The 72,089-nt window shown below is 43.5% G+C and overlaps 1 protein-coding gene across 2 annotated transcripts; it reads left to right on the top strand.

The window, feature by feature from the left end:
* Positions 1 to 14,629: 14,629 nt before the first annotated feature.
* c12h8orf48 (chromosome 12 C8orf48 homolog) lies at positions 14,630 to 52,862 on the top strand. Of its 2 annotated transcripts, none has more exons than XM_033030712.1 (6): positions 14,630 to 14,857; positions 16,234 to 16,532; positions 29,951 to 30,100; positions 40,520 to 40,752; positions 50,656 to 50,808; positions 52,584 to 52,862. In XM_033030712.1, the coding sequence occupies exons 2-6, from the start codon at positions 16,271 to 16,273 to the stop codon at positions 52,686 to 52,688; spliced, it is 903 nt and encodes a 300-aa protein (XP_032886603.1). In that variant the 5' UTR covers positions 14,630 to 14,857; positions 16,234 to 16,270; the 3' UTR covers positions 52,689 to 52,862. The 2 variants fall into 2 exon arrangements, with proteins under 2 accessions (XP_032886603.1, XP_032886602.1); XM_033030711.1 differs by lacking the exon at positions 14,630 to 14,857 and adding an exon at positions 15,191 to 15,224.
* Positions 52,863 to 72,089: the final 19,227 nt, after the last annotated feature.

Raw genomic sequence — 72,089 nt, 5'->3', positions numbered from 1 at the left:
TCAAATGGTGGGTAAATGTCTTCACCTTGTCTGAGTACCGGTCTACCACCGGTTTTCCGGCAACTGGTGGACCATACATAGAAAATAGGTGCAGGAGGACTAGCAAGGATGTCCTTCCTCAAATTAGGAGACCAAAACTGCACACAGTATTCCAGATGTGGTCTGCAGAAGGACCTCTTTACTCTTATACTCAAATTCTCCAATATGGTCCCTCCTTTAATCCAGACAAAATCCCCCCCCCCCCCCCTCCCCAATCCCTTCCCCCTGGGAAGTCCCCCCGAAAATGTAACGCCTAGGCTGGGTGAGGTGGACGATCTCGACCTCATCGGGACTCGCGCGCCGATCGGCTGGGCTCTGGAACTACAGCCCAGCCAGAACCGGCAGATCTGTTCCAATTATCGACTTCCACGGCCAACTTTGTGGGCCGGTATCTCGGCCCACCAAAGCCGTAACTTCTGTTGGTCCGGTAAAACGGATAATCCGGAAAGGCTCTTGAAACAAGAGTGCCGGAAACTTGGTGGTGGACCTGTACTGGTATCTTGGCCACTAAATGCCAAGCGTCTCCTGTCAGATGCTGATCAATGGACACTTCGACAAATCAATTCAAAAATACTTGCAAAGAAAAGCGTGTCTCCATTGCCATTCGATCAAGGTACATTCACACTTTGTGGAACAAGCTGCCAGTTGTTGAGGAGGTTGTTGAGGCAGGTATTGTCACAACGTTTAAGACACATTTAGACATATACATGGATCGGACAGGCACAAAATGCTGGAGTAACTCAGCGGGACAGGCTACATCTCTGGAGAGAAGGAATGGGTGACATTTTGGGTCGAGACCCATCTTCACATCACCCATTCTTTCTCTCCAGACATACTGACTGTCCCGCTGGTTCTTGGTTCTTGGTTCTTGGTTTCTTGGTCCGCCAAAATATTCCAAATTGAATTTAAACTGGAGGTGGTGGAGGGAGGACTTAAGCCAGAAAAGGTTTTTGGTGGTTCTTGGTTACTGTGTTACTCCAGCATTTTGTGACTATTTTCGGTTTAAACAAGCATCTGCAGTTCCTTCTTACACATGGATATGACAGGTTTAGAGGGATATTGGCCAAATGCAGGCAGGCGGGACTAGTGTAGATGGGACATGTTGGTAGGCGTGGGCAAGTTGGGCCAAAGGGCTTGTTTTCACGCCGTATGACTCCGTGACTATAACTGCATGATTCTAAGAATGATTACGTGGTTAGAGAATTCCTCAAGGCCAATTGCAACCCAACAAGAGTCTGGAGTAACTCAGCGTGGACTGGTGAAGGGTCTCAACCTAAAATGTCACCCATTCCTTCTCTCCAGAGATGCTGCCTGTCCCTGCTGAGTTACTCCAGCATTTTGCGTCATTCTTCGGTTTAAACCAGCATCTGCAGTTCCTTCCTATATAATGTTGTTTGTTGGTGTGATTGTTGTCATGCTTGATCACAATATTCCAGGAAGTTTTAACACATGCCGATGAACACTCATGCCCCACTGGGCATTACTCAGTACTCTGGTTGCTCTATGAAACCCATGTCAAACGTCACATGGTTCCTGCAGAGACCTGGGAGACACCCTTTGGGAAGAGGCTTATAATGTTATTGAAACTTGCAAAATAATGAAAGGCATAGATAGAGTGGATGTGGAAAGGATGTTTCCACTGGTGGGAGAGTCCAGGACCAAAGGTCATAGCCTCAGAATTAAAGGGCGCTCCTTTAGAAAGGAGGTGCGGAGGAATTTCTTTATTCAGAGGGTAGTTAATCTGTGGAACCCATTGCTGCAGAAGGCTGTGGAGGCCAAGTCAGTGGATATTTTTAAGGCAGAGATAGACCAATTCTTGATTGGAACGGGTGTCAAGGGTTATGGGGAGAAGGGAGGACAATGGGATTAGGAGGCAGAGCTCAGCCATGATTGAAAGGCCGAGTAGACTCGACGGATCCGAATGGCCTAATTCTACTCCTCTAACCTGTGAACTTGTATGAACTTGTTATTATTTAAGGCTGGACAGCTGTAAACTGTCCGAATGAAGTTTCGGTACACAGATACTGAAAAGGACGTGAACTTTTATTTATTTAGGTAGTTCAATTCTGCAGACACTCCGAGTAACTTGAGATTCAAATAGAAACAAAAATTGCAAATGGCATCAAACACAGCTGGGAATTACCGAAAATGCATTCCTATGTTTCACAACTGCTTTTAATGGGATGTGTACATTGCTGGCAAGCTCGGCCTATATTACTTATCCCAGATCGCCTCTTGTAAAATGAGCGTGAACTGCTATTGTGAACGACTGTCGTTTGAACGTTTATGACCAAGTCTATGTGCCTGTGATGTTACTGCGAGCACGATTCTCATTGCACCTATATCTCATATATATATATGTATCTCATATATACCTATATATATAACAAAGATTGTTTAGGGCTTGGACAAGCTAGAGGCAGGAAACATCTTCCCGATGTTGGGGGAGTCCAGAACCAAGGACCACAGTTTAAGAATAAGGGGTAAACCATTTAGAACAGAGACGATTAAACACTTTTTCTCACAGAGAGTGGTGAGTCTGTGGAATTCTCTGCCTCAGAGGGCGGTGGAGGCAGGTTCTCTGGATGCTTTCAAGAGAGAGCTAGATAGGGCTCTTAAAGATAGCAGAGTCAGAGGATATGGGGAGAAGGCAGGTACTGATTGGGGATGATCAGCCATGATCACATTGAATGGTGGTGCTGGCTCGAAGGGCCAAATGGCTTAATCCTGCACCTATTGTCTATTGTCTCTCTCATCCTACTGGTTCATATATCGATAAACGTGACTTTGAGACACTACTTGGGGAATCAGACCTCTTGCGTTGTCACATTAAAATCCATTCTTGTTCATTGTAAGCAGTAAATTGTCCCTCGTGTATAAGATAGTGCTAACGTACGGGGTGATTGTTTTAATTGTATACTTGGCTTCTGGAAATTGCCCCTAGTCTGTAGGATACAAAACTGGGATAACAGGTGATTGTTGAGCGGCACGGACTTGGTGGGCCGAAGGGTCTGCTTCCAACTCAAAACTAAAGTAATCAGAACGATGAATTTGCTGTCATTTTGATTTTGTAATTTCCCCCTCTCCAACTACCTCCTGTTATATGAAGATTTGGACACTACACTCTAAGAATAAATAGCACACTATGAGATAACTAATTCTATCCAGGATGCTTTAGGCAGTCTGTAAGATGAGGTTTGTATGTTTGCATTTGAGTTGAATTCACATTGAAGTAAAGATCTGCCCTAGGCAGGAATGGAAGACTGACAAGCAATACATTGATTGCCCACAGGGTCCCATGCCCAATATCCAATTCCATCTCTGTGTTTACTTTCATTAACTGTCAGTGTCTCTGGCTCGGCTGTCTATCTCTAATTGCCTTAGAAGTGAGCTGACATATTTGGCAACATACAGTAAGTGTCACCAACATTGCTTTGGGGGCACAAGGAACTGCAGATGCTGGAATCTTGAGCAGAGAAAAGGTGCTGGAGGGAGTCAGAGGGTCAGGCAGCATCTATGGAGGGAAAGGAAAAACCACGTTTGAGTTGGGACTCTTCTTCAGACCCCTTCTTTGGGTTCCCTGGAGCCTGGAGTTGCACATTGGCCAGACCATTAAAAAATAACAGATTTAGTAAACCAGGTTGGATTTTATGACAATCCGGTGATTCCATGACTGATACATAGAGTCATAGTCATATAGTGCAGAAACAGGCCCTTCAGCCCACTTTGTGTATGCCAACCAAGACTCCCCATCCATTTTCCTGCCTTTGGCAAATATCGCTCTGAACCTTTCCAATCAATGTACCTGTCCAAGTGTTCTTTAAACATTGTTATAGTACCTGCCTCAACTACCTCCTTTTGTTTTAGTCTTTAGACTGTAGAGATACAGCGTGGAACCGGGCCCTTCAGCGCACCGAGTCCATGCCAACAAGCATTTATCCTGTCAACAAGCATTATCTTACACACTAGGGACAATTTACAATTTACTGAACTCAATTCTGTTGAGATAGATAGATTCTTGATTAGTACGGGTGTCAGAGGATATGGGGAGAAGGCAGGAGAATGGGGTAAGGAGGGAGAGAGATAGATCAACCATGATTGAATGGCGGAGTAGACTTTATGGGCCGAATGGCCTAATTCTGCTGCTGTCACTTAAGGGCCTGTCCCACTGTACGAGGCAATTCAAGAGTTCTCCCGAGTTTCCCCTGATTCGAACTCGGGGAATTACGGTAATAGCTGTTCGTAGGTACTTGGGGCTCTCGTGGACATTTTTCACAGTGCTGAAAAAACTTCACGACTTACCACGTTTCCCGGGTACCTGCCGTTAGCATTACGAGCCGCTACGAGACATCCACAAGCTCAAATGTAGCCGCTACGTATATTCTACGCACTTACCACGAGTTTGATTTTTTTTAAACTCGGGAGAGCTCTTGAATTACCTCGTACAGTGGGACAGGCCCTTTATGATCTTTTGAATTAACCTACAAACCTGCACGTCTTTGGGGTGTGGGAGGAAACTGGAGCTGCCACATGGGAGAACATCCAAACTCCGTACAGCCAGCACCAATACTCAGTGTCGAAGGCGAAACACCTACCCAATCCCCAAGCCTCGGTTTGCCTGGTTACCTGCTTCCCATCCATCTGCTGCCACTGATTCCTGCTATTTTGTTAGAAAGTCCAAACCTAAAAGGGCTTCAGTACCAACATTTATTGTGTCTAAGTATGTAATCTATTCACAACCAAGTCCCTACACAACCCAAAGTTGCCCTGACTAAGGTTGTCCACTCTTTCTAAAGCAATAGATTAGTATATTGTTTTTTTTAGTATAGAGATACAGAGTGGAAGCAGGCCCTTCAGCCCACCGAGTCCGCACCGACCAGCGATCCCCGCACATTAACACTATCCTACACACACTAGGGATAATTTACACATACACCAAGCCAATTAACCAACATACCTGTACGTCTTTGGAGTGCGGGAGGAAACCGAAGATCGCGGAGAAAACCCACGCAGGTCACGAGAACATACAAGCTCCGTACAGACAGCACCCGTGGTCGGGATCAAACCTGGGTCTCCGGCGCTGCAAGCACTGTAAGGCAGCAATTCTACCGCAGCTCCACTATTGATTTTTTTTGTAAACCAGTATCTGCAGTTCCTTGTGTCTCCAACATATTTTCCGTTTAAAAAATATTGACTTACTTCTATCTGTGACTTATCCTTATTGATTTTACGTCACTGTAACTCAGCAGGTCAGGCAGTATCTGTTGAGGGAATGCATAAGTGACATTTCAGGTCAGGACTCTTCTTCAGACTCTAATCTGAAAAAGGGTCTTGACCTGAAATGTTGCCCATCCATTCCCTCAACAGATGCTGCCTGACCTGCTGAGTTACTCCAGCACTTTGTCTTTTACCCAAGATTCTTGTGGCTCCACTGATACAAATTAGTTTAGTTTAGAGCTCAGAGATACAGTGTGGATGCAGACCATTCGGCCCATCAAGTTTGCGCCGACCAGCAATCTACCCTACCCTACCCTACACACGAGGGACAATTCACAGAAGCCAATTAACCTACAAACCTGCACAACTTTCGAATGTGGGAGGAAACCGGCAGCGCACCCAGAGAAAACCCAGGGGGGTCACACGGGGAACATACAAACAGCGTCCGTTGTCATGATCAAACCCATGTCTCTCTACAGTAGAGCTACACTCCTGTTGTGCCACTGTGTCGCCCTAGATTAGATTTGTTGAAGTACATAGAATTTGTGGAAAATAAACAGGAGGCAGAGGCGGAAGTATAATGGACATTCATTGCAATCATTATTGATCGCAAAAGATTTCCTTCTGAAGGTTTACCACTTGTTTAATAGTTTTATCCCTTCCCTAACATCCTTTCCTTTTAGCAAAAAAAAGGTTGATGGAATATGCCTCAGGCCTTTCAATTACTTTTCTGGTCCAAAACACTTCAATAATAGCTTGGAGCCATTTCAATCCCTTTATCTAATTATTAATACTTTCTTCAGGAAGCAAAGCCATGTTATGAAAATCTGCATGAGATGACCCAGTCATGATTCTGTCTCTTAATCTTCCATAAACAGCTCATTGGTGACATGTTGTGTCACAGAGCCCTTCCATGTGAAAGCCCTAGTTAAATGCCACTTTCCCTTTGATTATTTTATTTCTGTCTCTCCTAAGGATTTATTTCTGGCAGAGTTTATCGAATGACAGTCGCCCTAAATGGGCGTTCATTACGAGTGGCCATGGACAGTGAGTGCGTCTGTCTATTTCTCAGAGACGTGGACAAAATCCTAATGTGACTCGTAACATCCATATGTGTGTGTTGTGTGTGCGCAGCAGTTAGTTTGGCAGAAAGCTACAGGCAAATGTGCCCTTGTCATCCCTCCAGTGGTTACAACTGAGCCAGCAGTCAGTCCACACTCACCCATATGTGTAGGAACGAACTGCAGATGCTGGTTTAAATCGAAGGTAGACACAAAATGCTGGAGTAACTCAGTGAGACAAGTTTGAAGTCTGAAGAAAGGTCTCGACCTGAAATGTCACCCATTCCGTCTCTCCAGAGATGCTGCTTGTCCCACTGAGTTACTCCAGCATTTTATGTCTACCTTCCATGTAGAACTACCTGGGCCCAGTATCAGTGGGTATCTGGCAACATTGACATTTCTTTAGTCAGAGGGTGGCGAATATGTGGAATTCTTGCCGCAGAAGGCCGTGGAGGCCAAGTCAGTGGATATTTTTAAGGCAGATTTAGATGGATTATTGATTAGTGCAGGTGTCAGAGGTTATGGGGAGAAGGCAGGAGAATGGGGTGAGGAGGGAGAGATAGATCAGTCATGATTGAATGGCGAAGTAGACTTGGTGGGCCGAATGGCCTAATTCTACTCCAATCACTTATGACCTTATGACTATGAACACAGAATGGGAACGCAGACCGATTAAGTCAGCTCCTTGGTTAGAGAAGAGGAAATGGGCATAATTGCCAGTGAACAACAGGAGGACAGTGCATGGTAACTGTACGTTGCAGCTGAATTAATCCCTGCTCCTGAATCTTATTTCATATCTTCTCTGATTTACACAGGGTCTCAATAGACCTTGACCCAGTCATGTTCATTGTGGGTGGCCTTTCATTTGTTCAAATAAACACAGATCAAGGGCAGGGAAGTAAAACATTCAAAGCATTTTTATTGTGGAACTTATCGCTTTGAAATACCCACTCTGTCACTCAGTCCTTTAGAACACACGAAGCATGCTGCTGCATTTAAGTACTAATGTATTTATGCATAGCAATGTTTATTAACAGGAGCCTGTTGCAACAAGCAACCGGGTTCCTGGTGATCTCAGCTCCTTTTCATGCTAGTGGTCGGGCTCGGCCAAAATGTAGTTCAAAGGGAACTGGCTTGCTGTTTGTTGATAGTCTCCATTGTGTCTGCATTGAGACATAATACAGATGGTGAGCCATGTTTGGTATTGTCTCGAATGTCCTGCTCCAAGAAGTCACAACACATTCCCCTGACTCTCAGTCTGAAGAAGGGTCTCGACCCGAAACGTCACCCTTTCCTTTTCTCCAGAGATGCTGTCTCTCCCTCTGAGTTACTCCAGCTGTCAGTGTCTATCTTCGGTGTAAACCGGCATGCATCATCAGCTCCTTCCTACACCGCTGGCAACGCTTGTTGTGGGGATCATGCGGGGGGGGCACCTGTGGCCATGTGTAGCGGCTGATCAGGTTCATCACTGCGAGCAGAAGAACAGACTGTTCTGTGAAACATGGCAACTCTTTGTGTACCTCCTAGGTGAGGCCATAGAGTCATATAGCGTGGAAACAGGCCCTTCAGCCCAACGTGCCCACATCGGTCAACATATCCCATCTACACTAGTCCCACCAACCTGCGTTTGGCCCATATCACTTTAAATCCATGTACCTGTCTAATTGTTTCTTAAATGTTGCAGTAGTACCTGCCTGAACTACCTCCTCTGGCAGTTCTATACACCCACCACCCTTTGTGTGAAAAGGTTCCCCCTCAGATTCCTATGAAATCTTTATCCCTGCTGTATGATGTTACCGGGCTGAACGGTAAACAAAGCCTTTCACTCAACCTAGGTACACGTGACAATAAAGTATCATTGAATGGAATTGAATCATTGAACAGTGAGAGGTGAAGAGTCTGTTTTCTTCATATTGCCAGGTGCCGTAATTGGCACATTCTGATTTCCCATCCATCAGAGTCTGGTGTCTTTGTTGTCAAAATCAGTGTTACAAAATCATGAGAGGAATAGATCAGCTGGAAGCACAGAGTCTCTTGCCCAAAGTGGGGGAATAGAGAACCAGAGGACATGGGTTTGAGGTGAAGGGGGGAAAGATTTAATAGGAACCTGAGGGGTAACGTTTTCACACAAAGGATGATGCGTGTATGGAACAAGCTGCTGGAGGAGGTAGTTGAGGCAGGGACTATCCCAACGTTTAAGAAACATTTAGACAGGTACATGGATAGATCAGGTTTAGAGGGGTATGGGCCAAACACAGACAGGTGGGACTAGTGTAGGTGGGGCATGTTGACCAGTGTAGGCATGTTGGGCTGAAGGGCCTGTTTCGGCACTGTAAGACTCTATGACTCTAGTTGGAATCAATTGTAGATATCTTCTCCAAACTCCAGTTTGTCCATGGTGTATGTCTGTAATCCTTTGCTGCCTGATGGTTTTATAAATATGTTTACTAAATGCACAGATGAATTGCTAGCAGTAGTATGTAGAAACAAGGAACTGCAGATGCTGGTCAACAAAAAAAGAGTCAGAGTGCTGGAATAACTCTGCGGATAAGGCAGCATCTATGGAGAGCATGGACAGGTGATGTTTTAGGTCGGGTATCACTGATGCAATTCTTTTAATATCGGAGATTCTGACAAAGTATTTCACAGAAACGTTAGAGAACGTGGAAGCTAAGCTAAATAATTTGAGGGTTAAGATGAGAAAATAGGATAACATAGAGCTACTGTGGTGGGTGATCAATGGTCGGTTGGGGCCTGTTTCCACACTGAAGTGCAGGCAGGTGGGACTAGAGCAGCTGGGACATGTTGACCGAAGGGCCTGTTTCCACACTGTATCACCCTATGATTCTATGACTTGCTCCATGCTGTTTCTTTCATCCAAGAACACAACAATCCTTCAACAATTTCCGGTATCAACCATTTCTTTAATACTCATCACAGATATCGCTGTACTTTTATGTTTCAACACGTTTCTTTGCTTTTCTCTTCTGAATCCATGCGGCCATTTTTTAAAGCAGCTGTTACCTTGACAACTCTGTTCTGCGCCTTATCACACACATTCCCTCTGTTCACTCCACCCTGTCAAGTTCTGCAATTTAAAACATGCTTTTTTTCTCACTTTTCCAGTTCTGATGGAACCTTGGCTTGAAACCTTGACTCTGTTTCTCAATCCACAGATGCCATTTGACCTCCTGAGTGCTTCCAGCATTTTCTCCTTTATCTCGGCTTGTTTTGGATATATTAGCATTACAAGCTCACTTGTCCAACTATCTGCCTGTCAACCCCCGCCCCCCCCCCCCCCCAAGTGTATCCACCTATCACTCGCCAAGCTTTGTCCTGCCCCACCTCTCTTCCAGCTTTCTCCTGCCCCTCTCACCACAATCAGTCTGGAGAAGAATCCCGACCCTAAACATTGCATATCCATGTTTGCCAGAGATGCTGCCTGACCCGCTGGGTTATTGCAGCACTTTGTGTCTTTTTGTTGTTGTAAAACAGCATCTGCAGTTCCTTGTCTCTCCATCTCACTTTCTCCTTTCCCCTGCTCTCCAAAATGGAACATAAGAAGGACAACTTTGAGGATGGTGCATTGCAGGATATCTGTGTCTCCATGATTCCCTCTCCCACACCAAAATAAACCATTCTGCTGCAACTATTGCTGCTGCAACTTTTATCTGTGCTGAAAATGCCCCTTTTCTACAGCTTTTGCTTCCGCTCAATCAGGAGGTGAAATGGGGGAAAGTATACAGTTAATGGCAATACCCTTAATAGCATTGGTGTAGCATTGATCTTGGGGTGCATGTCCATAGCTCCTTGAAAGTGGCAACAGAAGTGTAAACAAAACTCCAAATGCATCCCTACACAAGTAGAAAGAAGTGGTGGCGCTGCCCAAGCAGCTGCGCCTCGCCTGCAGTCCGTCTGTCTTGTTCTTTTTTGTTGTTGTTTTCTATTGTCTTGTTGGACGTATGTTTTAGTTTATTTTTAGTTGTGTATGTGTGGGGGCGGGGGAAACTTGTTTTAGTCTCTTCCTTCGGGGGGATGCGACCTTTTCTTAGTCGTATCTCCGTCTGCGCCTGCGCTGAGGCCCAATCGCGGAGCTGGCGGCCTCCAACTGGGGCCGACCTCGAGGCTCCGGAGGCAGAGCCAGGACTCACCATCGCGAAGCTGCCTGACTTCGGGGCTGTGGTGGCGCTGCGGCGACGGCCCGACTTTGGAGCCTCGGAGGCTTCGGCCGCGGGACCAGTGGACGACAACATCGGGAGCCCGCAGGTCCCAGGTTGGTGACCGATTCTCCAGAGCTCCCGCAACAACAGCTTCGTCCACTGGACTGGAGAGTGGCAGCTTCGTCCGCCCCGGGGCCGCGGAGTTTGAAACGGCCCGTTTGCGGAGCTCGGATTCAGCCGCGGGACCTACCATCACCCGGCGGGGGGCCCAACATCGAAAGCCTGGATCGCCTCAACGCAGAAGGAAAACAAGGAAGGAAGAGACAAGGACTTTAAGACTTCTGCCTTCCATCACAGTGAGGAGGTGCCTGGTAGACTCACTGTGGTGGATGTTAAACTGTGTTCATTGTGTGTTCTGTTACTTTATTCTCTGTCATGACTGCAAAGTATGTAAATTCGTTCAAACTAACAAGTTTGAATGACAATAAAGGATACTTTATACTTCATACTTTGTAAAGAAGATGTATGGTATGCTTGCCTTCATCAGTTGGGACATTGAGCATCAGAGTCTGGAAACCACGCGCCAACTTACTAGGACTCTGGATAGACCGCATTTGGAGAATTGTGTCCAGTTCTAGTCACCACATTACAGAAAGGATATGGAGGCTTTGGAGAGGGTGCAGAAGAGGTTCACTCGAATGCTGCCTAGATTACTCACAAGGAGAGGGTAGGCACAACATGCTGGAGCAACTCAGAGGGACAGGCAGCATCTCTGGAGAGAAGGAAGGGGTGACGTTTCGGGCTGAGACCCTTCTTCAGACTTAGACAGATTTAAACCAGCATCTGCAGTTCTTTCCTACACCTACAAGGAGAGGTCGGGCAAACTTGGACGGCTTTCCCTGGAACATCAGAGGTTGAGGGGAGACCAGAATATAAAATTATGAGAGACTTAGACAGTATAGAGAGTCAGAACCTTTTTCCCAGGGTTGAAATGCTTTAAGGTGAAAGGAGCAAAATTTAAAGGACTGTTTTAGACAGAGTGGTGGGACGTCTAAATATTTTAATCTTAATCTTTCTGGCCAAGTATTAATGATAGATTGGTGAAAATCAATTTCTAGATTGTTTAGCTGTTGTGGATAACTGTTCATACATCAGTGGGTTCGAGCCTGAAAACGGTAACGTCCAGGTTCAGGAACAGCTTCTTCCCGACAGCCATCAGGTTATTAAGCACTACAACCTCAAATATGCTCTGAACTACAATAGACTATTATTATTATTATTATTATTATTATTATTATTATTATTATTATTATTATTATTATTATTATTAGTTTATTGGCGTGTATAATGATATACAGTGAAAAGCTTGATGTTGCATTCTAACCAGTCAGCGGAAAGACTACACATGATTACAATCGTGACAAAGAGACAATAAGTAGATAGACGCAAAATGCTGAGGTAACTCGGTGGCCAGGCAGCATCTCTGGAGAGAAGGAATGGATGATGCTTCAGGTAGAGACGGCAGACCATCAGTATCCTGCTTTTCCTAACAATGCGGCATATTTTTAAATGACAAAGTAAAATATTGGGTAAATTATCTGGGTCTGTTTACACTTTTTGCTTTTGTAGGAAGCTACTTCGTATCTGTTGTTAAAGTAACAATGGTCTTGTATGCAAGGAGACTTACAAGCCGAAACACGTCTGCCATCTGTGGGTCACACGAAGAACAGCAGAAAATGAACAAAGAACAAGGAGTGGAGCAGAAATAGGCCCACAGCCTGCTTTCCATTTAATATGATTAAGGTTGTCAATGCCAACAGTTCCTTATTCAAATAGAAACATGGCTGCTTCTCCAATATGCAAGTGACTCTTTTTCCATAGTTGGGTAGCGGCGCCTGCTAGCGCAAGCAGATATTGAACCCGGCGTTCGGAAGCCGCGGTCACGTGACTCGGGAGGTACTGTTGTTTTCGCGCGGTTTTTCACGGGCGCGCGTTAGTTCAGCGCTGACCACCGTTGTGGGCAGACGTGTCTGATAAGCCTGTATGCTGGATATCGAACTTTTGAATTAAGATCTGTTGGAAACTCCAGTAGTCGTTTCTCAGACCACTAAAGTTGACCTATTTCACCCACTGGCTTTTTTGTTGGTGGCTGCCGATTAAGATTGTGTTTGACTTTATTAACGTATAGAAATAATGTACCGCATATGCTAGTTTACTAAAAAAAAGGCACAAAGTGCTGGAGTACCTCAACAGGTCAGGCAGCATCTCTGGAGAACATGGATAGGTGATCTTTTGGGTCGGAACCCTTCTTCAGACTCAGAAGGGTCCCGGTCCAAAACGCCAATTGTCCCCTCGTTACTCCAGCATTTTGTGTTTTGCTCAACAAAATCCGCAATGTGTTTTGCTCAAGAAAATTCTTATGATGGATACTGTTCCTGGAATTTAGATATTGCTATCGAGATAACAGAGAGCTAAAAAGGCTGCTAAGCAAATGTCACAGTGCAAGTTTTGTGCTTGTTTACTTCTAGAGACCATTTGCAGGACCTTGTAGAATGCGACCCTGCTCTCTCCCAGTTCATTATCTTACAGCCCCATTCTCTCCCATGCCCCTTTAGACTTCCCTTCACAATGTATCACAGCATGGTTTGGGAACCGCTCCATCCAAGAAAGCAAGAAATATCAAAGTTGTGGATGTAGCCCAGACCATTATGCAAACTGATTGACTCCACCTACGTTTCATGCTGCTTCCGCAAGGCCACCAGCATAATCAAGGATCAGTCTCACCCCCGGTCACTCCCTCTCCCATTAGGCTAGTGTTCTATGAGAATTTTGCCCGAACAATCTGTGACCCATAGCGCTATGTTTAAAGCTCATAGCCTGTGGCAGTTAACCATCAGGCACTTAAACACTAAACACTAACCTCAACTGTGAACTTCTGTGGACTGCACCACAAACTATTTATTTGCACTAGTAATGCGGTTATTAATTTATTGATTATATATCTGTGTGGATTGTGTTAAGGGCCTGTCCCACTTGGGCGTCATTTACGCAACATCCTAAAATTTGGTTGGCGCGTCGTGACGCTCGCTGAGGCGTGGTGGCGTATGAGGTGGCGCGCGGTAATGCGCGGTGCTTCCCTATCGCCCCAGGATTTTGGAATGTTCAAAATCCTCGCGCGCCACCTGTGTGACATATCCCCTACGCACGCTGACTTACTGATGGCGTACGTATAGCGCGTGGTGACGCATGGTTACGCACGGTGATGCACGAACATTGCCTATGCTAATTTATTACGCATCACCGTGCGTCAACGTCCGTAACCATGCGTCACTGCGCACCGCCCGTACGCAATAGTTGCACCATTTGCGTGTCATTTGAGCGCCGCACCACGAGATCACCCGGGTATAAAGCGTGTCGAGCTTTGAAAAATTTTCACTGGGAAAATCCTTGCCACCGAGACTGGCGCTACTTGCCGCGAGATTGTCGTACTGCTAGACGATTTTCGCGCGACTGGCGCACGTCAGCCACTGCCGGCCTGTCGCGTAAATGACACGCAAATGACGCACAAGTGGGACAGGCCCTGTACAGCAAAAATCCTATAGCTATAGGATCTTTGCTTTACAGGCCTGTTGTGCTGCTGCAAGTAAGAATCTCACTGTTCTGTTGTCAGTAGACCATTAGACATAGGAGCACAATTAGGCCATTCGGCCCGTTGAGTGTGCATATGCTGTTGTACATACGACAATTAAATCCGCAGAAGGGTCACGGCCTGAAACATTGCCTTTACATCCTCTCCGGAGAAACCGACTGACCTGCTGAGTTACTCCAGCACTTTGTGGGGGGTTTTTCTGCTAATCAAACACTCTTGACACTCTGGAATTGCAGAAAGTGTATCTCACTCTGGAATTGCATCTCACACAGCGATTAGTGGGAGGGGTTTATTGACATTATTAAAACTCACATGGGGGGTCTAAACTGCTAAACTACAGTGAAGGAAAGCACTTCTTTGTCGGCTGTAGGGAAGATTAAAATTGGACGAACGTGTTAGCATTGGGACATTGATTTGAAGCTGTTCGCTATTGATCTGAGGGTGAAAGCAAATGCTTGCCGAGACACTGCAGGATTTCCTCCCCTTGGAGTGAGTGATGAATGGAATACTCCAGTTGCTGGAGGAACTCAGTGCCAGCAGAAGGTTTGGGGGAGAAGCCAGGAGCCTCAGAGAAATGCAGCCATTTATTACTGAGCTTCATGTTTTCAGCAACCCGGGTGGAGGGTAGAAACACACAGGCACCGCGCAGAATCCCCACCCCCTCCCACAGAGCGTGAAGCCAACCAGCTCCGTCCGTGCAGGCCGGAGGTCACAGGTCACTGAGCTGAGAGGTGAGGACAGATAACGTCCCTGTTGCCAAGACAACAGTTTCAGACTGCAGAGGTTTGGAGTGAAGGCAGCAACAATTTCTCGAACCCTTGCTTTCCCTCTCTCTCCGTCCCTCCCCCACCCTACTACTCCGACTAGTTTCTCTGTCCTTCTGATTAATTTTACTGATTGTCTGCCTCTTTGTCGCCTTCCCCTCAGCTAACAATGAACCGTCCGACATTTCATTATCATCGTCTGCTTTGATCTGTCATTTTCACACCTTGCCCTTCCATATCTCTAGACTCCCTCTCCTCTGACTCTCTTAGCCTGAAGATGAGTCTCGACCCGAAACATCACCCATTCCTTCTCTCCAGAGATGCTGCCTGTCCCGTCAGTGACTCCAGCATTTTGTGTCTTATCTTCGGTGTAAACCAGCATCTGCAGTTCCTTCCTACACAATTGATCTTGGTCATCTGTATTTGTGTGTGAGTGCGTGCGAGAGAAGAAAAAAAAACAAATTATCCAGCTTAAAAACAAAGGGTACTCACGTTCATACTTTTCCAGGCCTATAATATAATTGATATTGATTCATTGGCTTCATTGATATTGTTTGACTGTAGATTTAACAGTTAATTGCTCTCTCTTCCTTTGTGACACTATGGCTAGCCTCACGGTTCCATACTTTTGGGAACATGGAACTGTACAGCACATGCCCTTTGGCCCACAATGTCGGTGCTGAAAATGATGCCAAACTAATCTCAAACGCCTACCATATCCCTCTGTTCCATGCATATCCATGTGCCTAGTAGCTAAAAATCTCTTCAACACACCACCATCATGCCTGCCTCCACCACCACCCCTGGCAGTGTGTTCCAGTAACCCACCACTATCTGTGTAAAACGTTTTCCCCGCACATCTCCTTTAAACTTTGCCCCTCTCACCTTAAAGATATGCCCTCTCGTCATTGGCATTTCTACCGTTGGAAAAAAGTTCTGACTGTCCACCCAATTTCTGCTTCTCATAATTTTATATACTTGGCACAGCGGTAGAGTTGCTGCCGTACATGCTGCAGAGACCCGGGTTCAATCCTGACCACATGTGCTGTCGGTACGGAGTTTGTATGTTCCCCCTTATGACCGCGTGGATTTTCCCCGGGTGCTCCTGTTTCCTCCCACACTCCAAAAACGTAGAGGATTGCAGGTTAATTGTCTTCGGTATAGATTGTAAATTGTCCCTATTGTGTAGGATACTGATAGTATGTGGGGGATCGCTGGTCAGCGCGGACTCGGTGGGCTGAAGCGCCTGTTTCTGCACTGTACCTTTAAACTAAACTAAACTAAACTAAACTAAACTAAACTAAATTAAACTTACAAGAAACCTCTTTGCTTTTTTATTTTAGGCAGCCCCACTGCTCATCTATTACAAGCAAAATAATAATGAGTGCAGGGCAGATTGGAGACCAGAATCCTGAAGATGATTCCTGTGAAGCTCTACACAGCCCCAGGAGCAGCCTTGTGAGGTACTCTGATGAATCATTCGCAACTTACACTGGTGAAAACAAGAAGAGTCATCAATCCTACAGTCAGTCTTTTGAATCCTATCAGTCTTTCGATGAGGACTTGGAGCCAGGAACAGGATCAGAAATCTCTGCAATCAAATATGACCTGGAATTTATGTCGCCTGAGATTGTCAAAGCAGGTGAGGAGGAATGGTTTTGTTTTTACAAAGATGCTTCTTTTAGAACAGCACAGAAACAGTCCCATCGGCCCACAATGTCCAAATATGATGCCAAGATAAACTAATCCCCTCTGCCTGCATGTGATACATAACAAGAGGACATGACTTCAGAATTAAGGGACAGAAGTTTAGGGGTAACATGAGGGGGAACTTCTTTACTCAGAGAGTGGTAGCTGTGTGGAATGAGCTTCCAGTGGAAGTGGTGGCGGCAGGTTCGTTGGTATCATTTAAAAATAAATTGGATAGGCATATGGATGAGAAGGGAATGGAGGGGTATGGTATGAGTGCAGGCAGGTGGAACTAAGGGAAAAAAGTGTTCGGCACGGACTTGTAGGGCCGAGATGGCCTGTTTCCGTGCTGTAATTGTTATATGGTTATATGGTTATAACCTTCATTCCATGCATATGCATGTGCCTATCTAAAAGCCTCATATGTCACTATCATATCTGCCTCCACTACCATCCTCAGCAATGGGTTCAAAGCAAAGATTGTTAACTTTTGTTATGTTTCTTGTCCGATTGTGTTCCTCTTTCTTAGTATTGTTTGATAGCCACAGTAGATCCTATTTCCCTGTGGCTATTAAACTGTGCAACTCTTCCCCGGCTGTTCTGTCGTGGAGCAGGCTGACGCCCCTCCCCAAATCTTTGCACATCCCCAATCCTTTCCACTCGGCCATTTAATTTCATGTTTTACGTATCTTGTGTTTCTATGACTGTTGGCAGATCAATTTCCCTCCTGGGATAAATAAACTTCAATCGTATCGTATTGTATCGTATTGACATCTGAAAAAAAAAGTATGGGTATCGGGTGAAGCTAGTTGTATGCCCAGCTAGAACAATACCTTTCTTGGCCAGTCTGCTCTAAATTATTGTCTGAGTTTGCATTTTTCTGGATAGAAAATCAGCTCTCAGCTACATATTTAATCTTTCAGTCTCAATAATAGACTAGATAGATATAGATAGATATAAGATAGATAGATATAAGATAGATAGATAGATATAGATATAATTTATTGCCACACAACCAGGGTTGGTGGAAATTTGGGTTGTCAGCAGCAGTACAATAATAAAGAACACACAATAAAACTGTAACACAAACATCCACCACAGCATTCATCACTGTGGTGGAAGGCACAAAAATTTGGCCAGTTCTCCTCCATTTCCCCCCCGTGTACAGGACCAGAGTCCAGAGTCAGTCCAGGATCGGCTCTTCCTCACCGGAGACCGCGGCTTTAAGATGGTGTAGGCCGCAGGCCGGCGGTCAAGATTTAAAGTCCCCGCCGCAGCCAGAAGCACCGTAGACTGCAGGGCCGGTGGTCGAAGCTCCCCTCCAGGGGTGATGGTAAGTCCATGCCGGCCCCGCGGTAGAAGTTGGCCGCGGGCCGGCAGTGATGGCTTCTTCTTCCCCCGGGTCCCCCACGAGGGATCCCGGGCTGTAGACGCCGCACCAGCTGGAGCTCTGCAGACCGCGGCTTCAGGCTGCGACTTCAGGCTGCCGGCTGCCCCGGGCCAGCGAAACGGAGCGCTCCCCTCCAGCGAGGGCTCACCCGCTCCAAATCGAGAGTCCACGCTGCGCCCGCCGCTGAAGCCCCGGGCACAACTCCAGGAAAGGCCGCGCCGATCCTTGATGTTAGGCCACGGGGGAGGCGACCTGGAAAAAGTCGCCTCTCCATGGAGGAGGCGACCGAAGCGGTTTCCCCCTTACTCCCCCCACACCACCCCCCACACAAAACACACGAAGGAACATTAAATACATACTTTAAAACATACTAAAAAATAAAAAAAAGTTGAAAAAAATGGACGCGCTGCTGACATGGCTGCACACAGAGGAGCGCCCCCTACTAGACTAGCCTGGCTGTTTAAGTTTATTATTGTCACGTGTTCCAAGGTGCAGTGTAAAGCTTTACTTTGCATGCTGTCCAATCAAGTCAAGTAATACTGTGTATAAATGCAATCAAGCCAGACTCAAGTGCAGTAGGTAGAACATTGAGAAAGATACAGAGTGCAGCTACAGGTCTCAGCATTAGAAACATAGAAACATAGAAACATAGAAAATAGGTGCAGGAGGAGGCCATTTGGCCCTTCGAGCCAGCACCGCCATTCCTTGTGATCATGGCTGATCATCCCCTATCAATAACCCGTGCCTGCCTCCTCCCCATATCCCTTGACTCCACTAACCCCTAGAGCTCTGTTTAACTCTCTCTTAAATCAATCAATTGATTTGGCTTCCACTGCCCTCTGTGGCAGGGAATTCCACAAATTCACAACTCTCTGGGTGAAAAAGTTTTTTTCTCACTTCAGTCTTAAATGGCTTCCCCTTTATTCTAAGACTGTGGCCTCTGGTTCTGGACTCGCCCAACATTGGGGAAAATATTTCCTGCATCTAGCTTGTCCAGTCCTTTTATAATTGTATATGTTTCTATAAGATGCCCTCTCATCCTTCTAAACTCCAGTGAATACAAGCTTAGTCTATTCAATCTTTCCCCATATGACAGTCCCGCCATCCCAGGGATTAATCCCGTGAACCTACGCTGCACTGCCTCAATCCCAAGGATGTCCTTCCTCAAATTAGGAGACCAAAACTGTACACAATACACCAGATGTGGTCTCACCAGAGCCCTATACAACTGCAGAAGAACCTCTTTACTCCTATACCGAAATCCTCTTGTTATGAAGGCCAACATTCCATTAGCTTTCTTCACTGCCTGCTGTACCTGCACGCCAACTTTCAGTGACAGGTGTACAAGGACACCCAGGTCTCGCTGCGCCTCCCCCTTACCTAACCTAACCCCATTGAGATAATAACCTGCCCCCTTGTTTTTGCCGCCAAAATGGATAACCTCACATTTATCTATATTATACTGCATCTGCCACGCATCTGCCCACTCACTCAACCCTTCGAGGTCACCCTTAACCTCCTAACATCCTCTTCACAATTCACACTGTCGCCCAGCTTTGTGTCATCCGCACACTTGCTTGTGTTGCTCCTAATTCCCTCTTCCAAATCATTAATATATATGGTAAACAGTTGCGGCCCCAACACCGAGCCTTGCGGCACTCCACTCGCCACTGCCTGCCATTCTGAAAAGGCCCATTCACTCCTACTCTTTGCTTCCTGTCTGCCAACCAATTTTCTATCCATGTCAACACCCTACCCCCAATACCATGTGCTCTAATTTTAGTCACTAGTCTCCCGTGATGGACCTTATCAAAGGCTAGATACACTATATCCACTGGCTCCCCTTCATCCATTTTACTTGTCGCATCCTCAAAAAATTCCAGAAGATTAGTCAAGCTTGATTTTCCTTTCATAAATCCATGCTGACTTGGATTGTGGAGTATCAATCCTAGAGGTAATGTCCAATATCCACAATGGGGTTGAGGGTTAGTCTGTCCATTGTAGATTGAAGCACTGCAAACTTTCCTGTTTCCAATCACTCTGTCAGATTTGGAAGAGAATTAGATTTTTAGGACACAGACACCTGACGCCATTAAATTCGGGGCAACTCAGAATTGCACAATAGGACTTCAAAGTGCGTTAAGCCTGTATCAAGAATAAGTCTATATTTGTTATTGCTATCAATATGGCAAGTGGTGTATTTCCCACTGTTAATCGGTGATCAGTGCATGGTTTTATTTCCAGCTAGAACAGTGTACTTTCTATTATTAACACAGTTTGCACTGAGGTGCACCAGTTTTCCTTAAAAAATTATGCAGAGGGAATTTATTCTCCTGAACTTCCTTTATCAAAGTCAAATTGCACAATGCACAAGGTGATAAGCAGAATATTTACACACTAATAAGTTTCAGGTGTCTTCACTCCGAGTTCAGCCTTCCAGATCTGTAGCTAAACCGATTACTCACTGTCACCATCAGAGTGTTTCTACATCATCTTCAAATTTCAATCATTGCAATGCCTACACGCCCTCACCTTGAACCCCTCCCTTTCCCAACAGTTGTCAACATCATTAAGTTGAGCCTCCGTCAGAATACCCTGGTAAATATGTATGACATTGTGGGGCAATTAAGTTCTGGTAAATTTCATAAGTTCATAGGAGCAGTAGGATATTCGGCCCATCGAGTTTACTCCGCCATTCAATCATGGCTGATCTATCTATCTTTCCTCTCAATCCCATTCTCCTGCCTTCTCTCTATGACCCTTGACACCCTTACTAATCAAGAATCTGTCAATCTCCATCTAAGAAATGCCCAATGACCGGGCCTCCACAACTGTCTGTGGCAATGAATTCCACAGACTCACCACCCTCTGACTAAAGAAATTCCTCCTCAACTTTCTAAAGGTACGTCCTTTTATTCTGATGCTATACCCTCTGGTTCGAGACTGCCCCACTAGTGGAAACACCCTTTGTCAGAACACAAGAAGAACACATTAAAATGACTGCCTTTTCCACATGTTTTTGCCTGTCGTGTAAGTTCATGTAGCATTCAGTGTTACACAAGTATCAACTGAACTTTACAAACTAATAATTTGCTCTTGTTGTTGTCGATGCTGAACATGATGCCAAGATAAACTCATCTCAAATGCCTACCATATCCCTCTGTACCATGGATATCCATCAAAACATAAACGCCACCATCTTATCTGCATCCATCATCAACCCTGGAAGTGCGTTCCAGGAACCCATCACCCTCTGTGTAAAAAAATGTGCCCCCCACATCTTCTTTAAGCTTTGCCCCCCTCACTTTAAATGTATACCTTTAGTCAAGGACATTTCTACCCGAGGAAAAAGGTTCTGACTGTCCACGTAATTGGATGAGTGCTAGTTTTTAACTGTGGTCGTAACAATGCTCTTGGAAATAATTATCTGAAGATTGTAGGTATTCATACCACATTTTGACAATTTAGATAATAGAAATTCGTTTTATGGGATTTGCAAATTATTACTAACAAATCTAAGATGGAATAAAAATTTATTTTTATGAATTTGATGTGAAAATAAAGTAATCTCATCAGGCAAGAGGTACAGAGGTGTGAAAACGCACACCTCCAGATTCAGGGACAGTTTCTTCCCAGCTGTGATCAGGCAACTGACTCATCCTATCAACTACGAGGGAGAGGTCCTGAGCCACCATCCACCTCATTGGTGACGCACAGACTATCTAAATTGGACTGTACTGGATTTTATCTTGCACTAAACATTATTCCCTTTATTATGTATCTATCTATACACTGAGAACGGCCTGATTAAATAGTCTTTCTGCTGACTGTTTAGCACGCAACAAAAGCTTTTCACTGTACCTTGGTACATGTGACAATAAACTAAACTGCACCAGTGGAAAGAAATTGGGACTCATATTCAGCCCTACCAATGAGAACAATATTTGGATTGGGTCAGTGGTATCAGTCATAAGAGAGATGGTGGAATGAGAGAGAGAGCGAAAGAGAGAGAGAGAGAGAGAGAGAGAGAGAGAGAGCAGAAAAGAACCGATGTAAGCGGAGGAGCATAAATATAGACATTACAAATGTATTGGGAAATTATGACAGATAACACACTTAAGATCTAAGATAGAATGAGCAAGAAGCAGTCACATGCGGGAACAGAGAGAGAGATAGAGAACCATAGTTCTACAGATATCAACCTTGTTTGTAGATGAAGTGGTGCAGTTTGGATGTTGCTTGGTTTCAGTTATCAGAGGATGGGGCTGAGAGGGGTTTGGCTGTATCTGCTCTGATGCTCATAGTGGTCTATCTTACGTTTATGAGGAGTAAAGGGGGAGGAAGACATCTCCTACATCTTCTTAGATCCCCTTCAGTCGTGGCTGACCATGGGTGTCTCCAGGGTGCTATTCCCTATATGGAGGACGCCAGTGCGTGACTTTGTTTAATGTGGGGAGACTGGTGCACAGACAGCCACCCCACGGTCCTTGACAGATCTGGATCAGGATCTAGTGGCATGGAGTCCAAGACAACCGGAGACCCTTTTCTGCTGCAGCCTTCATCCGCCTTCCCAGCTGTTGTGATGCTCTACTAAGGTCAGCCATCGTCCTCCGCCTGTTCCACCGTTGAGGTCTTGGTTGGATTGCTCTTTGTCAGAGACCTCCCCCTCGACCGTACCACCATGGGTGGCCCTATCAAGAGCATCGCGCATCGCTCTCAGGATCTCAGGTCCACACAAGCTTCTCCACCACGACAAGGTGACAATCTACAGAGAAGTAAGGGTCATAGAATGATGAGAGACCTCACACAATTAAGGAAGCCCTGCAGAAAATTAGATAGAATTAATACAAATTATAACATTGAAACTAGTAATTTGATATAACTTAGCAGGACAGGCAGCATCTCTGGAGAGAAGGAATAGGTGACGTTTCGGGTTGAGACCCTTCTTCAGATGTCTGCAGGGTTTTGACCTGAAATGTCACCAATTCCTTCTCACCAGAGATGCTGCCTGTCCCACTGAGTTACTCCAGCTTTTTGTTTCCACCTTTGGTTGAAACCAGCATCGGCAATTCCTTCCTACACAATTTGACATAACTTGTATTTTCTAGTGGTTCTGCCAACTTCCATTCAAATTCATCTCACCCATTTTGCATATCTCCCTGGTGTGACCACTCACTTTTTCTTATAGAATCAGGATAGGATCTGTCGATATGTTAGAGGAACTCAGCGGATGAGGCAGCAACTGTGGAGGGAAATTGCCAGTCAATGAAGAAGGGTCCCGACCCGAAACGTCGTCTATCCTTTATCTCCAGAGATGAACGAATGAATGACACTTTATTGTCACATGTCACGGGGATATTCTTTGTTTTGCATACCCAAGGTATGCAAAGAGTCACCACATAAAGGGCACCAAACAAAGTTACAAAATATTCCATTTTGCACAAACCCATTAACACATTACATTGTGGTCCTCCTTAGTCCTCAGCGCCTCCCCCACATGCCGGCTCCCCCTTTGTTCTCTCATTCTTGACCACGACTGCTGTCCCGACCTGCTGTTGGTGAGATGGTACCTGACCCACTGAGTCACTCCAGCACTTGGTGACAATGTTTTAGTTTTGGTCTTTTTTTTTGTTCCAGCCTCCAGCATCTGCAGTTTCTTGCACTTCTTAGGGATTGTTGATGGTTGTAGGCGGTATGTTACATCCACATTGTTGGGAGGCAGTCGGACTTTAGAATCTGAGGAAGGAAAGAAGTACTTTTATTTTAAGATGGTGAAAGAGATCTTTTCTCTATTTCCTGTAAAACCCGCTGCTTGTTTGGTACCATCTTTCATGCTTCTGGAGCCAGAATACAAAGGCAAGTCTCCAAGCATCTCTTTCTTTTTAATCTATTACCAATTTATTGCCTTATTTTCCTTGTCACTTGTCTTTTACCAGAAGGTAGCAGGATTTGACATGCACGTTGATACGAAAGGATCCTATTTACCACTAGTCCAATGAATGTGTACATATTGGGTGGACAAGAACGTAGGTTGAAAAAGAACTTGTGTGCGCCTCACTTAGCTGCACACTGCTCTTCCGCTTTAGTCAGATAAGATGACGATTATTCAATGTTTTACACAAAGACTTACACAAGACTGTACGGAGTTTGTACGTTCTCCCCGTGACCTGCGTGGGTTGTCTCCGAGGTCTTCGGTTTCCTCCCACACTTCCAAAGACGTACAGGTATGTAGGTTAATTGGCTTGGTAAATGTAAAAATTATTTCTCGTGTGTATAGGATAGTGTTGCCATGCGGGAATCGCTGGTCGGAGCGGACCCGGTGGGCTGAAAGGGCCTGTTTCCCCGCTGTATCTCTAAACTAAACTAAAACGAAACTTCCTTGACACTGAACTCTTCTCTCAATTGTCAAAATTGTTTTGACATGCTTGGCCTTCAAAAGGCCTTATTTCCATCACATCAGCCCAGCAGGAAGAATCTCAGATGCAGATTATTCTCTCATATCTAAACCTGTCTGACCCATTTCACAGCTTCTCCTTCCACTCCTTCACTGCCTGTCCCAGTGAGATACCCCGGCATTTTGTGTCTACCCTCGATTTAAACCAGCAACTGCAGTTCTTCCCTACTCACAATGCAAGACATCACCTGTGTCCCGTTTTGTGACTGTTCTGTAGGGAAATGTGTCGAACATCCTTAACACGGCGTGATCAGTGAGATGAATGGCCAGCGAAGCTTTTTGTGATGGAGTTGATTGAGTAAGGATTTGTTAACCAATGTCGAAGAAAGCTTCTTGTGTCTCATTTAGAATGACACTGAGTTGACAGTAGAAGATATCACTGTCTTCCAAGTACTGAAGATGCAGAAGGAACGAGCAGCAGATTACATCAACATTTAGTGCTGTCCAATAGTGGTGATAACTATCTTGCATGCTTCCATGAAAACCCTTTGACCAAATAATTTTTTTAAATTCCCATTTACTTATCATAGAATCATAGAGAGATACAGTATAGGAAACAGGCCCTTCAGCCCAATTTGCCCACGTTGATCAACATGCCCTATCTACACTAGACCCACCTGCCCTGTTTGGCCCATTTCCCTCTAACCGATCCCATCCATGTACCTGTGCAAATGTTTCTTAAATGTTGCAATAGTACCTGCTTCAACTACCTCCTCTGGCAGCTCGTTCCATACACTCAAGAGGTCCCATCTACACTAGTCCCACTTGCCCGTGTTTGGCCCAGGCCTCTCTGCACCTTTCCTATCCATGTATCTGTCCAAATGCATTTTAAATATTGTTATAGGACCCAGTGGCAGACTGGGTCTAAAAATATTGGTTGCCAGGAGACAAAGGGGGCCCACCCACAACTACAATGCTATCATTTAACAGAGGCCCACTTGCCATCACTTGCTATCACTTCATCAGGGGCCCACTTGCCATCGGGCAAGCTGACACCCTGGCCAGTCCGCCACTCAACTGGCCAGTACCTGCCTCAACTGCCTCCTCTGGCAGCTCACTCCCTTCACCGCTGAGTTCCTTGCATCCTTGAATTCCTCATCCACCGGGTGGCGCTGTACGATGGCAGCCTCGCCAACAGTCTGTCTTGTCCTTGTTATCTTTTGTTGTTTTTAGTCTGTTGTTAAATGTATGTTTTAGTGTATCTTTAGTTTTGTATTAAGTGGGGAGGGGGGGTGGGGGAAACTTTTAAAAATCTCTTTCCTCGATGGAGATGCGACTTTTCCTGTATCGTATCTCTGTCCGCTCTGCGGCCTAACATCGTGGAGCTGGCGGTCCCTTTGTCAGGGATCGACTTTGGGTGCATCAACCGCGCGAGCCTGCGGACTTAACATCGTGGAGCTCGCAGCCGCTTGGTTAGGGATCAACTTTGGGAGCTCCAACCGCAGGAACTTCGACCGTCCCGATCGCGGGAGCTTCAAACGCCCCGATGCGGGGGCTTCGATCGCCGGCTGCGGGAGCTTCAATCGCCCCAACTGCGGATGGTTCGACTACCCCGACTGTGGGAGAAAAGAAGGGAAGAAGATAATACATTTTTGCCTTCCACACAGTGCGCCGTGGTGGATGTATATGTTCATTGTTATGTAGTTGTATGTCTTGTTGCTTTTTTGGTATGACCATAAGGCAAATCAAATTCCTTGTATGTTTTTACATACTTGGCTAATAAATTAATTACAAATACAATTACAATCACAATCCTTGCTTCAGGCATATGGAACTTTGTATCCCAAGTACAGAGACTATCAGAAATCATTTGAAAGCTGGAAACATACAAATTGTTTATGACTCTGGTAATGCTAACTCTGGAAAGAATTAACACATTATTTTGAATTCAGGGCATCGGATAAACTGCTTCCAAAAGTAAATTATTTCTCATTTTTGTTTGCTTTTACTCTCCAAAGATATCAATTCCAATTGAATGCATGATCACACAAATGTCAAGAAGCTTCAGATATCTCATTGGAAAGACAGCCCAACCATAGTTTGCAATAAAACCGCGCCTGTAAATGTCTCTCGTCAATATTGGTATTGGTTTATTATTGAGATGTGAATTGAGGTGCAGTGAAAAACTTTTGTTTGCATGCTTTCCAATTAAATCGGTTTATACTATACAAGGATACAATCACGCCATATACGCAAATACAACAGGTAGAACAAAGCGAACATTTGCAGAGTGCAGAATATTGTTCTTTAGCAATGAAGTTACTCGTCCAATGTCCACAATGAGGAAGATTGAAAGATTAGGACTATGCCTTAGTTTATGGGCGGACTGTTCAGATGTCGGATAACAGTGGAAGTAGCTGTTCCTGAGTGGTTCATATTCGCAAATGAACATTGGATCATTTCTACATTTGCCTATGCAGGTGTTGAGGGCAATCGTACTGCTCCCTACAGTTGCATGGTTGAAATCATCTCACTCAATGTGGATGGGGAACTGAGCTATAAACTTGTATCTGGTGAGTCTAGCATGAGTAAAAAACTGGCCCCACCTGAGTCACTGTCAACACCGAACTGGGAGCTAACAGATTTGCTTTAAGAGTGATTTGGGTGAAACTGGGTTGTGACTCAATGGAAATTGAAGGAAAGAACTCCGGCCCTGTGCCACAGCCAGGACAATGGGCCTTTATATCAAAGATCAGACTCCATATTGTTAACATCGTTGGACTTGAATCCCACAAAATTGCGCTGGAAACATGGCGACTCTTGTGCACGGCATCAGTATAATCTACCATTCTAACACTCCTGTACTTAAATAGCACTCTGCATTTACAAACTGGGACTCAAAGCTATCTGCTACTACTGCTATACGCTTGTACTGTATCTGAGATGCTTAATCTAAGATGATCGTAAGTGTTTATGTATAGTGATGTTTGTACTGTACTGTATACAGAAATTAATTTCACAGTAGCTTGGTACATCTGTAAAGTGCCTTTGAATCATTGAACCATGATTGCGCCTATGCATAGTAAGATTTTTTTAAACTGAACTATATGCAAAAAAAGGGATTTGGCTGTGTGCCTAGGTGCATGCGACATTAAAATACCATTGAATCCATAAAGCTGAGCAAAGAGAGGCACGAACAAAGGGATGAAACAGCAAATGATAAACACGGCCTTCTACTTCATTTTCATTAATTCCAAACATATCCCAGGGTACCGAGTGTCTGCTTTCAGGAAGCAGCTTCTCATTAGCTGGGATAGCCATTAACGCAGAGATGAATGAGCTACGAATGTTAATTCGCCATCCCATTCCCCCAGGCTTATTAATCCTTGTAAATTGGTTTCTTATGTTATCAACACTTGCAAACTAACTGCCAGTCAAAAATGTAGGGAAGAGAAACAAAATGATCACCTTCATTCATTTTTCCAATTTCCTCTCCCGTACACCCGAAGGCCTGGACTCCTCTTGGGGCTCTTTGATGTGTCTGTAAATGTCTATTCCATGGTGAAGTGACTATTCCCTCTGCGAGCGTTTAGGTAGTGGGATCAATAATACAGATTCTGAGCTGAAATCTTTGTAGTGCTTTGACTATTGGGACCCCTTTTATTAAGTACAAAAACTTGGGGCTTTCTGAGGCTGATGTGCTTTCTTTTAACTCAGTCATGTGGCCGTGAAGAGTACAGGGGGCTGTAATTTTAGTTTAGAGATGCAGCGCGGAATCAGGCCCTACGGCCCACCGGGTCCGCGCCGACCAGCGATCCCCGCACACATTAACACTACACCCAATAGGGACAATTTTTACATTTTTACCAAGCCAATTAACCTACAAACCTGCACGTCTTTGGAGTGTGGGAGGAAACTGAAATTCTCGGAGAAAACCCACGCAGGTCACAATAGACAATAGACAATAGGTGAAGGAGTAGGCCATTCAGCCCTTCGAGCCAGCACCGCCATTCAATGTGATCATGGCTGATCATCCCCAATCAGTACCCCATTCCTGCCTTCTCCCCATATCCCCTGACTCCGCTATTTTTAAGAGCCCTATCTAGCTCTCTCTTGAAAGCATCCAGAGAACCCGCCTCCACTGCCCTCTGAGGCAGAGAATTCCACAGACTCACCACTCTCTGTGAGAAAAAGTGATTCCTCGTCTCCGGTCTAAATGGCTTACACCTTATTCTTAACCTGTGGCCCCTGGTTCTGGACTCCCCAACATCGGGAACATGTTTCCTGCCTCTAGCGTGTCCAAACCCTTAACAATCTTATATGTTTTAGGTCACGGGGAGAATGTACAAACTCCGTATAACACTCAGGATCGAACCCGTGTATGTGTAGGATAGTGTTAATGCGTGGGGGTCGCTGGATGGTGTGGTCTCAATGGGCCGAAGGGCCAATGTTTCCACGCTGTATCACTAAATTAAACTAACTAATTCACATTACCTCTTGTGCCTTGGGATGTCAGGAAGTGGTCACTTGCCACACGATAGGCAGCCTCTGACCGCATCGTGATGACATTGCACATATGTGACTGATTCAATCAAGCTACTGGTGATCCCCAGGATAGTGAATGCAGGGGACATGGACATGGCAATGGTAATGTCATTGAACATCAAGAGTAGGTGGGTCGACTCACTCTTGTTGAAGATAACCATTGACTGGTACTTTTGTGGCAACAATGGTGCTTGCCTGAATGTTGTCTAGATCGCACAGAGAGCTACAACTACTACTGTACATGGCTATCTTTGACTCCGTCAACTGGGAGGGACCTTCAAACATGTTCCCTGCAAATCCTTGTCTCTATTGTTTGCTGGTTTCATTATGGCATGCCAGCCACAATCCGAACAAATGGGTGCACCCATTTTTCATCCAGGTAGTGGTTCAAGTCTGGAATGCACTGCCTGAGGAGGTGGTGGTGGCATATCATCCTATTAATACATTTACAGTGTATTTCGATGACCACTTGAATTGCCATGGCATAATAGGCTATGGAGCAAGCGCTGGTAAATGGGATTAGTATAGGTAGATCAGTTAGTGTAGACATTGTTTAGTTTAGTTTAGTTTCATTGTCATGAAAAACATGGACAAATATAAGGTCATTAGTGATAGGAGTAGAATTCGGCCATTCGGCCCATCAATTATACTCCGCCTTTCAATCAAGGCTGATCTATCTCTCCTTCTTAACCTCATTCTCCTGCCTTCTCCCCAAAACCTCTGACACCTGTACTAATCAAAAATCTACCATGGATCAGAAGGATTTAGAATGAAAATAATTTAATTGTTGTCACTTGATAGAGGTACTGTGAAAAACTTTTTGTTGCAGACTGTCCAGTCAGCAAAAAGACTATACATGCTAACAATCGTGCTGTTCACAGCGTATAGATACAGGATAAAGGGTATGACATTTAGTGGGGGGATTGTTTCTGTGAAGCACCAGCAATCTAATAAAACCACATGATAAAGAATAACCTTTGTTTGTCAATTTTATATTGCAAATCTTTAAATATAATGATTTTAAATGCATTAATATCCTTAGAAACAAAAGAAGAATTTTCACATTGTGAGGACTCTGAAGGCATTCTAGCAAGAGAAAAACTTATAGAAAAGTTCCTTGAGGTACTGAACTGTAACAGATTTGTTTCTACTCCATATCATCAAAAGGGAAAATACACAGTGTCCCGCAGAGGTAAGACATCCAGCAAAAAATATTCAAACATATAATTTAAAATTGCTTTGTTAATATGATGTTAATCAACATATTATTTGGCAAAAAAACAACCTGTTTCGTTTAGTTTAGAGATACAGCACGGAGACAGGCCCTTCGGCCCACCGGATCCACATCGACTGGCAATGCCAGCACACAAACACAACCCTGCACACACTAGGGACAATTTAACATTTATACCAAGCCAATTAACCTTCAAACCTGTACGTCTTTGAAGTGTGGGAGAGAACCGAAGACCTCGGAGAAAACCCACGCAGGTCACGGGGAAAACGTACAAACTCTGTACAGACAAGCACCCGTAGTCAGGTTCGGACCCGGGTCTCTGGTGCTGTAATGCAGCAGCCCCACTGCTACGCCACCGCGCCGCCTCTTATCACTCAGTTTTCTCTGCTTTGGCTTGGACAGAAGGGATTGTGCTTGAAAAAACAAACATTTTATATCAATGGGGGGGGGACTGCCATGAGGGGTGAAGAACAATGGACAACCCAGCGTGGGGGGAACCGCCGTGAGAGAGGGGAAGAACGAAGGAGGAACTGGCATGGGGTGGGGGGGGGGGGGGGATTTGTAACTTTGTAAGCGCCCTTTATGAGCAACTATTTGCATACCTTGTGGGTGCAAGTAAGGAATTTCACTGCGACTTGTCACATGTTACAATAAAGCATTCAAGGATTGATATTGGTCCATATGTACCATTAATTGTTTCTATGCAGCATGACCAATTTTTTTGTTGTTGACTAAAACACATTTGTGGAAGGCTCATTCTAGAGACTTGAAGATAAAAAATATAGGCTGATACTCCTGTTCATTTGAGAAGGAGTGCTGCACATTTGGAGTTAACTAGTTTAATTGAGCCTCTCTGCACTCTCTTAAGAATATTGAATCTGAATATTGAAAGTACTGAGTGTTACGTCGTGCCCTGGAAAACGTCGGGTCAGATAAGGAGAGAAAGGGGAGTGAATTAATGAGTCAGGATGGGAACACTGTCGAAGAGCAGGAGAGCAGCAGGAATCACAGGGAGGGAGCAGTGAGAGAGGGTCTCACAGAGCTCCTTTCATCCCTCTTTATTCCTTATCTGACATCCTTCTGTCTCCTTTTCATTCTCTCACCATTGTCCACCTATCTGCCAATCAAATCCCCCTCACCTGTATCCACCTATCACTCCCACCCAAACCACACTCCAGGCTCCTTCCCCTGCAACTGCAGAAGATGCAACACCTGTCCCTATACCTCCTCCCTTCACTATGTCCAGGGACCCCGACAGTCTTTTCAGGTTAGGCATAGGTTCACTTGCACCTCCTCCAATCTCATCTAGTGTACCCATTGTTCAAGATGTGGACTCTTTTACATCGGCGAGGCCAGGCGCAGACTGGGCGATCGTTTCGCTGAACACCTTCGCTCAGCCTGCCTGAACCTACTTGATCTCCCAGATGCTGGACACTTTAATTCTCCTTCCCATTCCTACACAGACCTTTCTGTCCTCAGTCTCCTCCATTGTCAGAGTGAGGCTAAATGCAAATTGGAGGAACAGCATCTCATATTTCGCTTGGGCAGCTTACAGCCCAGTGGTATGAATATTGATTTCTCTCACTACAGGTAACCCCGACATTCCCTCTCTCTCTCTATCCTCCCCCACTCAAGTCGTACTAGCTTCTCGTTTTCACCCTACAACAGCTAACAATGGCCTGTTTCCTTTACCATCGATACATTTTTGCATATCTTTCATTCATTGTTCTTTATCTCTCCACATCATCGCCTATATCTCTCATTTCCCTTATCTGTAACCAGTCTGAAGAAAGGTCTCGATCCGAAACATCAATCATTCCTTCTCTCCAGAGATGCTGCCTGTCCCGCTGAGTTACTCCAACATTTTGCGTCTATCTTTGGTGTAAACCAGCATCTTCACTTGCCAGCTGTGTCCTGTTCCCACATCTTTTCCAGCTTTCTCCCCCCCGACTACAATCAGTCTGACAAAGGGTCCTGATCCAAAGCATTGCCTCTCTATTCAGAGATGCTGCCTGGCCCAATGATATACTCTAGCACTTTGTGTTTTAACCCAGTTGCTATCATGTTGCTGTTTGTAGGACATTATTTGCATCAGCTGGTTACTGTGCTTCCAATGTTAGCACACCAACTATTGTTCAAACTTAGCTGTATAACATTGGCTGTATAACAGTTTGGGACATCCTTCAAGTGACATGAAATGCACAGAGCCACTCTGATGAGCCTGAAGTATCCCGGACTCCAATGAAGTAGCAGGGCCTCCAGTGATGCACTGAACAAGCCCAGTCTGAAACCTGGAAATAGGTTGAAAGGTCCCAACCTAAAACACTGCCTGTCCATTCCCACTACAGATGCTGCCAGATCCGTTGAGGTTCTCCGGCACTTTGTGCCTTGCCCATTCAAAAACCGCCTTGACAAATTTGATAAATTTAGCATCTGATGAGTGTTTGACAGCATTGGGTCTCTACTTGCTGGAGTTTAGATGGTTGAGGGGGGACTTCATTGAAACTTACAGAATAATGAAAGGCATAGATAGAATGGATGTGGAAAGGATGTTTCCACTGGTGGGCAAGTCTAGGACCAGAGGTCACAGCCTCAGAATTAAAGGGCACTCTATTAGAAAGGAGATGAGGAGGAACTTATTTAGTCAGAGTGTAGTTAATCTGTGGATCTCATTGCCACAGAGGGCTGTGGAGGCCAAGTCAGTGGATATTTTTAAGGCAGAGATAGACAGATTCTTGATTAGAACAGGTGTCAAGGTTTATGGGGAGAAGGTAGGAAAATGGGATTAGGAGGCAGTGATCAGCCATGATTGAAAAGCAGAATGGACTCGATGGGCCGAATGGCCTAATTCTAATCCTATAATTTGTGAAGTTGTGAACTGGCAAAGCCCCAACCTCAGTTTTGGTGACTGTCAAAATACAGGGGATTAATAAACTGTGAATGTCTCTGACATTCAAGACCATTTCAAAGATATCGGATTTGAGAAAAAGAAAACAATTACTGGCAATGTGCTGAAACAGTTATAAATAATTAAGAAAGTAAAACTTATTAGTAAAAGGAACATGCCTTTTCATTTTCTCCAGGCTGTTGTTACAATTGCCAGGAATATTAACGGGATAAAGATCTGAGGCCTGATATAACTTACTACCTAGGCCAAGAGATAATTCTGAAGTGTAATGTTAAGGAACTCCAGCAAGATTGAGGTTGGTTACTGGTCTCTGGGTAGTGGTGGTATGCATGCATGCAGAGAAAAGGTGGCTGGTATCACTCAGTGACATAAAGATGTCTCTGCTTAGCAGCCTATGTGTGGATGTCTGGGATAATCAAGGACTATAGGAGGGAGGGAATTAAAATCTATCACAAGAAAGAAAGTACTAGAGTAAATAATGGGTTTAATGGCTGACAGGTCCCGTGAACACAATGACCAACATTGCGCGGCACGAGGCGCAGTGGCAGGGGCGGCTGGGTGGCGCAGCGGTAGAGTTGCTGCCTTACATCGCCAGTGATCCGGGTTCGATCCTGGCCACGGGTGCTGTCGTAGGGAGTTTGTACATTCTCCCCGTGATTGTGTGGACTTTTCCCGGGTGACCCGGTTTCTTCCCACACTCCAAAGACGTTCAGGTTTGTAGGTTAATTTTGCTTTGGTAAAAGTTGTAAAATTGCCCCTAGTGTGTAGGATAGTGCTAGTGTATGGGGATCGCTGCTAGTGAACGGGGATCGCTGGTCGGCGTGGACTCGGTGGGCCGAAGGACATGTTTCCACACTGTATCTCTAAACTAAACTAAAAAATGAAATATCCTTGCGTCTTAACGGAACTGGCTGCAGAGATAGTGCATGTGCTGGTTGCAATCTGTCTAAATTGTTTGATTCTAGAGAGAATTGAAAAACCATAAATATAAAACTACTATTTAAGATAAGAGAATGAGAGATACCAGGAAACGAGTGGCCAATTAGCCCAACATCTGGCAGAGGAAATATCCTTTATTAAGGAAGTAATATAGGATATTTAGAAAGTCATAAGAGAATGAAATAGAGTCTGTGTAGAGAATACTATTATCAGGCAACTGAACCATCTTATTACAACTATAGAGCAGTCCTGAACTACTAACTACCTCATTAGAGACCCTCAGACTTGCACTAAATGTTATTCATTATAGCATATATCTGTACACTGTGAATGGCATGATTGTAATCATGTACTGTGTTTTGTCTTTCCGCTGACGGGTTAGCATGCCACAAAAGGTTTTCACTGTACCTCGGTACACATGACAATAAACTGAACTTAAACTACAGTCAAGATTCAAGATTCAAGATTCAAGAAATTTATTGCCATGTCAACAAGTTGATAGGAATGTGTCTTGGTTCGCTCAACATAGAAACATAGAAACATAGAAAATAGGTGCAGGAGGAGGCCATTCAGCCCTTCAAACCAGCACCGCCATACATTGTGATCATGGCTGATCGTCCCCAATCAATAACCCGTGCCTGCCTTCTCCCCATATCCCTTGATTCCATTAGCCCCTAGAGTTCTATCCAACTCTCTCATAACATGGTTTTATGAAAGGAAATTAATTATGAGTAGATAAAGGTTAACAAATAGATGTAGTGTATTTGGATTTCAAAAGGCATATAATATGGTCACACATAAAATAAATTTAAGGCATATTATTAAAGCACATGGGTGGCGGAGATAAGATTATTGGCATGGAAGCAGCTAATGAACAAAAAGTACAAAATTGGGATAAATGGGTTATTTTCAGAATGGCAATCAATAAATAGGGTACCAGATTCATCAGTGCTGGGACACAATTGTTTCCAATCTATATCAATGACTTAGCTAAATGCCCTGAATGTACTGCAGGCAAATTGGTTGATGAGGCAAAGATAGATGTTATCAAGTTTTGAGGAGGGTGACAAAGAGTCAACAACAAAATAGAGATAGATTAAATGATCGTGTATGAAGTTGGAAAATAGTGTATAATGTGGGAATAAGGGAGATTACCTGAAACATCACCCGTTCCTTCTCCTCCAGAAATGCTGCAAGTCCTGCTGAGTTACTCCAACATTTTGTGTCTATCTTCAGTTTAAACCAGCATCTGCAGTTCCTTCCTCCACAATGAGAAAAACAGATTATTTATTCAAATGGCGATCACAAAAAATTCACAGTGGAAAGGAATCTCATAGAAACATAGAAAATAGGTGCAGGAGTAGGCCATTCGGCCCTTCGAGCCAGCACCGCCTTTCAATATGATCTTGACTGATCATCCTAGATCATAACCCATTCCTGCTTTCTCCCCATACCCCTTGATTCCGTTAGCCCTAAGAGCTATATCTAACTCTCTCTTGAAAACATCCAGTGGATTGGCCTCCACTGCCTTCTGTGGCAGAGAATTCCACAGATTTACAACTCTTTGGGTGAAATAGTTTGTCCTCATCTCATTCCTCAATGACTGAACACTTCTTCCTAAACTGTGACCCCTGGTTCTGTACTGCCCCAACACCGAGAACATTTTTCCTGCATCTAACCTGTCCAATCCCTCAAAGAATTTTATATATTTCCATAAAATTCTCTCAAATTCTTCTAAATTCCAGTGAATATAAGCCCAGTCGATCCATTCATTCATCATATGTCAGTCCTGCCATCTCAGGAATTAACCTGGTGAGCCTGCACTGCACTCCCTCAATAGCAACAATGCCCTTCCTCAAATTAGGAGACCAAAACTGCGCACATGGATCCAACTACAGGAAATACAAATAAATAATATGCAAGTACATCAAATAATTAGGAAGGTAAATGAAATGTTGTATGTTAGTGATTAAGGTATGGAGTGTAAAAGTAAGGATTGTTCATTGTAATGTTTCTGAGTGTTCTTGTGTCTGCAATTGATTTTCGTCTCCATAATTACGGAATAATATACTTGAATGGGAGGCAGTCCAGGTAAGATTCACTATGTTGATACCTGCGATTAAGTGATTGATGTACAATTAAGAATCGGCAGGTTGACCAATATTCCATTGAATTTAGCAGAACGAGAGGGGTTCCTATTGAAACTATGATTTTGTCAGAGGGCTTGATCACGTAAATGCTGAGAGGATATTTCCCTTTGTAGGGAATCTAGAGCTAAGGGGCGTAGTTTCAGAATAAGGGGTGACCCATTAAAGGAGATAGAACATAGAAGCATAGAAATTAGGTGCAGGAGTAGGCCATTCGGCCCTTCGAGCCTGCACCGCCATTCAATATGATCATGGCTGATCATCCAACTCAGTATCCCGTACCTGCCTTCTCTCCATACCCTCTGATCCCCTTAGCCACAAGGGCCACATCTAACTCCCTCTTAAATATAGCCAATGAACTGGCCTCGACTACCCTCTGTGGCAGAGAGTTCCAGAGATTCACCACTCTCTGTGTGAAAAAAGTTCTTCTCATCTCGGGTTTTAAAGGATTTCCCCCTTATCCTTAAGCTGTGACCCCTTGTCCTGGACTCCCCCAACATCGGGAGCAATCTTCCTGCATCTAGCCTGTCCAACCCCTTAAGAATTTTATAAGTTTCTATAAGATCCCCTCTCAATCTCCTAAATTCTAGAGAGTATAAACCAAGTCTATCCAGTCTTTCTTCATAAGACAGTCCTGACATCCCAGGAATCAGTCTGGTGAACCTTCTCTGCACTCCCTCTATGGCAATAATGTCCTTCCTCAGATTTGGAGACCAAAACTCCAGGTGTGGTCTCACCAAGACCCTGTACAACTGCAGTAGAACCTCCCTGCTCCTATACTCAAATCTTTTTGCTATGAAAGCTAACATACCATTCGCTTTCTTCACTGCCTGCTGCACCTGCATGCCTACTTTCAATGACTGGTGTACCATGACACCCAGGTCTCGCTGCATCTCCCCTTTTCCTAGTCGGCCACCAGATGAAGATGGATTTCTTCTCTTGAGAGGCCAACAACTCTTTAGAATTCTCTAGCTCAGTAAACAGAGGAGGCAGAGTCCATGGATATATTCAAGGCAGAGAGGTGTTCTATGAGGGAGTCAATGGAGAGAGAGGCATTGAGGTTCAGATTGGAATCATTCATGATCTAATTGAATGGTGGAGCAGGCTTGACGAGCCATTTGGCTTCCTCCTGCTCCTTATGTTCATATGACTCGCTGCCATTCGAAGAGGCAAATATCTGCATTTCTGAATTGTATAACTGGCAAACACCAACAAAATCTAGACCAATGATCGCACATGAACTTTCCACCAGATGTCACTGCAGATTGGGATGTTGATCCCAGATGATTATTTCCCCTCGGTATATTTAGGCATCAATTGTTAATTTGCCCAGGATCTGCACAGGGGACTAACAGGCCAAAATGGCTTAAAATTACATTTTAACATCTGCATCTACTCGGATGAAACTGTCCCATCGTGAATGCAACCTGGTAAAACTATGCATTACAAAAATTAAGACATTTTGCTATTAAGCAAACGTTATTAATAATTCAAATAAAATAACAATTTTAAGAACACAAGAATAACTTCATATCAAAAAAGAAACGTTGAAATTCCAAACATAAACCACTTTTATTATGCTCCAAAAAAACATTGCACCTGCTGATTCAAATTATAATTGCAAAATTGAAAACACAACATGCAATTAATTCAGCTCACGGTAATTATCCGGCCATTTACCTCATTACTGTTTGTCAGACCTTGCTGTGTAGAAATTGGTGGTTGTGTTTCCATGAGTTATAACACTGACAGTCAGATGTATTTATTTTCTCCAAAACATTTTGGGGATTCCGAAACGTGCTGCACAGATACACAGGTTTTTTCTTAGTTTTTAGTTTTATAGACACTAGACAATAGGTGCAGGTGTAGGCCATTTAGCCCTTCGAGCCAGCACCGCCATTCACTGTGATCATGGCTGATCATCCACAATCAGCCCTTCTCCCCATTTCCCTTGACTCCGCTATCTTTAAGAGCTCTATCTAACTCTCTCTTGAAAGCATCCAGAGAATCGGCCTCCACTGCCTTCTGAGGCAGAGAATTCCACAGATTCACAACTCTCTGGGTGAAAAAGTTTTTCCTCATCTCCGTTCCAAATGGCCTACCCCTTATTCTTAAACTGTGGCCCCTGGTTCTGGACTCCCCCAACATTGAGAACATGTTTCCTGCCTCTAGTGTGTCCAAACCTTTAATAATCTTATATGTTTCAATAAGATACCCTTTCCTCCTTCTAAATTCCAGCGTATTCTAGCCCAGTCGCTCCATTCGTTCAACATATGACAGTCCCAACCATCCCGGGAATTAACCTTGTGGACCTACACTACACAATAGCAAGAATGTCCTTCCACAAACTTGGAGACCAAAACTGCACACAATATCCAGGTGTGGTCTCACCGGGGCCCTGTACAACTGCAGAAGGACCTATTTGCTCCCGAACTCGACTCCTCTTGTTTTCGTTTTAGAGATACAGCATGGAAGCAGGCCCTTTGGCCCGCTGAGTCCGCGCCGACCAGCGATCCCTGCACATTAACACTATCCTACACACACAAGGGACAATTTACCCATACACCAAGCCAATTAACCTGCATACCTGTTCATTTTTGGAGTGTGGGAGGAAACTGGAGATCTCGGAGAAAACCCATGCGGTCACGGGGAGATCATACAAACTCCGTACAGACAGCACCCGTTGTTAGGATCGAATCCGGGTCTCCGGTGCTGCAAGCGCTGTATGGCAGCAACTCTACCGCTGTGCCACCATGCTGCCTCTTAATTTAAACTAATTTAATGTCTTATCAGGAATGCAGATTTACAATTTGTTTTGCAAACTGACTGATGGACACCCATACACCTTGCAATGATAAAGGGGGGAATTACAGTTCCATATAATTGCATTTATACACTACCGTATTATGTTCCACATTTTACATGGAATGAATTACAATCTAGTGTTATAATTGCATTCAAATGACTAAAAGCTGTGGAATGGTCATTTCAATGAGAACAATGGTAAAGATGGGAAGATCTGTTCAACTAACAATTGATTGACCACCAAAAATCAGACTCGGCTATTGAATGATACATAAGGGCAAGTTGAAATAAATCCCCAAATATATCACATTATGATTGCTGTGAATATTTTGTGATGGCCTTCTCCCTGGGAGATGATTTTCAATGTGATTACATTAGTTGATATTGATAATAATGCAATTATTAACATTAATGTAGATGGGAATATTGTCCTGGGTAGAATAAGAAACAATACAATAGCTTCCAATCAAGATATCAAAGCAGGCACAAAGTGCTGGAGTAACTTTGTGGGTCAGGCCGCATCTCTGGAAAACATGGATAGATGACCTTTCCTAGTCGGGATCCTTCTTCTGACTTCTTCTGGAGTCTGACGAAGTGTCCCGACCCAAAACATCACCCATCCTTTTTCTCCAGCGATGCTGCCTGACCCGCTGAGTTACTCCAGCACTTTGTGTCTATCTTTGGTATAAACCAGCATCTGCAGTTCCTTTCTACACAATAAATCAAGCCACATTGCTTTTATCCCTAGTACTTCTCCAAAGGTTCCTGTACACAGAAAAAATGTTAGCACACTTTCAATGTTTACAAACTTGGATAAGGTCGAACTAAGTAACTAAAAACCCATTAACTGATTTGGTAATGTAAAAATGTTCCACTTATATAACTAGGGGTGCCATATTTGACCACATAGAAACACAGTATCAATAACATTCAACACAGTTTTGTGGGAAAAAAATAATCACCAGTTTGATTGAACATGTTGGAGAAATCAAAGGATATTTGGCGACCTAACTAATAAAGGCTTTCCTGCAAAATAAAATGTCGTGAAATTAGTGATAATCTGAATTGAGGTTGACGATAGAAATTGTTTATCTATCCAGTTGATGGTTGATAAATGTAAATTCCTTCTACATGGCATAGTATGGAATGGATTCTATAATACATTACTCTTAGATGATTCATGTAGAGACAATTAACCATTCAGATTTGTGGGCTGGTTTTAATAATCATTTTGGTATTGTCCACAAACCTGTTTTATTCCTCAAATATCTACCTCTATAATAATGAAAATAATATCAAAGCTCTTTCAATTGATCACTGCGGGAAGCAATGATACCTGGTTTATAAGCAGATCAAAATTCACTGATAACCAATTTCCACCCAGTTCGCCTCAATTCAGATTATCACTATTTTTACAAAATGTAACTTTGCAGAAAAGCCTCTCGTTGAGCGGGATAGGTCAATTTATGTGGAGCAAAACTGCTTCTTCTTCACCACTGTGGCTTGAGCTCCTGTGAACATTTTATCTGTGATTTTCCTCTATGACATATAATGTACTTTAAAATACTTCTTCTCCAGAGGCAGTACAGACACTCCAATTAGAATCAGAACCTGCACAAAAGTACTGCAGTATAAAGATTGATCAAATTCAACGACAACTTCGACAGAAGCAACCAAAACCTGAGAAATATGGGAGGCAACAATTGAACCAACCGAAGGGGAGAAAAACGACTTCTCAGGAGAGCTATGTGGTACCCCAGCACCTGATAAATCAGGTGCGACTCAAATACATCACAGAGACAGTCAAACAGGTACAGGAGTTTATTTTAATTGAACTGATTATTTATTCATGTATTGGTTGCAGTGAATTGAGGATACAAGGATTGGAATTAGAACCAAAGTGACAATTAAACATGTTAATGTAGTTATATTTGAATCTTCTCGTTTCCTGTTGTAGCATTGGGGAGCTCCAAAAATAGCAAAAAATCTCATTCAATTTGTTTTACTTAGCATCAACTGAGACAGCAAATGAAGTGCTTAATTTGGCATTAGCAACAATAGGACAGATTAGGGGAGAAAGAATCAATGGCGTTACTTCAGCTATTTTGCTGGAAAAGAGCCAAACAACTTGTTCATTCCCGACTTTCCCTGAGCCCCGGTGTGGGCGTGCAACAGTGGGAGTAGACATCGAAACATTTGGTTTCTCAGAGGGTGGCCCAGAATGATTTGAACTCCTAGCTCTTGTTGGCAAGCTAACTCCCACCCCTGCAATCAGTCTGAGGAAGGATCCCGAGGCGAGATGTCACCTACCCACGTTTTCCAGCGATGCTGCCTGACCTGCTGAGTTACTCCAAAATGTTGTGTTTTTCCTTGACTTACCAAGTAAAGTTGGGAACAACAATATCACAAAGTGGGAGTTGAAATTAATAGAGTGCGATCAAATTGACATATGGGTCCCACAAAAATGTTTCTAGGCCAAGTAAACCAGACATTTAGTGGGGTGAGGAACTGTGAAGGTTTTTGACAGAGAGAAGAAGACAAAACCAAAGCTAACCAAAGGCCAAGATATCTTTTAGGGATCAGCAGGAATGTGTTTCCCTAAGTTCAAGTTCAAGTTCAAGTTTATTGTCATGTGTCCCTGATAGGACAATGAAATTCTTGCTTTGCTTCAGCACAGCAGAACATAATAGGCATTGACTACAAAACACATGAATAAATAAACTGATAAAGTGCAAATAACAAATAATGGGTTATTAATGTTCAGAGTTTTGGCTGAGCCAGGTTTAATAGCCTGATGGCTGTGGGGAAGTAGTTATTCCTGAACCTGGTCGTCGCAGTCTTCAGGCACCTGTACCTTCTACCTGAAGGTAGCAGGGAGATGAGTGTGTGGCCAGGATGGTGTGGGTCTTTGATGATACAGCCTTTTTGAGGCAGCGACTTCGATAAATCCCCTCGATGGAAGGAAGGTCAGAGCCGATGATGGACTGGGCAGTGTTTACTACTTTTTGTAGTCTCTTCCTCTCCAGGGCGCTCAAGTTGCTGAACCAAGCCACGATGCAACTGGTCAGCATGCTCTCTACTGTGCACCTGTAGAAGTTAGAGAGAGTCCTCCTTGACAAACCGACTCTCCGTTAGCTTCTCAGGAAGTAGAGGCGCTGATGTGCTTTCTTGATAATTGCATCAGTGTTCTCGAACCAGGAAAGATCTTCAGAGATGTGCACGCCCAGGAATTTGAAGCTCTTGACCCTTTCAACCATTGACCCGTTGATATAAACGGGACTGTGGGTCCCCATCCTACTCCTTCCAAAGTGCACAATCAATTCCTTGGTTTTGCTGGTGTTGAGGGCCAGGTTATTGCGCTGGCACCATATGGACAGTTACTCAATCTCTCTTCTATACTCGGACTCATCCCCATCAGTGATACGTCCCACAACAGTGATGTCGTCAGCGAACTTGATGATGGAGTTCGCACTATGACCGGCTACGCAGTCATGAGTATAGAGTGAGTACAGCAGGGGGCTGAGCCACGCAGCCTTGAGGTGTTATCGAGTCTGACACATTTCCACCAATACGAACAGACTGTGGTCTGTGGATGAGGAAGTCGAGGATCCAATTGCAGAGGGATGCGCAGAGACCCAGTTCTGCGAGTTTGGTAACCAGCTATAGTTCCTTCAGATCAGGAATCTCTTTACTGATGGAGTTCACAGCTGGGTGCACAAGGGGGCATGACTACAACACTTGGTTGGGTCTACATGCAAGATGGCTTATACTGTATGGTCTGTCATTGTGGTTTAACTTTTACACTTTAGGTTGTCCCCATCACACAAGGGCATTCAGCTTTCTTGTGCTCAAATTTAGGAAAGTTAAGATGTCCAAACACCAAAACCCTCTTGCCCAAAACATAATTCCTCCAGGAGGGTCGGAAGGGGTTAAAGTCAAGTCTCTAAATTCAGCCATGCTTATTTTTCAACAGCAATCACTACCTAGTTAATCAGGGCAAGGACCATTTCCTTACTAAAGGGGATGATGCCAACATTTGCTGGCTTGGCTAAGATCAATTAAATCAACATAAGCCATGGCTCAAATTTGGAATTTCTCCAGCATGTGGCTTTTTATTAGGATTCCGGATAAGCTACCCCTTAGTAGATTTTTTTTTTTTTTTTGCAGCTAAACTTTAAAGGTTACCCTGAGGCAACTGGCATTATGCTGATACTGCAGGCAATTTCCAACTTGATTCTAATTGGTCTTGATTCATTAGTTTCACGATGCATTTCACATCATCAGTCCTAATCAAACCTCCTCGTCACTTCGCCAACTGGCAGCCAAGTATCAAAAGCACCTCCACCATCGGGGGATCTCAGCGGAGAGAAAATTGAAACGTTATTTAGCAATCTTGCAATTAGGTGCAATTAAATTTGCACTGGTGCATTGCAATAAATGGAATATTGGAATTGGAAAGCAGGCTGTGCAGCTGTGATGTACCTTTCTTGAGGAATTATCCAGTAATGTGTAATTAAAAATGACTGCATATCATACCTACATTCCATCCTTGGCACTGTTGCCGAACTATTCTCGAGAGAGTAGGAAACAATTAAATTGGCAGTGCAGCTGAGAAGAGCGACTGTAGCGATGGTCTATTTTCAGACTCTGCTGTCATCTACAATGTTCAGAAACCCAAGAAGCAAACCTAAATCAGTTAAAAAAAAAAAAAATTAAATACACAGAAACCTGCTTCAATGTATCACAGAAAATTTGGAACTTAACGTGTGCCAGGGAGGAAAACAATTACTGCTTGTAAGTAAGTCCGTAACGCTAGTGTATTTATTTTGATCTGTTGGACTTTACTCGAAGATTATTTTCTTGTGTCAACGGTGCAGATCACTCCAATAAACAAGCCTTCACTCCCCCATGAATGGGAGAGAGCGTTCACCTGCCTGATGGTCAGGCTGGTCTAGCAAACACAGCGGCTGAATAGAGGTCTTTGTCAGTACATTTTGGTTCAATGGACATCTTATGTACTCCCACGTATTTCTCAACTTCGCAAAAACAGTATAATAAACATTCTACGAGCAAGTGATTTAAACAATAAACTGCAGTCAGGTTTATTATCATTAAATAGAAATGTAAACGGGAGCAAAAAAAACCCAATATGCAGTTGTAGCTATTCAGGTGTGGAATGACAACACTAATAGACTGCCTGGTATTATTTTCTAAATCATGGCATAGATTATATGAGAAGTGTGGTCACTTACTGTTGCCTTTCCTAATATTCCCCTTCGTCTCTCTCTGTCTCTAAGAAACTGGAAACGGTTGATAATTTTAACTCACCATGACAATGCTTTATTCACGAAACATCTTAATAGACGGCAGATATCCTTGCTATTTTCTTTCAACTTTCAGGTTCTGGAACTTTTGCCACAAACTTCTTACAACACGAGCGATCAGTTAGCCACCTGACCCAATCCTTGAAAGAGTGACCATTAAAAGCAACATTATTTTGTTTATGGACTGATATTACATATGATATTACATTTTTAATTACACATTACGTTTACCTACTTTATGCAATATAATGTGTAGGAAGGAACTGCAATGCTGGTTTATACCGAAGATAAACACAAAAAGCTGGAGTAACTCAGCGGGACAGGCAGCATCTCTGGAGAGAAGGAATGGGTGACATTTCGGATTGAGACCCTTCTTCATGCAATATATTCCCAGCTTCATCAATAACCATTGAACTTGATATTATACAACACCTTACACTACAACTTTATGAAACTTTTGTTAGGTTGCATTTGGAGTATTGTGTGCATTTCCAGTTTCCCCATTCCAGGAAGGATGTGTAGGCTTTGGAATGGATGCAGAAGAGGTTTACCAGAATGCTGCCTGGATTGGAGGGTATTAGCTATTGGATGGGATTGGACAAAGTTAGATTGGTTTCTCTGCAGTGTCCGAGGTTGAAGGATGGCATGATAGAAATATATACAATTATGAGAGGCATAGGGAGGGCAGCCAGAACCCTGCTCTCAGAGTGGAGGGCATAATCCTTATGGTGAGAAGGGTAAAATTGAAAGGAGAAGTGCAGAGCAAGTTTTTTTACACAGAAGGTGGTGGATGCTTGGAATGTGCTGCTGGCGTGGTGGCGAAAGCAAATACAATAGTGACATTTAAGAGCCTTTTGGATAGACATGAATATGCAGGGATTAGCGGGATATGGATCGCATGCAGAGAAGAGATTAGTTTAACTTGGCCTAATGCTCGGCATTGACAGTCTATTCCTGTGCTATACTGTTCTATGTTCTTTGTCCTGTGTCAACATAGCAACAGGCCGATAGACTCATACAGCGTGGAAACAAGCCCTTTGGCCCAATTTGACCACACCGGCCAACATGTCACATCTGTAATAGTCCCACCTGCTGCGTTTTGCCCATATCCCTCTAAACCTGTCCAATCCATGTACCTGTCTTAAATGTTTCATATCTTCATCTGTAACTTTAAGCTACTCCAAACCTGCTTTGTCATCCAGCATTTTCCTACAAGAAATGAAGGGAGAGTTTCCGTGGTAGCCTGGTGAGTCATTTTGCGAACCTGTTGGAAGATGTGAGGTAGATAGATGGCTCCTCAGTTGTGGGGAAGTGGGACGAACCATTGTGAGATTAGCGTCAGGCACAGGATACACCAGAGTGGAGATTTCAAACCAGAGGCCGGCAGATTATTACAAAGTATTAATTAATGATGTAGTACAGACTAGTGAATGGAAGGAAGCTGGAGATCAGCATTGACCTGATAGCAGAACAAGCTTGCGGCTGAATAGCTATTCCCCTGATCCTATGTTCCTCGTTAAAGCAACTGAGGAATTTCAGCAACGTATGCTGCTTTGAATGAAGGAAGGCAAAATAAAGTAGTAGCAGGAATGTTTGGGAACACAGGGTCATCTTAAAGGTTCTGCCCCAGATATTTAAACATTATCCTACATGGCTGGTAGCTGTCAAATAGAACACCTCAAGCATAGATCCATTCAACCTTCTCTTCCCACTGCTGCCTAACAACTTTGGGGAATGTTCAAAAGGGGACTGCAGATGCTGGAATATCGAAGGTACACAAAATTGCTGGGGAAACTCAGCGGGTGCAGCAGCATCTATGGAGCGAAGGAAATAGGCGACGTTTCGGGCCGAAACCCTTCTTCAGACTCTTTGGAGAATGGTTTGTTTGGGAAGAATAACTCCCTCCTTCAATTAATCTCTTCCTGGTATTCTTTTCAGCATCTCTTTGTATGTGACATGAGCTTTTAAGCCATTCTTAATGAAGGGCGGCAAGGTGGTGCAGCAGTAAAGTTGGCACCTTACAGCGACAGAGACCCGGGTTCGATCCTGACTACGGGTGCTGTCTGTGACCTACATGGGTTTTCTCCGGGTGCTCCGGTTTCCTCCCACACTCCAAACACGTACAGGTTTGTAGGTTAATTGGCTTGGTATAATTGTAAATTGTCCCTAGTGTGTGTAGGATAGTGTTAGTGTGCGGGGATCGCTGGTGGTAGGGGCCTGGAATGCATTGCCTGGGGGTAGTGGTGGAGGCAGATACAATAGTGGTGTTTAAGAGCCTTTACAATAGGCACAATAAGCACAGGGAATTGAGATATGGATCATGTGCAGGCAGATGAGATCAATGCAACCAGGCATGATGTTCGGCACAAACTAAAGGGCCAGTTCCTGTGCTGTACTGTTTCTATATTTTCTATGTTCTACAATTATTCCAAAAAATCTCTTTTCTTTTTAACACCAATTTTCAGTTGATTCCGTAAATGTTCTCTGCATTCGTTCCAGCTTAATGCCATCTTTCCTTGGCAGGGTGAGCAAAGCTGATGCACAATACTTCAAATGCAGCACTTCCACAACAGGAAAAAAATATTGGTCAGAGTTTGCTGTTGCTCTGAGTTTGCTGCTAAATAATAAAGAGAATAAAAATACTCACTGTTATTTATGCTGAATTTTGACAAAAGCCTCAGGTAGATGCAGATATGCAGTTAATTATTAAAATGTGGATGTTGTTGTGTGGGATGGGTGACAGCTCTGTAACTAAGCCGCACAAAATGACAAATTGATATGTGGCTCCCTATTCAATAAGAATTAACGTTCCTGCATTGTAGGTGCCGACTAAAGTCACCACTGTGATTCAAGCCTTGTCTATATCACTCTTAGTTCTCTGTTCAATGCTGTGATATGTTCATTGCTATAATAATCAACCTCTTCATTAATCACTATGTTTAAAAAAAAGTCGATTCACACTCAATCTTTCAACGCTTAATTGATGTTGCAAATTTTTTTCAACATTTGCTGCTCAAGGTCGAAGGATTATCAATTTGCTTCAGTCTCTTAAGATTTCCATGGCAAAGCATCCTATTTATTTCTTTTTATTTCTTTGTCTTGATTTCTACTCTTAATCATCTCTTCTCTGCTTTCGTGTTTTGATTTTATTTAATATTCATTTCAGTGTTTCATATTACATTCTCCACCCTTGGCATTCACTGGTGTTTCCTTCTCGAGTTCCCCTAACATAATTATCATCGGGACCCAAGAAACTGCAGATGCTGGAATCTTGAGCAAAACCCAAGTTTCTGGAGGAACTCAGCAAGTCAGGCAGCAACTGTGGAGGGAGTGCACAGACAATTTTTTGGGGTCAGGGCTAAAGTTCCTACTTTGCTTCCATTTACAAATTACAAAAACGTACAGTATCAAGTCTCATGGAAATATAACTGATTGGGGGAATATCTAGTTTAGTTTAGTTTAGTTTAATTTAGTTTAGTTTAGTTAAGTTTATTTTCATGTGTACAGAGGCACAGTGAAAAGCTTTTGTTGCATACTAACCAGCCATTGGAAAGACAATACATAATTATAATCGAGCCATCCATGGTGTACAGACACATGATGAAGGGGATAACGTTTAGTGCATGATAAATTCCAGTAAAGTCCGATTAAAGATAGTCCGAGGGTCTCCTTTGAGGTAGATAGTAGCTCAGGACTACTCTCTTGTTGTTGATGGGATGGTTCAGTTGCCTAATAACAGCTGGAAAGAAACTGTCCCTGAATCTGGAGGTGTGTGTTTTCACACTTCTGCACCTCTTGCCTGATGGGAGAGGGGAGAAGAGGGAGAAGGGTGAGACTGGCCCTTGATTATGCTGATGGCCTTGCTGAGGCATTGTGAGGTGTAGACCGAATCAATGGAAGAGAAGTTGGTTTGTGTGATGGTCTGGGCTGCATCCATAACTCCCTGCAATTTCTTGCGGTCTTGGATGGAGCTGTTCCCAAACCATGCTGTGATGCATTCCAATAAAATGCTTTCTACAGAGCAGAACTACATCAAAGAATGACAAACACTGTTTATTCTGCTATACTCTGGTCTATGATATTATTTTACTAATTTGTCAACATCTATTATTTAAAATGTTCTATTAATACATCTTTCAGTTTCTCTGTGCTAGTGGAAATAATCCCAACCTCCTTTTAACAATTAATTATTTCACAGACCCCTGCTTCATTCCGTTTGCCCTCTGCAACTTTAAAATCCTTTGTGTAATAGGATTCCCAGACTACTTGAAAACCAGCATCATTATTGCCTGCTTAAATTTGCTATAATTATTCAATCTTGCACCACATTTGAAAATTGAGCATTTATCAGTTCTGCAATTTTGTTACTCATAACACACAAAATATCTACACAGAGTTGCTATTTGAATATGCGAAGGTCATCGATATGAATCATCGGTACTTTGGTATCAGCTCCTAATGTGAAAGCAATTACATTTAAACCACAGTTCTGTAGATGATAAAGTGTTTAACAAATCAGCTGGATTTATAGTGAGACTGAAAATATGGATTGCATGAGTCAGGGGGCAGAACTAGGAAAAAAAAAGCAAGTTCTAAATGGAGAAATTATTGAAATGGAAAATGGCAGAGAGGTGGGCAAAGTCTAATGGGTTAACATTTTGAATATTCCGCTTTGGTATCTGATTTTAAATTTAGTTCTGACCTGGGATAAAAGGGTTTGTCTTGAATTAGAATGTGCTCCCTCGGATAGCTGAACCCAGAGGAAAGAACCTACAGATTTAAGATGCCAAAGCAACAAAGCATATTATAGCCTTCTGCATATCATCCCACAAATGCATGTGGGCTGATATGGAACAGAGATGCTAGTCTGTTGGGCCAGCTGATTTGTTCCTGTGCTGTAGACTTCATGGAACATCAATTATCTTCCATCTGATAGAAGGTGACCTGACATTCCTTGAATAATTATTCGTGGGAATTGTCCTTGGAATCTGCTCTTTGCTCCAGTCTCACACTCTTGCCTAGATTTTGTTGGACTATACATCCAAAATCAAAAGTTAACTATTCTCAAGTTAAGTATTCTCAATTACTTGCAAATGACTTTTCCATTGCGTAAAATGGCAGATACTAACCACTCCAGTTATACATTTACACAGACTTAGGTTTCTCTTCGTCACTGAGATTTTATTCTTGAAATGAGGATGTTTGAAGAATTTTGAAGGTGTGACTGAGTGAGTGTGCAAATACTCTTCAATTTAATAATATTACATAAATTACTTGGTTTAAAATTTTCATTAAGGTAAAACATTTTAATGTATAAGAAGGAACTGCAGATGCTGGTGTAAACCGAAGATAGACACAAAAAGCTGGAGTAACTCAGCGGGACAGGCAGCATCTCTGAAGAGAAGGAATGGGTGATGTTTCGGGTTGAGACCCTTCTTCAGATATTTATGTAACTGGGTTATCATCTTTCTAAGATATAATATCCCAGTTAGGTTAAATTGGCTGTAACTTCAACAAGTCTAGGACCAGAGGCCATACTTTCAGAATAAAAGGACGGACCTTTAGAAAGGAGATGAGGAGGAATTTCTTTAGTCAAATGGTGGTGAATCAGTGGAATTTATTGCCACGGGCGTAGGTGTAGGCCAAGTCAATAGATATTTTTAAGGGGAGATTGACAAATTCTTGATTAATAAGGGTGTCAAAGGTTACGTGGAGAAGGCAGGAGAATGGGGTTAAGAGGGGAAGACAGATCAGCCATGATTGAATGGCAGAATAGACTTGATGGGCTTGTGTAGGAAAGAACTGCAGATGCTGGTTTACACCAAAGATAGACACAAAATGCTTACTCCAGTATGAGCTACCCCAGCATTTTGTGTTTATAAATGGTAACTTGTTTGGCTAGCAGATTTATCTGTATGCCCATTAATTAATTTCCCACCAACAAGTTAATTTTTGCATTGTTATCGCATAGCATAATATATAGATTACAATATTGGATGTATATCTATGCAATTTCTCCCTGTTTACATGCATTTGTTCTCTCTGCTCAACGCTTATAACACAAATGACACCAATTGAAAAAACCCTGCAATGGAGCAGCAGTGAGATGAAAGGTAATCAAGCAAGATTTTCATTACTGATAGCTATCCATTGGGACCTGCTGAAAGGGATACCTATGTGTCTGTGGACAAGTGGTGAGTAATGCCTCTGATGGATGAACAGTTCACTGACACTCCTTGCATGCTGAACTTCCCTTGTCTGTACAATTGGGGGTTCAGCGGTACGTACGGCCCAGTGACTCTGCAAAGAACAACATCCAAAAGACAGAAGTGACAGGAGATCTTGGCATTTGTGCTTGGCTGCCACATTTTTCTATTATTTTGATCATAGGTTGTTGAGACAAACATGCATCAGCCCTCCCGATGTGTTGACTGCTTCAAAAAGATCAGTGAACTAGCAGAACACAATTTCCTCCGTATCAAGAAGATACAATTGGAAGAAGCTTCTATGCAAGAAAAAATCGAGGATCACATTTATACCAAGGTACCCACATTTATTTTTGCAATGTCTCTTTTGCATAAAACTGCAGTATGCTGGCTTGTTTTATTTTTCAAGATTAACATCAATTTCCGTCTAAGAACAATTTTCTTCCCCCCATACCTCAGGTGGTAAGTAGAAACAAGAAATTGTTGATGTTGGTTTACAAAACTAAGACACAAAGTGCTGGAGTAACTCCGCAGGTCAGGCAATATTTCTGGAGAACATGAATAGGTAACGGTTTGTTTCAGGGACCCCTCTTTAGACTGGATTGAAGAAGGGTCCTGACCTAAAAAAAAAGGCCGCCTAATCATGTTCTCCAAAGATGCTGTCTGAACCTTCGCTCGATAGATGCTCCATAGATGCTGCATAGATTTATACCAGCACATATTATCTTTTTTCAGGTGGTAAATGTTGTGTACCTACGCTATGCAAATCAGAAAATCTGGTTGGATTCACAAGAACACAAGAAAATAGGAGTAAGCCACTCAGCCCCTCAAGCCTGCCCAGCCATTCAATATGAATATGCCTGACCTATGCTGGCCTCTTTTGTATCACTCCCCAATGACGCTTACTTCCTAGATCTTGCAAGTATTTATCCATCTCCGCCTTAAATATATCTAATGATTTGGCCTCCACAGCCTTTAGGGGCAGAGAACGGGGTACTGATTGTGGATGATCAGCCATGATCACATTGAATGGCGGTGCTGGCGCGAAGGGCCAAATGGCCTACTCCTGCACCTATTGTCTATTGTCTGTTATCTAAGTCCAGAGATGCACTACCCTCTGAGAGAAGACATCTCTGTGCACTTACGTTTCAAATGATGGACCCCTTATTTTAGTTTAATTTGGTTATACAGCACGGAAACAGGCCCACAACTGTGCGGCACGGTGGCGCAGCGGTAGAGTTGCTGCCTTACAGCGCATGCAGTCCCGACTATGGGTGCTGTCTGTACGGAATATTTTCTACTCGTGACTGCGTGGGTTTTCTCTGAGATCTTCGGTTTCCTCCCACACTCCAAATACGTGCAGGTATGTAGGTTAATTGGCTTGGTGTACGTGTAAATTGACCCTGGCGCGTGTAGGATAGTGTTAATATGCGGGGATCGCTCTTCGGTGCGGACTCAGTGGGCCGAAGGGCCTGTTTCCGCGCAGTATCTCTAAACTAAACAAAAAAGTCTGTGCCGACCAGCGATCCCCGCATGCTAATATTATGCTACACATACTAGGAACAATTTACAATTATACCAAGCCGATTAACCTACAAACCTGCACGTCTTTGGGGTGTGGGAGGAAACCGGAGATCCCGGGGAAAACCCACGCGGTCATGGGGAGAAAATACAAACTCCGTACAGACACCACCCGTAGTTAGTCAGGATCAAACGTGGGTCATGGCACTGTAAGGCTGCAACTCCACCACTGCGCCACCATGCAAGACCATTTTGTTGTCTCCTTGTTCATGACTTTACCACTATAGAAAATATGTTAACATCTACCTGGTCAAGCTCCCTTACGATCTTGTATGTTTGTGTAAGATTATCCCTCATTCTTTGGATATGCCTCGGTATCATGAGAGATTTGAATTTTATTATTCGGACAAACTACCTTTACATCCTCATATAAATATCTGTTTTTCTCTTAGCCTTAAGTTCAAATGAAAGATGTGTATCTGAAATGTCATATCATCTCCTTCCTTTACAATTGCACTGGCTGACTTGTTTACACTTTCATCCTTTGTAAGTTTTCCTCAAATTTGCTCTTTCATTTGTTTTCTTTTGTAGGATGCACTTACATTGATTGGAGAAATACACAATAGCCTTCCAAAGTATTCCGATGCTGCTTCTCTGGTGTGGAGGAGATTATTTGCTAAACTAAGTCCAAGATAATGATGTAATGAAAAGCCCTTTGAAAGCAAGAAAATCTTCGGAAACTGGGCCACAAGATATAATAATAAGTGGTTACGGCACGTTTGCAGCTTCCCTGACTTCAAAGACTCTAATAACCACCTAACCAAAGTTGTCTTTTCAAGATACTTCATTAAATAAAGGTTGTTGAACATGTACTGGATCAGACAACTTCACTTCCCACATAAGATTGATGTTAAAAGTAGAACAGAGTACAGAGGTTAGAAGTACCATGTTTCAATGCCTGGTTCATGATGTGTTTGTTAATTTTGGCTGGCATAACAATTTTTCTGATAAAAATGCTTACGATGGGATGTAAAGTAGACACAAATAATAAGCATTATGCCCATGCTTTGAAGTCTGGTCATGATAACTATATGGGTTTTGGATGAGAGCAGGTTTAGCCATTTGGTAGGGTCCAAAATTCTTGAGTGGAAAACAACTGAAAAATCACATTTATAAACAGGTGAATTCCAGGTTCTTCACAAGAAATGGTATTTCATTAGAATCTTTTATCTCCTATTTCACACTATTTATACTTCAAAATATTTTACAACAATTAATTATTGCATGTGCTCTCATTGCTTCTGGTTCACATTGCCAATGTTTATTTTTCCTCCCACCCTGTGCTTTTCCTCCATCTGTCTCTTCAGGTACCAACGTTTTTCAATGCTTACCCTTCTTTGGCAGGCACTTGGGGTGGAAGATGACTTGCTTCTGGTTTGGCTGATGAGTCCATTGTGGGAATGAGAGATGGGGATTCTCACAGATGGCTGTGGAGGCCAAGTCAATGGATATATTTTTCGAGGCGGATTGTCAGATCCGTGATTAGCAAGGGCGACAGGGGTTATGGGGCGAAGGCAGGAGAATGGGATTGAGAGGGAGACGTAGATCAGCCATGATGGAATGGAGAACTAGTCTTGATGGGCCAAATGACATAATTCTGTTTCTAGAACATATGAGCTTATGTCTGATAGGGTGGAAGGAAGGGTGGGTAGCTAGCTTCTCTAGCTCTTAGGGCTAACAAAATCAACGAATATGGGGAAAAAGCAGGAATGGAGTACGATTTTGGATGATCAGCCAAGATCATATTGAATTGCAGTGCTGGCTCGAAGGGCTGAATGGGCCTACACCTGCACCTATTTTCTATGTTTCTATGTTTCTAAATGGTGCGCCCCTTCTGCCATTTACATTGGGCTTCTGTGTGTTTCTGTACATTGACTCAAGATCATCCTACATGCTCCTTCTCCACTTTGGGTAGTCATGGACCAGGGATTCTCAGGAGTCAGTGCGGATGTTTCTGTTTGTCGGGGCGCTTTCAAAATATCCTTCAATCATTTATTTTGTCCACTTGGTAATCCTGAATGGAATGCTTATTTTGGGAATATGCTGTTGGGAATTGGTCTGCCCAACGGAGATGACCAAGTATAACTAGGGACTCAGATTTAGCGTCTGAAGATGGGTCCCAGCCTGAAATGTTACCTGTCCTGTTTCTCCATGGATGCTGGTTGACCTGCTGAGTTTCTAAAGTACTTTATGTCTATCTTAGGGACTCGACGTTGGATTTGTTGGCCTGATAATGGTTTGCTTAACTTTCCAGTCTATTTGAAGGATTTTGCAAAAATCCGGTGAACATCTTGAGGTGCCTTCTGTAGGTAATCCACTTCTCAGAAAATAATTGGAGGGTAGGGATCACTGTGGCCCAGTAACTATGAGATTTGAGCCCTTGATCTTGAAACATTCTTTTACTCAGTTGGCCAAAAGTGGCGTTGAAACAATAATGTGATGGTTAATGTTTTTAGTTTGGTTTAGTTTATTTTAGTTTAGTTTATAGAGATACAGGGTGGAAACAGGCTCTTCGGCCCACCGAGTGGTTAGGCTGTGGAGACCTAGAAAGTTTAATTAATAGATAGACACAAAGTGCTGGAGTAACTTAGCGGGTCAGAAAATGGATGGGTGATTTCGGATCGAAACCCTTCTTCAGACATTCAAACAAAAGAACTTCTGAGGTTTAGAGTTCCTCAGCTGGTGTGGGTTGCTCATGGGTTTCAAGGAGGGTGCTGACCTGAAACATCACCCATTCCTTCACTCCAGAGATGCTGCCTGACCTGCTGAGTTACTCCAGCACTTTGTATCTATCCTTGATATAAACCAGCATCTGCAGCTCCTTCCTACACAAGTTTAATTAATAGGTGGACAGTTTTAAAATTGGAGCTAAGTTCACAGACATGGCTCTCTCCAAAGTTTGTTACACAGATCCTTTCACAAAGAGGCACTCCAGAAATTGGCGGAGATGCTGCAATATTCTCTTCCAGATTGAACTCTTCAACCCTCATCCATTCGTATCACTTTGGTTTAACAGGTGCGATCCAGGGAGCTTGCGAAGCCTGAGTGCACTGAATTGAACTCACGGACTACAGCCAATATTGTTCTCAAAGAACAATTTCTGCGTCAAAATCGCTAACCTGTTTCTCAAGGGATCTTCATAGACACAGCCTGGCATCCTCAGCTGAAGTACCAAGGGCGGCAGGTTGTCACTTTTAGTGTATCTAACACGGTCCATGGCCTGCTTACACACCCGCCCACTCACATTGTCTAATATTTCCTCCTCTGACACTTAGTTAAGTTTCGTTTCGTTTAATGACACGTATTGTCAGGTACCAGTGAAAAGCTTTTTTGTTGCGTGCTATCCAGTCAGCGGTCAGACTATACGTGATTACAATTAATCCATCCCCTGTGTACATATACGGGAGAAAGGGAATAACATTTAGGGCAATATAAAGGCCAGTACAGTCTAAGTAAAGACAATCCGAGGGTCTCCAATGAGGTAGATGGAAGAGCAGGACTGCTCTCTTGGTGTTTAAGAAGGAACTGCAGATGCTGGAAAATCGAAGGTAGACAAAAGTGCTGGAGAAACTCAACGGGTGCAGCAGCATCTATGGAGCGAAGGAAATATGCAACGTTTTGGCCCGAAACGTTGCCTATTTCCTTCGCTCCATAGATGCTGCTGCACCCCCTGAGTTTCTCCAGCACTTTTGTCGACCTGCTCTCTGGTTGGTGAGACGATGGTTGATAACAGCTGGGAAGAAACAGTCCCTGAATCTGGGGGTAAGCGTTTTCACATTTCTATAACTCTTGCCTGATGGGAGAGAAGAGGGAATGTCCGGGATGAGACTCATCCTTGATTATGCTGGTGGCCTTTCCCAGGCAACATGAGGTATAAATGGAGTCAACGGAAGGGTTTGGGTGATGGTCTGGGCGGCGTCCACAACACACGGAACTGCTCATCCTTTGGGTACCAAGTAGCTAATTAACAGAATAGGAAGATCCTTCCAGCTCAAATATATTTGTCTGAGATTCAGCAACAAAGTAATGCAGAACCAAGACTCAGTCCAGTTTATTTACCACCTCTTTAGCTCAAGAACAGGAAGCTGACCCTGTTTCAGATCAGTTTGTGGTATCCAGACTAGGAATCTCCCTTCATGGTCTGGTCCAATTCCTTAAACATTGAGCCCATGAAGGGTACACTTTGTAGTCAGGAGGAAAGACATTCTTGCCATAGAGGGAGTACAGAAGGTTCACCAGACTGATTCTTGGGATGTCAGGACTTTCATATGAAGAAAGACTGGATAGACACGGCTTGTACTCGCAAGAATTTAGAAGATTGAGGGGGGATCTTATAGAAACTTATAAAATTCTTAAGGGGTTGGACAGGCTAGATGCAGGAAGATTGTTCCCGATGTTGGGGATGTCCAGAACAAGGGGTCACAATTTAAGGATAAGGGGGAAATCTTTTAGGACCGAGATGAGGAAAACATTTTTCACACAGAGAGTGGTGAATCTCTGGAAATCTCTGCCACAGAAGGTAGTTGAGGCGAGTTCATTGGCTATATTTAAGAGATGTTAGATGTGGCCCTTGTGGTTAAAGGTATCAGGGGGTATGGAGAGAAGGCAGGTACAGGATACTGAGTTGGATGATCAGCCATGATCATATTGAATGGCGGTGCAGGCTCGAAGGGCCGAATGGCCTACTCCTGCACCTATTTTCTATGTTTCTATGTCACTGGTTTTCGGTATATTGTTGTGGAAAAAGAAATTGGCAGGAAATTGACAATAAGTGATTATTGTAGAAGGGTCTCGACCCAAAATGTCGCTTATTTCCTTCGCTCCATAGATGCTGCCTCACCCGCTGAGCTTCTCCAGCATTTTTGTCTACCTTACGAATTATCAGCATCTGCAGTTCCTTCTTAAATTTTGTACTGCTTTTGTACGTATACTAAAAAAACAGCACCATTAGTCAACATCTGCGAGGACGTACTCCTGGCCAAAGATACTGGAGGAGCACACTGTCAGTGTTCTCTCCTGGGCCATCACACAAGCATAGAGGCCCATTTACGCGAAATCACCCATTGTGGGAAAGTGTTGATGTTCAAGTACCATATGGTAGTCTTCCAAAGCACTCTATCCTGAGCTTTGACACACAAACTGACTGCTAAGCAGATAGAGGAAAACATTCACGATGTGCTGAAAGTTTCCTTAAAGAATTGCAATATCCCTACTGACTTCCGGAATCTTTGCTTCAAGTCAAGTCAAGAGAGAGTTCCATATGACCCCTCCAAGTGGAAAAGGATGGTATTAAGAATCTCAAGTCCACGCATGAGGAGCAGACTAAAGCCCAGTATAAGAAGTGGGAAGAGCAGAAGAGCAGGCTTCCTCACTAACCACCCATCTGCCTGCTTTTAAGAGTCCACCTGTCCCATCTACAAAAGAGTTTACAGATCCCGCATCGACCTTACTGGTCACCTTGGTAACAAACCAAACCAAGATAGACACAAAATGCTGAAGTAACACAGTTGGTCAGGCAGCATCTCCGGAGATGAGGAATAGGTGACCCTTCTTCAGACTGAGAGTCAGCGGAAAGGGAAACAAGAGATATAACAGGGGAAAGCGAAACAAGACATATAGTCAGGAGAAAGGAAAATGAGAGATATAAGAAGAGTTGTGACCCGAAAAGTCACCTGTTCCTTCTCTTCAGAGATGCTGGCTGACCCATTGTGTTACTCCAGCTTTTTGCATCTATCTTCGGTTCAAAGCAACATCTACAGCTCCTTCCTACGCCAGTAAAATCAAGATATCTTTGAACCCGAGGGACTGCCAAAGAAGGAGAATAAATGTTCTTCTCCTTTATGAGTGGCACAATGATAAAACTCTTCAACCCAAAACGTTAACTCTCTTTCTCTCCTCACAGACGCGGCCTGACCTGCAGAATATTTCTCACATTATCTGTTTTTATTTTGAATTTACAGCATCTACAGTTTTTTATTTTGATATTCGATATCATTATTGGACCAGACCGAACCCCTCGATAGTTTTTTAAAAATTGCCAATTTTCCACTGAAAATATTTATATGTGAATAATGGTAATAATTGGCTCATGTGTACAACTTACTGATGACATTTGTCTCAAGCACTGTGATGGAATATTAGCCAAGAGGAGATTAAAAGGTAAATCCCTACAATGAGAATGAGAATTTGTTCCAGCTATAAATGTGGGTGTGTTTGACATTTTTAACACAGAATTACACCCCTGCATTGTTTTTCAAATGATAAGCTTGTAGGCGTAGAGTGTCTCTTCCACTTTGGCTGCATATAGTATGTGCGCCTATTTTGTAATAACCTGAACCAAATGTATTCTGCAAATTGTTATATTCAAATACAACAAGACAAACACAGACTGAAATGGTATGCAAAATGTCAACCAGCTTGAAAGGGTTCAGAGCAGATTTGCCAGGATGTTGCCAGGACTGGAGAGACTGAGCTATCAGGAGAGGTTGAGCAAGCTAGGGCTTTATTCCTTGGAGCGCAGGAGAATAATGGGCCTGTCCCACTTACGCGACTTTTTCAGCGACTGCCGGCACCCGTCATTAGGTCGTTGAAAATTTTCAACATGTTGAAAATCTAGGGGTGACCAGAACAAGGTACAACTCTCATGTGGCCGGCGTGTCGCCTGTATGGTCGTGAGTAGTCTCCTCAGTCGCCCAAAGAGTCGTAGTGTCTTTCTGGTCGCCGTTGGATTTTCAACATGTTGAAAATTTTCTGCGACCTGCAACAGCCTATGACAGGTCCATAAGGGTTGATCTTATAGAGGTGTACAAAATCATGAGAGGAATAGATTGGGTAAACACACAGTCTTTTGCCCAGAATAGTGGAATTAAGAACCGGGGGGACATAGGTTTAAGGTGTGGTGGGAAAGATTTAATAGGAACCTGAGGAATTTTTTTTCCACAAAGGGTGGTGGGTGTATGGAACAAGCTGCCAGAGGGGGTTGTTGAGGCAGGTACTGTCGCAGCGTTTAAGAAACATTTACACACGTACATGGATCGTACAGGTTTAGAGGGATATGGGCCACACGCAGGCAGGTAGGACTAGTGTAATAATAATAATAAATTTTATTTATGGGCGCCTTTCAAGAGTCTCAAGGACACCTGTAGTGTAGATGGGACATGTTGGTCAGCATGGGCAAGTTGGGCTGCAGGACTTGTTCCCACGCTGTATGACTCTATGACACTAATGTACATCATAAAACAAAACAAAAAAAGTACTGAAAGAAAAGTACAAATGAACTGTAAACACTGATTTTCAATTCGACCAGCTAAGTTTGATCTTGCATGGTATAGCCGCAAGTTGGGCCCATTTCAGAATCGCAGGCATCATAATTTTCACATTCGGTCAAGCAGGTTAACATAGTTAGTCATGATGAAGAACCACTACTAAGAATCTTCGGTATCCAAGACCTAATATGAAGCTCATCATTTTGCCTTCTTTGGTAATAGTCAAAGTTAATTTAATATCTTCCACGCAATGCAGAGTAAGGACAGCTTATAATAATTAAGAACCTGTATCCAGCTAATGGATTTGGCAGACGTTAGTGCATTTACATCCACTTAGGGAATATAGAGACATTTTGTTTTTTTCCCAATTACATTTTTCTAGAGCAGCGATAATACAAGCTTGAGCCTAAAGGGGCTCAATGCTGATTCTGTGCCAAATCTGTTCGATCAGGGTGGACATGCCTGATTGGTAAAGTATCTAATTACAGGCTAAGGCTCTTGAACACGTTTCAGTAATTATGATCCATAAAAGAGACATCACGTGAAGTTCTCGTATTTGGGATGAGCTGCATACATTAGGTCATAAGGAATAGGGGTAGAATTGGGCCATTCGGCCCATCAAGTCTACTCAGTCATTCGGTCATGGCTGATCTATCTCCCCCTCCTAACCCCATTCTCCTGCCTTCTCCCCATAACCTCTAACAAAGGACAAAGGTCATTTGTTGTCACATACATCAATTGGTGCAGTGACATTCTAGTTACCATGCAGTGCACAAATAAGATAAACACAACACTATAGAATTTAACATAAAACATAAAAACATCCCCCCACAGAGGAATCAATGTTTCCCACTGTGAGGGAAGGCAACAAAGTTCAGTCCTCTTCCTCTTGTTCACCCGTGGTGGGGGCCTATTGTGGCCTCCGCAGTCGCTGCTACGGTGGCCCGATGTTTCAGGCCCCCTCGCCGGAATGATGGAACTCCAACTTCGGAACGGAAGAACACTCTCAGCGGCTTGAAGTTTCCGAGTCGGCCACTTCCTACCGGAGACCGTGGCTCCTAAAATCCCCAGGCCGAGCTGGGCAGAGCTGCAACACTGGCGATCCTCGTCAAAAGATCCCAGGCCTCCATGATGTTTAAAGTCAGCGCCGCCCGCGGCTGAAAACTCCGCAGACCAAAGCTCCACGGCGTTCAAGTCGGCAGGCCCAACACTCCGGAGCTCCAACATGGCGATCCCGGTAAGGCATCGTCCTGCTCCGCGATAGAATTCAGCGCTGCGCCGATGCTGAAGCTCTGGCCGGTCTCTGGCAGGAAAGGCCGCACCAATCCAGATGGTAGGCTGCGAGGAGGGGGCGAAGATGCGGCTCGGAGGAAAGACGTATCCTCGACCAGGTAGTGACGGAGAAAAACGGTTTCCTCCTTCCCTCCGCCCCCACTGCCCACATAAAAAGGACTTAAAGGCCTCCAAAAACAAACTTTTTGAAAGACTAAAAATAACAAAAAGGAGGAAAGGACAGACAGCTGTTGGCGAGGCTGCCACACTTGATGGCGCCACCACTCGGGCATCTGTACCAATCAAGAATCTATCTATCTCTGCCTTAAAAATACCCACTGACTTGGCCTCCACAGCCTTCTGTGGCAAAGAATTCCACAGATTCACCACCCTCTGATTGAAGAAATGTCTTCCCATCTCCTTCCTAAAAGAATGTCCTTTAATCCTTTGGTCCTAGACTCCCCCATCAGTGGAAATATCCTTTCCACATCCACTCTATCTATGCCTTTCACTATTCTGAACATTACAATGAGCTCTTAGAGCTCTTAGGGACAGTGGAGTTAAGGGATATGGAGAGAAGGCAGGAACGGGGTACTGATTGTGGATGATCAGCCATGATCACATTGAATGGCGGTGCTGGCTCAAAGGGCCGAATGGCCTACTCCTGCACCTATTGTCTATTGTCTATTGTCTATTGTATAGGTCTTCCCTTTCTTCTTAACTCCAGCGAGTACAGGCCCAGTGTCGACAAATGCTCATCAGAGGTTAACCTACTAATTCCTGGGATCATTCTTGTAAATCTCCTCTGGACCCTCTTCAGAGCCACCTCTGGAACTGGTGAGACTTTGTTTAAATGTCATTGAAATGAGCTTTGCCTAAGGGGGATTGCCTCAGCAATCCTCTGGAACGTTATATGTTGCAAGCTTTTAGAAACTGACGGTTGATGACAGTTGTGGGTTGATTTACCATCATTTGGTAGCTCCAGTCCCCAAATGAAGCAAGAGCTGTGATCACACTTGTGTCTTTTGCTGCAAATGAACATTGAAGTTTTTATTAATTATAGCAACTCATACCTTCACATTATTTCTGCTCTGCAAAAAGGATTTGTTGCTTACCTTGCATTTCAGAAGATTCCTGATAACCTACAGAAGAACAAGATTATTTGTCAGTCAGAGGTACAAGCCCTACTTCCTTAAGGGCCTGTCCCATTTGGGCGTCATTTGTGCGTCATTTACACTATATCATTTATTCGCGTCACGCAGCATGACACGCGTGTCGTGACGTAGGCAGTGAAGCGCGGCACCCTAGGATTTTGGGATGTATAAAATCTTTGAGCGCCATCTGCGTAATGTGCAAATGACGCCCAAGTGAGACAGGCCCTTTAGAGGGCTGAGGAAGTTGGGCATGTCCCCAACAACCCTCACCAACTTCTACAGAAGCACCGTAGAAAGCATCTTATTGGGATGTGTCACATCTTAGTTTGGGAACAGCTCCATCCAAGACTGCAAGAAATTGCAGAGGGTTGCCCAGACCATCACACAAACCAGCCTCCTTTCTACTGACCCCATCTAAACTTCACACTGTCTCATCAAGGCCACCAGAATAATCAAGGACCAGTCTCAGTGTCACTCCCTCATCTGAGAGGGATGAAAGAGTTATGAAGCAAGAGAAACGAGTGCAGGGGCAGGGAGATGCGGATGGGAGTAATAGGTGTGAGTACAGGTGGGGCATAGGAGCGTGGGGGGGGGGGGGGGGGGGGTTAGGGTGGAGGTAGGGAGAGGGGGAAGATTTTGTAGATTCCTAAAATTGGTGAATTCAATGTTCATACTGTTGGATTGTAAACCACCCTAGTGGAATACGAGCTGTTCAATCAGGTTTTCAAGACGTGAGCTGCTTATTGACTGGCTGGCTACTCCCAAAAGTACAAACATGCGGGAAAAAAAAGTGTTTTTACATGAATTCTGTGTGGGTGCTAGAGGTAGCCCCTATGCAGTCGTCAATGTAGTGGAGAGAGAGTTGGAGGTTAGGGACAGTGTACCCCTGGAACAGGGACTGTTCGATGTACCCAACAAACAGGCAGGCATAGCTGGGGCCCGTGCGAGTGCCCATGGCTACACCTTTTGACTTCGAGGAAGTGGAAGAAGTTGAAAGAGAAGTTGTTAAGGGTGCGGACCAGTTCCGCTGGGCGGAGGAGAAACATGGAGAATATGTTAGAAAGGTTGTTGAATGGCTCATTTACAAAGGACTATCTTTATCAAAGCAGAATCTTCTCCGCAGCCTAAAATTGCTTTCTCAGTAGCATGGAAGCAACCGTTTACTCTTTGCATTAAGATTATTGACAGAGATCTTGGAATATGAATTGTTGCCAGATTTAGGAAGAAGCCCTGCTGCAAGTGAAAAATCAATCTCTGGGCCAATATTTTGCAGGTCACTCCTTTTAATGCTGGCTCACTGCCATGCAGAAAATTGCATCCCGTTCATCAAGGCAGACCTGAGTAAAGCAATTGCTGGTTCATAAATTTCGACATTGAAGTGAATCTGTCATGCTTGTGTATTGAAAACATCATTTTAGCCAACTCCTGAAGGATGATCAAGTCAAACTTAATTATGTTGTAAATTCTAAATTGTTATTCATAAAACTCAACCAAAAGCTGCCTTCCTGATGTTGCGAGAAGGGCAAACTTGCTGGTCAGTCTATGGTGCAGACAGGCGAGGTCAGAGTGTTTGTTGTGCTTAGTTTAGTTTAGAGATACAGCGCGGAAACAGGCCATTCGGCCCTCCGAGTCCGCACCGACCGGCGATCCACGCACATCAACACTATCCTACACGCACAGGGGGAAATGTACCTTTATAACAAGCCAATTGACCTACAATCCTGTACGTCTTTGGAGTGTGGGAGGAAACCGAAGATCTCGGGGAAAACCCACGCGGTCACAGGGAGAAGAGACTGCGCCCGTAGTTGGGATCGAATCCCGGTCTCCGGCGCTGTAAGGCAGCAACTCTACGGCTGCACCACCGTGCCGCCCTTATTATGCTATGTTTCTGTCAACAACAACTCCACTGATTAGAATAGGATATTGGCCCTTGATATGCAGAGCTAAATAAACCCAGCCTGCTGCACTTTTGGCACGGTAGCAACAATTTGGCAGAAAAATGAACTGATTTTTTCACCATGGCTCCATAGAGAGATGAATTACGTAGAATGGTTACATCTAATTCTTGCACATGGCACTACCTTAAATGGGACATCTTGGTCAGCATGAACATGGTTGGCCGGATGCCCTGTTTCCCTGCTGTAAGACTCATTGACTCTTCGACTCAGTAAACATCCCAGAGAGTCCATATTAGCTCCATGTAACAGCAACCAAGCTAATCCCACACGCCACTTTGTATCTTCAGCCTAGTAGCTTATTTCCTTTCATGTCCTGGTCCTGCTCCCTTATAAATACTGCAATTGTACGTACCAGCCTCCATGACTCAATGTACTGTGTAAAAAAATATTTTTGGTATCTATTTTTGTTCTTTGTGTGAAGAATGGTCTCGACCCAAAATATCATCCATTGTCAAAAGGTCAGAAAGAATAGGAGTAGAATTAGCCTATTTGGCCCATCATTTACTTTGCTGTTCAATCGTGGCTGATCTATCTCACCCTCCTAACCCCATTCTCCTGCCTTCTTCCTGTAACCTCTGATACAATGTACTATTCAAGAATATATCTATCTCTTGCCTTAAACGTAGCCACTGACCTGGCCTTCACAGCTTTCTGTGGCAAAGAATTCCACCCTCTGACTAAGAAGACCTATTTATTTTCTCCAGAGATGTTGCCTGTCCCACTGAGTTACTCTAGAATTTTGTCTCCAGCTTCGGCGTCAACCAGCATCTGCAGTTCCTCCCTACACTTTCTAAGGTGTTTATTTATTCATCATTGATCCTGACAAGATATTGGAGGACATCAGAGCTTAGGTTTGACCTGGCTGTTGGTTCTGCGATTGGTAACCTCAACATACTGCATCTTGCTTTAATTGATACTGATCTCTTCCTCTCTGGAGTTTTTAAGTACCTTTGGTGCTGCTGTTGGCATGGCCCTCATCAAACCAAGTTTGTCCTACTGCCTTTAATTTGTGCAGTATGTTGGCCATCATTCAATGTCCACCTCTGGACCTGATAAAGTAGTGAAGAAATGCCTCCTTAAATTGCTACAGTGCTTCAATTGATAGTACCTCTACAAAGCTATTAGGAAGGTTATTCTGGAACTTAGACCCAGCAACAATGACTGCACAGCAATATATTTCTGACTCAAGGTGATGTGTGCCACACCAGAACATAGGTTAAGGACACAGGAGTCGGCCACTTGGTGCTTTGAGTCTGCTATGGACGTCAATAGAATCATGCATTATCTGATCTTGTCTCAGCTTCTTTTCCTGCCTGGTCTCCCAAACCCTTGCAGTCCAAAAAATCTATCCATTATGGCCATGAATGGATATGGCCAAAGACTCAACCTCCGTAACTCCCTAAGGTGGAGAATTCCAATGATTCGATACTCTCTGACAGAAAATCCTTCTCCTTGTTTCCATCTTCGATCCGAAACCATGGCCCCTTTAGATTCTCCATGCACCAAAATATCCTGTCAAACACCTTCACAAGCTTATCTGTTCCAATAATATTCAAGACCCTGGGTTTCAACAGAAGTAACAGACGTTCCCATGGGTAAATAGAAAACAAATCGTTGAAAATAACGAGTGAAAGTGCTTCTGCATTTCTAGAGTTTGAAGATAGACTTCGATATCTTGTGTCTATCTTCACAGAAAAGGTGCTCAGAAACCTGGGAGTGGCACTGGAGTAAAAACCTTGTGTTGGTGATATTAATAGAAATAAACCTTGGATGATTCTAGGATTTGGATGACCTTATTGAGGTTGTAGCTGGACTTAAGATAGACACAGAATGCTGAAATAACTCAGCAGGACAGGCAGCATCTTTGGATAGAAGGAATGGGTGACGTTTTGGATTCGACCATTCTAAAGAGGTTTTCTTCAGACCATTCTGAAGAAAGGTCTCGATCTGATAAATCACCCATGCCTTCTATCCAGTGATACTGCCTGTCCCACCGAGTTACTCCAGCATTTTGTGTCTATCTTCGGAGTAAACCAGCATCTGCAATGTCTTCCTACACCTTGTAGCTGGACTTATTATATAACCTTGTATTGCCAGACGTGAATGCCTGAGATCTGGTCCTCAGAGAATTGAGGACCTCCTGGTTCCTGCAAAGCTTCTGGTTAGTGAATGGTTGTGATGGGAACACACATTTCTTAATGAAGTCAGTAACAACCATGGCATATTTGTTCAGGCCCGTTGCCAAGTCCTTAAACGTCACCCAATGTACCAATGTCAGTCAGTCATGAAGTCACTCCTCTGACCAGCTTGGTACAATTCTCACCACTGGAGCTGAGCTCTTCAGTTGCTGCCTGTAGGCAGAATGAAGGAGCATGGCTAGGTGGTCCGATATTCCAAAATGCCGGCGTGGATGGAGTAATCGGCATCTGTGATGGTGGACCAGCACCCCGGAGAGTTTTTGATCCTCGTGACACAGGGGCTATGCTAAGTGGCAGTGTGGGTTGTGAACAAGATGCAGAAGTTTCAGGAGTATAGTGATGGTCTTAGTAAATGGCCAAAGGTATTGCAGATGGAATATAATGTGGATAAAATGAGAGGCTGTCCACTTTAGTAGAAAATGGCAAAGCAGAGCATTATGTTTTTATAGTGAAAGATTGAAAGCTTCAAAGAGCCGTTCAAAGGGCTGGGAGCCCTTGTGTGGGAAGGAACTGCGGAAGCTGGTTTAAACCGAAGATAGGCCCAAAAATCTGGAGTGACTCAGCGGGACAGTCAGCATTTCTGGAGAGAAAGAATGGGTGACATTTCGGGTCGAGACCCTTCTTCAGACCTTGTATATGGTTTGCTGAACGTTAACATACAGGTTCTGTAAACAATTTGGAAAATAACTGAGTAATAATAATAATACATTTTATTTATGGGCGCCTTTCAAGAGTCTCAAGGACAAAGTAGAGATGCTGTGCGCCAGTTATACAGAGCCCTGGGGAGACTGCACCTAGAAGAGTATGTAGAGTTCTAATCTCCCAACATTAAGGGGCTGTCCCACTTGGGCGACCTAATTGGCAAGTTTAGAAGAGTTTAGGAGAGTTTGAATAAATGTCATGTTGAAGACCTCCTTCGACTTTGTTGAAGACCTCCTTCGACTTTGTTGAAGACTAGCTTCGACTAACTACGACTAACTTTGGGAAAATTGGATGCCGAATAGTGGAGAGTGAAGACGACCTTCGATCTCCTTCGACCTCCCTTCGACTATGATGAAGACTATCTATGACTACCTTCAATTACCTTCGACTACCCTCGATTACCTACGACTAACAAGGCGACCTACTATGAACTACTACGACTAAACTTACGAGTAAAATAAGTATCCATTTTTTCCATGGCGACCTTTTTTTACTCGCGGGCATTTTTCAACGTGTTGAAAAATACGCCGCGACCTAGCTGAGGCCTCGATTAACCGGGCACTACTCTCGAGCATGAAGGAGAGTTACAAAGACCTCCTACGACCTCGTGTCGACCATGCTGCGAGTATGAGTCGAGGGCAAACTCGCCAGAACTCGCGGATTAGGTCGCCTAAGTGGGACAGCCCCTTCAGGTAGGATACCCTTGTGATAGAAAAACCGCAATGAAAATTCACCAATCTGATTTCTGGCTTCACTAAATAAGGAAAGGTGGGACTGTATTTTCTTCAGTTCAAAAGCATGAGAGTATTATCACTTTGAAATATCAAAGTTCCTTAAGGGATTTCTCAGTGTAGATGTGCAGTTAATGTTTCCTCTGTCCAGGTGTCTAGAACCTGGATGCAATGTCTCAAAATAATTGATCAACTATTCAGGACAGAGTTGAGAAGATATTTCTTCACCCAGCAAGTGGTGAAGCTTGGGAACTGTGTGTCCTGAAGGACTCCAGAGGCTCGGAGACTGAGTATATATATTCAAGATGAAGATTGATAATTTTCTAGAGATAAAGGGCAGTAAGAGAGAGCGGTAAAAGATCGGCTTTGATCTCATTGAACGATGGAGCAGTCACAAGGAACAAAATTACCTACTCCTGCTTCTATCGCCCCTGTCCCACTTAGGAAACCTGAACGGAAACCTCTGGAGACTTTGCGCCCCACCCAAGGTTTCCGTGCAGTTCCCGGAGGTTGCAGGTGGTTGCCGGAGGTTGCAGGTAGTGGAAGCAGGTAGGGAGACTGACAAAAACCTCCGGGAACCTCTGTGAACCGCACGGAAACCTTGGGTGGGGCGCAAAGTCTCCAGTGGTTTCCGTTCAGGTTTCCTAAGTGGGACAGGGACATATTACTTCATATTCTTATATTCACGTGGCACGATAGTTTATATCTTTGCAACAACTATGAAGTTGAAATGGACGGTGTCATCCTGACATGAGCACTCATGGTATTGAGGGTGGCGGAGCAAAGGTACGTTTAATATTATTTTTCAACCAGGCTAATAAAACCTGGTTGGTTGCTACATATGCCAGATAGTTTGCACTCAAACAGGTATAAATTTCAGGGACAGTTTTAGGGACAGGGACAGTTTCTTCCCAGCTGTTATCAGGCAACTGAACCATCCTACCGCAATCAGAGAGCAGTACTGAACTACTATCTACCTCGGAATATCTTTGATCAGACTTTACTGGCTTTTCCTTGCACTAAACATTGTTCCATTATCATGTATCTGTACACTGTGTATGGCTCGATTGTAATCATGTATTGTCTTCCTGGTGGCTGGTTAGCACGCAACAGAAGCTTTTTCACTGTACCTCAGTACACGTGACAATAAACTAAACTGGGATTTGAGCCTATTGCCTCGTCAGCAGCCGTTTCTCATGGATGTTCCTGGAAAATAGGCTTGGGAGGCAAAGTGGGAGAGGGGTGTGGAGGAAGTTGTGGGCAGCAGGGAGAAAAGACTGGGGTAGTGTTGCTTCAAGGTGGGATGAAAGTAACTTGGAGAAGATTGGGTTGTGCAGAATCAGAATGAGACCAATTGGGAATCTTTTTAATTTTTATTCTGGAGCACTTAAATCACAACAATTTTCATATGCCACATAAAATGGAATTTCTTGGGCTATGTTTAAGTAAACGAAAACTCAGAACTTATTTTATCATCTGTAATGAAGGAAAGATATATTCTAGACAATAGACAATAGACAATAGGTGCAGGAGTAGGCCATTCGGCCCTTCGAGCCATTCAATGTGATCATGGCTGATCATCCCCAATCAGTACCCCGTTCCTGCCTTCTCCCCATATCCCCTGACTCCGCTATTTTTAAGAGTCCAATCTAGCTCTCTCTTGAAAGCATCCAGAGAACCTGCTTCCACCGGCAGAGAATTCCACAGACTCACCACTCTCTGTGACAAAAAGTGTTTCCTCGTCTCCGTTCTAAATGGCTTACTCCTTATTCTTAAACTGTGGCCCCTGGTTCTGGACTCCCCCAACATCGGGAACATGTTTCCTGCCTCTAGTGTGTCCAAGCCCTTAACAATCTTATATGTTTCAATGAGATATCCTCTCATCCTTCTAAACTCCAGAGTGTACAAGCCCAGCTGCTCCATTCCCTCAGAAATATGACAGTCCCGCCATCCCGGGAATTAACCTTGTAAACCTACGCTGCACTCCCTCAATAGCAAGAATGTCCTTCCTCAAATTAGGGGACCAAAGCTGCACACAATACTCCAGGTGTGGTCTCACTAGGGCTCTGTACAACTGCAGAAGGACCTCTTTGCTCCTATATTCGATTCCTCTTGTTATAAAGGCCAACATGCCATTCGCTTTCTTCACTGCCTGCTGTACCCGCATGCTTACTTTCATAGACTGATGTACAAGGATCCCCAGATCCCGTTGTACTTCCCATTTTCCCAACTTGACGCCATTTAGACACCATTAAGCTGGCATTTTGTGTAGGAAGGAACTGCAGATGCTGGTTTACATCGAAGATAGACACAAAAAGCTGGAGTGACTGAGCGGGTCAGGTAGCATCTCGCATCTGCCTGACCCTCTGTGTTACTCCAGCGTTTTGCGTCTATCTAAATCTGGCATTTTGTTCTTATGTGACCATTTCAGAAACTGCGGCGTAGGGTTTCGGCCCGAAACGTCGCCTATTTCCTTCGCTCCATAGATGCTGCTGCACCCGCTGAGTTTCCCCAGCAATTTTGTGTACCTGCGTAATTCTTTGATGTTTGTTTAGTTCTGGCTTCCATTAGAAAGCATTGTACAACACAGATGTGGCATACACATTAGTAATGAGAAGAAACTAAAGGCTAAAAACTGTATAATTTTATTTAAATATAATACACTTAAGCTAAATTGAATACTACACCTTTGCACTGTTTGCTATGTAGTTGCTCCAGAAAGATATATACTGAATATAACTTTTGAAAAAAATACTGGAATTAAAACACTTACCATCACCTCACAAGAACTCACAGAGAACATTGTAAGATCAATTTAATTTTCTTTCGGGATAAGTACATTCGTATTTTCCATACACCTTTTAATTCCTTGTATAAGCAGATTCTTGTGAAATCTCCGCATAAGAAAACACGATCCATTTTCACTCAAATTATCGTTTCACCTTATTGCTTAAACTTTCAATAAGAGAAATATTCATATTTAAATTAAAGAACATTATGTCGTAGCAAATTAGATAATATCTGTTAGTCTGCATTTGCAAGAGGCATATATTCTTTAAAACTATGTTAGTTATTAGGTACTATTAAGGTAATTGACGAAAAAGCAATAGTATCTCTTTATAAACAATGTTGTGTGCAAAAGTACTGTTGTATATAGATATATATATATAGATATATATATAGATATATAGATATATATTTATATATGATAATTTTCTTATTTCTACCATCAGAACATAAGTAAAATAACCCACTAAAGCAAAGAAATAGAAAGTTACAGACAAAGTATGTTCGTATTGCAGCTTCTCTTATTGAAAATTGTCATTAATGAACTGCAAAAAATATTAACTGAGAATTGCCTTCAAAATAAAATTAAAGTTTCAGTAGGCGATGGCAGGTATAATGCAGTTCCATCTTGAAAAATGTTTGCATCATGAAAATAGACTGTTATATTCAGTAAGGTAGATTGATGACAATGTCAATCAACCTTTGTGGGTTTTTCAAATGACTCGTCCATTATAGAATCAAGAAATAAGGAATATAAATTTACATTCATGCAAAAAGTTACAGATTATGCACAGCAAAACAATGTGACGCAATAAATATTTTCTCTTCTTACCAGCCATCAGTACTCATGTACTCCATTTGTAAAAATAGGTTACCCATACTATGTCTGTGCAGGCAAGCTTAAGACTAAATGGTTTACTTTCAAAAGAGTTTATAATCTTAAATATCTTTATTGTAAACAGGGCAGTCTGTCTTCAACTCTTCCTGGTGCCAACAGACATTGTTTCCAGGACTTCCATCGACCGAGCAGGAGAATCATTCAGGTGGAATGTTGTAGCTTAGAATTCCCTTGGTCTCTTTCGTATTCCTCCTGGGCTCGTTGCAATTTTTTGCTTTTCAGTTTCCATTTATGGAAGTGAAAGGTCGCAAGAGACGTGGATAATAAAGTAATGATTAAAGCCAGCAGGATGAGCAGTGCCACAAATGAAGAGACACTTTCCTCCAGACGTTTTGGATCCCCTTCGCTCGTTGAGTTAAATTTTGAAATGTTATCATTTTGATTGCTTGACAGTAATGTTGGCATTGGAACTTTATGGAACTTCGAATTCATTTTGTGACCAAAAGCTCAAAATCCCTCGTTCACTAATTCTTCGCAAAGCGTGAACATGAGTTTGGGATTTACTGCAGATTGTTAGTTTCAGAAATGGGTCTCCATTAACAAAGTGCAAGGTTTAAATGAGGGAACACAGACAAAATTAAGCGAATAAGAAGTGTTTGTGAGAGATGATATGGTCAGCATATATGGGCTTTCATTGTCACAAAACCAACGTTGCCAAAGTGCTGGTAGTTTCAGTTATCTTCCAGCTGGTTTTAAGTGATCTTGGAGTTGGGTTCACACGCAGTTTCAATGCCCTTGTTGGGAAAAATGCTGAGTTTCAAATATGAAGCATCAGGAGACAGTCTGGGGAAAGAAACAATTCCATTTAAGGCATAGGCTTATTTCTGCTTTACAAACACAAACAAAACATTAATGTTTGTTCTTTAATGGAATGTGCCGCTGACAAGTGGAGTATCTTAAAAATACTGCTAACTGAGTAATTCAGTTGCACGATTCTATTGGCATATAAATCAAGAACATTGTTCCATATTGCATACAAATAAAATGATTATTAATAAAGTCCAGATCTGAACGATGTCTACCATTGTTAATTTGTTTAGTATTTGGTTCTGGCATCATGGGAAATGATTTT

The sequence above is a fragment of the Amblyraja radiata genome, chromosome 12, assembly GCF_010909765.2.
Source record: "Amblyraja radiata isolate CabotCenter1 chromosome 12, sAmbRad1.1.pri, whole genome shotgun sequence".
Taxonomy (NCBI): domain Eukaryota; kingdom Metazoa; phylum Chordata; class Chondrichthyes; order Rajiformes; family Rajidae; genus Amblyraja; species Amblyraja radiata.
This window is presented reverse-complemented; position numbering and strand designations above follow the sequence as displayed.

What these genes read in the sequence shown, in the direction of transcription:
- c12h8orf48 (XM_033030711.1), top strand. An exon ending in GCCTGAGATTGTCAAAGCAG is followed by an intron (nt 16,533 to 29,950) that starts GTGAGGAGGAAT and finishes TAATATCCTTAG; the next exon opens with AAACAAAAGAAGAATTTTCA. An exon ending in TCACAGAGACAGTCAAACAG is followed by an intron (nt 40,753 to 50,655) that starts GTACAGGAGTTT and finishes TTTTGATCATAG; the next exon opens with GTTGTTGAGACAAACATGCA.